Source organism: Lactuca saligna, chromosome 9 (assembly GCF_052625555.1).
Source record: "Lactuca saligna cultivar CGN05327 chromosome 9, ASM5262555v1, whole genome shotgun sequence".
Lineage (NCBI taxonomy): Eukaryota > Viridiplantae > Streptophyta > Magnoliopsida > Asterales > Asteraceae > Lactuca > Lactuca saligna.
Genome location: NC_136425.1, coordinates 41,036,733 through 41,108,821, shown reverse-complemented (window position 1 = coordinate 41,108,821; position 72,089 = coordinate 41,036,733). Strand labels below are relative to the sequence as shown.

Sequence of the window (72,089 nt, the reverse complement as noted above, 5' to 3'; positions counted from 1 at the left end):
ATCCAACTAAGGTCTAGGACTAATATACTTGATACTTACAATTCTAGTAAGTTCCTTAGCTACAATAGGAAATGCCAATACTATAATTAGAATAAAGCTTCAAGCTTTGTTATAATTGAAATAGGGTATAAAACTCTAAAAATAAATTAAAACATTCTAATTTTACTTCAACATGTTGTTGAATATCAAACAATATTCCAAAAACCCTAAAGAGCCAAAAATCCAAAGTTATAAATTATAAAGCTTAAAAACTTTATAAAATTTGGCTATAAACTTCCTAATATCAAATTTTATTAATCAAATTATGGATTATACCAATGAACTAGAAATATAAATTACAAGTATTAATCATAAATTATTTGTTGAAAACAAGATTTTTAAATAAATCAAATTGCTTAATAAACATTTTATAAAAATGAATGTTTTTATATAAAATATAGGAGGGAAGTTTATAAAGTTTAAAATTTAGGTGAGAGGAGGCCAAAATGCAAGAAAAAACCGGCCATCATCTCTCCCCATGCCCTCTCTCTTCCCCAAAACACAATCATTAAGCTTAAACCCTTACTCCACCTCTTCCCTCTTCACTCTCTCACTTCACTCTCTTCACACACTTCACTCTCTTCTTCCCTCTCTCTAAACTCACGAAAATCATCTCATTTCTCTGCAAAATTTCGAGATTGTGAAGCCCTTGAAGTGTTCTTACTTCTCTCAAGGTCAAAACCAAGGTAAACAACAACATCTTCTTCCATAGTTTCATGGTTAAACCTCTTTTTCTTCTTAGTCTTCTCTACTTTTCGGATTCTATGCCTTTCCATGGCTAGAAATCTTTATTCTCCCCTTTTGGTTTGTAGATTCTCACCATAACACAATTCATGTGTTAGAGATGGTGAAAATCCGGGATCAAACCCATGCAAGGAGTGGAAAAGATGCACATATGATCATGTGACATCAAAACCTAATATTTCATGTTCTTCTCCATTTCTTTTGTGTTCATGCATGAACAAAAGCATTTAAACCATTTCTAGTACATCTTGGATGCTCATTCATTCCATGCATGTGTTAGAAATCGGGCCTTACCAAAGACATGCATGATGTTCTTGTTGAAATACCCTAATAATGCACACAAGCAAACATGCAATCTGCCAGATTACTTTGTTCGACTTTGAACAGTCATAACTCCGTCATTTCTTAACCAAATCATGATATTATTTTTTTATTGGTTAGTTCCACGAGTTAACTTTCAAACCCAACTGGTCTCACTGTAAAATATTAAATATCCGATTTTTAGCAGATTTTACAAAAAGGTTGCGCATACAGCTCTTTTTCTGTGATCACTATTTTTATCTTGCTTAAACAATGGCCTTAAACCCAACCATAAATCTGAGGAAAAATACCTTAGAAACTTAACATATCTAGTGAATTATGGTTGAAATTTCGTGGCTTAAAACCTCACTGAATGGGCTACACAAATTCATGAACTTCAGCTACATTTACACTTCATGCATTATTGCATGCAACTTTTCTTAAATTGTTTGAGATCATTACCCTCATTTCTCTTCTGAATACATTTTTTTACATTTTTCCTTTTGAAAGCTCTTGCATGCATGAGATAATCTGGAAAATTTCAAGAGCTTTTGTTATTTCTTTGATTTATTAGAATTATTGCTAAAACCAAGGGCATAAATCATATAAAATACTTCCAGAGGTCAATAAATCCTAAATAAATTCATGGATGATCCTTATGGGGAATAATGACCCCTCACCAAATTTCAGAAATTTTTGTTACTGTTTCATATGATTTCTAATTTTCTTTTATTTAGGACATGATAAATTACAAAACCACTTTATAGGATGTGGAAATTGTATCTAACAATTTTCGCATACCTTACCTGTGATGGGTGACTCCAGAAAATAATTTCAAGATTTTCCATCATGTTGTACTATTTTTCCCAATTTTTGGTAATTATAATGGTCTAAAAATGGGAAAAATAGTTCTGATTATCCAAAATTCATGAAAATTTACCAGGATATAATATTATAGAGTAGGAGGTTACATAAAAATATTGAATATTTTTCTCTACTGTAAACTATTTTTCTCTTATTTTCTAAAGTTAATTGCACTAAAATACACTTAAATATACATAAATACCCAAACCCAGTTTATACATTATGAAAACCACTTTTGATATTTTTCCCACGATATTTATACTGTAAATGATGTTACAAAAATTTATGGTGATTTATTTTAACTGTTTAATATTATTTCTTTAATTAATGACTATTTAAAGGAATAAAGCTAGGAAAAATAGAAATACCCACTGAAAAATATCTTTTATATTTTTCCCAGCCTATTTATGTATAATAACAATTAAATAAAAAGTTTGGGTAATTTTGGAAACTGTTTTCTATTTATTTCAATTTTTATTGAAATAAATGCTCAAAAATCATAAAATATAATTAAACAACTTGGAAATCCATTTTTATAATTTTCCCAGTTTAGTATTGTGTAATAACAGTTAAATAAAAAGTTTGAGAATTTTTATCCCTCGAATGCTATTTTCGTGAATTTATGTTGTAATAAGGACTTAAAAATTTGGAAAGTTTATATTCCAATGTTGTAATTAATCGCCCGATATATAGAATTTCATTACTTCAGAAAAAGTGTAACTAATTGATATAAAATCCAATACTAAAACATAAATTGGCATTTCCCTATATGTAGAGTTTAGTATATTAGCATTAGATATCGACATGGAAACTCACTAGTGCGTGTGTTTGATGTCGTAGGATCCCGGTAGTAAGACGTTGGTGCATCCCGAAGTACCGCTTGTGTCTACACAAAACATCGTGAGTATTCACGCACTCCCCTATTTTCGATTTTTATGTTTTGGGGTGGAAAAGCATGTCCAGAAAAATTACTGTTTGCATGTTGTATTTAAATTGAATTGTATCAAACATGATTGCTATTGTATCGCTATGTTTCTTTATGTATGTCTATGCAACACGGAACATGAGAACTTATCGTACTAAGGCCCTTCTCTTATCTCTAACCATTAACTCTTTGAGCCAATGGTCGTTATGGATAGCGCTATTAGGAATTGACAACTCCTCACTCGCCCGAATCGCTGGAGTGCATGATACCATATTCATCTATGGAACGATAAGCATAGATCTCGATAGGGCTTCAGTCATAGGTTTGGTTGAGACTCATTGTTTGCTCATACACATACAAACTCGTTTCTCGTTATAGCAATAAACTTGTATTCATTAATAGCAATCAACTTGTTTATCATTAAAGCAATGTACTTGTATTTACGAAAAGCCTTATTGTACGCTCGATTTTTATAAACTTGTGATACTCACCAACTATTTTCATAGTTGATACTCGTTTTACATGCTTTTTCAGGAAGTAATTAGTAAGTGGATGTAAAGATTCATCATCATAGAGCATGCTGCATCGTGTTGAAGCTATTATGAAGCTATATTTTGAGCAATGTTATTTTGAAAAACTTGTATTTTGTTTCTTTTGAAGCTATGGGTTGTAAACTTTTAAATACTGCTATGGTGATGTATCTTTATCTTTTGCATTGAAACCGTTATCGTTGTCATACCTTGCGTTTCCGCTTTAGCGGGATGTGACAGAAGTGGTATCAGAGCTAAAGTTATAGAGAACATCGGTTTTTCTTTAAGAAAACACAACTTACAACTAAAACTTACAAAGAAATTCTTTTTACATCAAACATATTACTAGTATAATTAGGTCGGGAGTTGTATTATTGGACCTTGATTAAACATAGCCTGATCACCTATGTTTAATTAAGAAAAGATTTATACAAAGCTTGAGCTAATTATAATGGGAATATGTTCAACAAAAATATTTGAGAAAACTTTATTTCAAAATTTCAAAAGGTTAATTTTGGTGTGTGTAAGCATTGCATATTATAGGCATGCATTGTCATTTATTTCATATCTCATTGAAACTATGTCACAGTCCACTATGTCAACATCGTCATCTTCCCGCGCTACCGCCTCAGCCGATGAATCCGGCTACGTCACTGTTATCCCTCGACGTAATCCCCCCGCCTCGGTAGAAGAAGACCCATCAGACGATACGGAAGATACTGGGAACTCGGTGGAGATCAGCAATGACAACGCCCCGAGTCAACGACGCGAGGCATCACCGACATCGGTGTTGCCACAGCCACCACTCTATGGACTTCGCATTCGGAGGACAGCGAGGAAGAGTGTTCCCATTCCAGGAAGGATACCCGCCAGCACAGCAGGACATGGAACGGCAGGACCTAGCGGAGCAAAACCCAGCGATGCAGGACCGAGAGCACCCTCACCTCAGCAAGTCATAGGGATACCTGTCAGACAGCCAGGTATGACCCCGGAGGAGTCCCAGAGATTGCAGTCGATAGCAGCGGGCCTACGTCACAGTCTCGCTGTGATAGCTGGGCATCGAGAAGTTTTGGATGAAGTCTTGGCAGGAATGGAAATCCTGTATCAGCATTCGATGGAGACTGCTAACACTGCTAGTGCTGCTAGACGAGAGGCAGGTCATGCGATGACAACATATTATGTGTTTGGTGGGCTGTTCCTAATTGTGGTGTTGATGCTTCTTGTTGGGATAGCGATTGGCTTTTGGTTCTGATTTCAGTATTTTGTTTTATTTTGTTTTGAAATGAAAACCCATGTTGGGTGTCTTTTGGGAAAAATATTTAAAACTTTATTTTGGGATTGACGTATTGGTTTGGTTTTAAGATTATTTCAAATGGTAATGAAAAATTTTATTTTATGTTTGAAAACTTTTACTATGAGGTCAAACCCTAAAATTTATTTGGTAAATGGTTGAATAAAAGAGATTTTTTCTTTTCTTTCCTTTCTCAAATCTATATGCATAGTATTAATGCAACCCATTAATTTGACAACACTTACGGTTTTCAAAATGGTAGTGAAATACATATTATACATTATTTTATGTATTTATACGTATTTCTTCTCCTGTGTCATAGAACCATGTCAGGAAGGCCTAATCGCGGGCGCCCACAGAATGAAACGCCCGATGTTGCTCAAATGGTAGCACAACAGCTCATGCAAGCAATCCCAAACATTGTTACTCAAGTAACTACAGGACTTAATGCTAACCAAGGAAGTAGTGGAGGAAACCGGGGAAACAATGAAAGAGAATGCAACTACAAGTCCTTTATGGCCTGTAAACCTAAGGAGTTCCATGGAAAGGAAGGTGCGGTCGGGTTACTGAAATGGATTGACAGCATGGAGTCGGTCCTTCATATTAGCAAATGCCTCGAGCGCAACAAAGTTGAGTATGCATCTTGCCTATTCCAAGATAGGGCATTAACCTGGTGGAATACTCTAGTGCAAACCCGAGGCCGTACAGCAGCATATCAGCTAACTTGGGAAGACCTAAAGAAGCTGCTGATAGAGGAGTATTGTCCCAAGGATGAACTTCAGAAACTTGAATATGAATTCTGGAACCATTCTATGGTTGGAACACAAATAGAGAAGTACACAGTCCGATTTCATGAACTAGCAAAACTAGTACCTCACATGGTTACTCCTGAGGAGAAACGGATAGATCGTTACATCTGGGGTCTGGCACCAGAGATTCGGGGAATGGTTACCTCAACAAACCCAACTACCATTCAAAGTGCAGTAAGCCTAGCAAATCGACTAACCAATGATGTGATAAGGATGGGAGCATCAGCAAAGGAAAGCTCTAGTAGCAAGAGGAAGCCAACAAATCAGGGAGAGAAGAAGTATGGAGGCAAGTCAGGGAGGAAGCAGAAAGTCTAAAGAAACTTTATGGTAAGAGCCTAGGAGCAAGAACCAGTGAAAACTCAAGGAGATTCCAGTGGTTCAAAACTATCCCGAAGTATTTCCGGAGGAATTGCCCGGTCTACCCCCTTATAGACAGGTCGAATTTCGGATAGACTTAATTCCCGGAGCGGCACCGGTTGCAAAAGCACCATATCGCCTTGCACCATCCGAGATGCAAGAACTATCCGGACAACTTCAAGAACTTCTAGACAAAGGGTTTATTCGACCAAGTTCTTCACCTTGGGGAGCCCCAGTGTTATTCGTCAAAAAGAAAGATGGTTCGTTCCAAACGTGCATTGATTACAGAGAATTGAACAAGTTGACAATCAAGAATCAATATCCCCTCCTTAGAATAGATGACTTGTTCGATCAGTTGCAGGGCGCTTCCTACTTCTCAAAAATCGACCTTCGGTCAGGGTATCATCAGCTAAGAATTCACGAAGAGGACATTCACAAAACAGCATTTAGAACCCGTTATGGACATTATGAGTTCTTAGTCATGCCTTTTGGACTAACGAACGCACCCGCTGTATTCATGGATTTGATGAATAGGGTCTGTAGACCATACCTAGACAGGTTTGTAATTGTATTTATCGATGACATACTTGTTTACTCGCGGACCAAAGAAGATCACAATAGACATCTAAAGCTAGTGTTGGAGCTGTTGAAGGAACATAAATTGTATGCCAAGTTCACTAAGTGTGAATTTTGGATTTGGGAAGTACATTTTCTTGGTCATGTGATCGGTGAAAGAGGAATCCATGTAGATCCAGCTAAGATAGAGGCAATCAAGAAATGGGAGGCCCCCAAAACCCCGACAGAAATACGATAATTCCTAGGATTAGCTGGGTACTACAGACGCTTCATTGAGAATTTCTCTAGGATTGCTCAACCATTAACATCTTTGACCCAAAAGGATAGAAAATTTCTCTGGGAAGAGAAACACGAAGAGGCGTTTCAAATCCTGAAAAACAAGCTGTGCAATGCACCAATTCTGGCTTTACCAGAAGGATTAGAGAACTTTGTGGTGTATTGTGATGCGTCTCATCAAGGATTAGGATGTGTGCTAATGCAAAAAGATAAGGTCATTGCATATGCTTCCAGACAACTCAAACCGCACGAGAAGAATTATACCACCCATGATCTAGAACTAGGAGCAATAGTTTTCGCCCTTAAGATATGGAGGCATTATTTGTACGGAACCAAGTGCACCATTTATACCGATCACAAAAGCCTTCAGCATATCTTGGATCAGAAAATGTTAAACATGCGGCAGAGAAGATGGGTAGAGTTGTTTAGTGATTATGATTGTGAGATACGATATCACCCAGGGAAGGCTAACGTAGTAGTCGACGCTCTTAGTAGGAAAGAAAGAGTGAAACCTTCCCATGTGAGAGCTTTGGGAATGGTAACTCAGACAAGCTTGAAATCTCAAATCATTAATGCCCAGGAGAAAGCGTTATGCAAGGAAAATCTTCTAGGCGAAACTTTACATGGTTTGGAAGAAAGATTTGAAACCAAACCTGATGGAGTTCGTTATTTAAAGACAGGGTCTGGATTCCAAGGGTTAACAACCTGAGAGACATGGTACTAGAGGAGTCTCATTAATCTAAATACTCCATCCACCCTGTAGCAGATAAGATGTACAAGGATCTTAAAGAGTACTATTGGTGGCCTGGAATGAAAAAGGATATTGCCTTGTATGTTGGGAAGTGTTTGACATGCTCAATAGTCAAAGCTAAACATCAGAAACCATCCGGGTTGTTGCAACAACCTGAAATTCCCCAATGGAAATGGGAGCAAATATCTATGGACTTTGTTACCAAACTTCCTAGAACTGCTAAAGGTCATGACTCAATTTGGGTCATAGTGGATCGACTGACGAAATCTGCACACTTTCTCCCCATTCGAGAAGATTTCAAGATGGAAAAATTGGCCCAAATCTACATCGACAAAATTGTTTCTCTGCATGGTGTACCCTTATCTATCATTTCTGATAGAGATAGTCGTTTTACATCTCGATTTTGGTGGATGTTACAAAGGGCACTAGGAACCAAGATAGATTTGAGCATAGCTTACCACCATCAGACAGATGGGCAAACAGAGAGAACAATACAAACATTGGAAGACATGCTACGAGCGTGTGTCATTGAGTTCAAAGGAAATTGGGATACTCATTTACCCCTAATTGAGTTTTCCTACAATAACAGTTACCACACGAGTATCCAATGTGCTCCATATGAAGCATTGTATGGACGCAAGTGTCGTTCGCCCTTATGCTGGACAGAAATTGGAGACAGACAGTTGACTAGAGTCGAACTTATCCAGGAAACATCCGACAAGATTGCTATCATCAAGGATAAGCTTAAAGCTGCTAGAGATCGTCAGAAAAGTTATGCGGATAATCGTCAAAAACCATTAGAATTCCAAGTAGGAGACAAGGTACTTTTAAAAGTGTCGCCTTGGAAAGGGCTTGTGCGTTTTGGTAAGAAAGGAAAACTAAGCCCGAGATATGTTGGACCCTTTGAAATCCTTGAAAGGATTGGTCCAGTAGCGTATAAACTCCAATTGCCCCAAGAGTTAAGCGGCATTCACGACACATTCCACGTCTCCAACCTTAAGAAATGTCTAGCCGACGAAACATTGATAGTACCCCTGGAGGAAATTAAGATCAATGATAAGCTGAGCTTCGTTGAGGAACCGATAGAAATCCTTGACAGGGAGGTAAAACAACTTAAGCGGAGTAAGATCCCGATTGTGAAAGTTCGATGGAACTCAAAAGGCGGGCCGGAGTACACCTGGGAGCGCGAGGACTTCATAAAGGAAAAGTATCCGCAACTTTTCCCTTGCGATGACAAGCGATGACATAGAATGAATTTCGGGACGAAATTCTTTTTAAGTGGGGGATACTGTGACAACTGCCAATTCAGGTCATTCTTGGACTCATGCATCTTTATAATAACCATTCATGCACAACATGCCATGACCTATTAGTATAAATTAGGTCAAAATTCTTGCATAAACTAGGATCCAACTAAGGTCTAGGACTAATATACTTGATACTTACAATTCTAGTAAGTTCCTTAGCTACAATAGGAAATGCCAATACTATAATTAGAATAAAGCTTCAAGCTTTGTTATCATTGAAATAGGGTATAAAACTCTAAAAATAAATTAAAACATTCTAATTTTACTTCAACATGTTGTTGAATATCAAACAATATTCCAAAAACCCTAAAGAGCCAAAAATCCAAAGTTATAAATTATAAAGCTTAAAAACTTTATAAAATTTGGCTATAAACTTCCTAATATCAAATTTTATTAATCAAATTATGGATTATACCAATGAACTAGAAATATAAATTATAAGTATTAATCATAAATTATTTGTTGAAAACAAGATTTTTAAATAAATCAAATTGCTTAATAAACATTTTATAAAAATGAATGTTTTTACATAAAATATAGGAGGGAAGTTTATAAAGTTTAAAATTTAGGAGAGAGGAGGCCAAAATGCAAGCAAAAACCGGCCATCATCTCTCCCCATGCCCTCTCTCTTCCCCAAAACACAATCATTAAGCTTAAACCCTTACTCCACCTCTTCCCTCTTCACTCTCTCACTTCACTCTCTTCACACAGTTCACTCTCTTCTTCCCTCTCTCTAAACTCACGAAAATCATCTCATTTCTCTGCAAAATTTCGAGATTGTGAAGCCCTTGAAGTGTTCTTACTTCTCTCAAGGTCAAAACCAAGGTAAACAACAACATCTTCTTCCATAGTTTCATGGTTAAACCTCTTTTTCTTCTTAGTCTTCTCTACTTTTCGGATTCTATGCCTTTCCATGGCTAGAAATCTTTATTCTCCCCTTGTGGTTTGTAGATTCTCACCATAACACAATGCATGTGTTAGAGATGGTGAAAATCCGGGATCAAACCCATGCAAGGAGTGGAAAAGATGCACATATGATCATGTGACATCAAAACCTAATATTTCATGTTCTTCTCCATTTCTTTTGTGTTCATGCATGAACAAAAGCATTTAAACCATTTCTAGTACATCTTGGATGCTCATTCATTCCATGCATGTGTTAGAAATCGGGCCTTACCAAATACATGCATGATGTTCTTGTTAAAATACCCTAATAATGCACACAAGCAAACATGCAATCTGCCAGATTACTTTGTTCGACTTTGAACAGTCATAACTCAGTCATTTCTTAACCAAATCATGATATTCTTTTTGTATTGGTTAGTTCCATGAGTTAACTTTCAAACCCAACTGGTCTCACTGTAAAATATTAAATATCCGATTTTTAGCAGATTTTACAAAAAGGTTGCGCATACAGCTCTTTTTCTGTGATCACTATTTTTATCTTGCTTAAACAATGGCCTTAAACCCAACCATAAATCTGAGGAAAAATACCTTAGAAACTTAACATATCTAGTGAATTATGGTTGAAATTTCGTGGCTTAAAACCTCACTGAATGGGCTACACAAATTCATGAACTTCAGCCACATTTACACTTCATGCATTATTGCATGCAACTTTTCTTAAATTGTTTGAAATCATTACCCTCATTTCTCTTCTGAATACATTTTTTTACATTTTTCCTTTTGAAAGCCCTTGCATGCATGAGATAATCTGGAAAATTTCAAGAGCTTTTGTTATTTCTTTGATTTATTAGAATTATTGCTAAAACCAAGGGCATAAATCATATAAAATACTTCCAGAGGTCAATAAATCCTAAATAAATTCATGGATGATCCTTATGGGAAATAATGACCCCTCACCAAATTTTAGCAATTTTTGTTACTGTTTCATACGATTTCTAATTTTCTTTTATTTAGGACATGATAAATTACAAAACCACTTTATAGGATGTGAAAATTGTATCTAACAATTTTTGCATACCTTACCTATGATGGGTGACTCCAGAAAATAATTTCAAGATTTTCCATCATGTTTTACTATTTTTCCCAATTTTTGGTAATTATAATGGTCTAAAAATGGGAAAAATAGTTCTGATTATCCAAAATTCATGAAAATTTACCAGGATATAATATTATAGAGTAGGAGGTTACATAAAAATATTGAATATTTTTCTCTACTGTAAACTATTTTTCTCTTATTTTCTAAAGTTAATTGCACTAAAATACACTTAAATATACATAAATACCCAAAACAAGTTTATACATTATGAAAACCACTTTTGATATTTTTCCCAGGATATTTATACTGTAAATGATGTTACAAAAATTTATGGTGATTTATTTTAACTGTTTAATATTATTTCTTTAATTAATGACTATTTAAAGGAATAAAGCAAGGAAAAATAGAAATACCCACTGAAAAATATCTTTTATATTTTTCCCAGCCTATTTATGTATAATAACAATTAAATAAAAAGTTTGGGTAATTTTGGAAACTGTTTTCTATTTATTTCAATTTTTATTGAAATAAATGCTCAAAAATCATAAAATATAATTAAACAACTTGGAAATCCATTTTTATAATTTTCCCAGTTTAGTATTGTGTAATAACAGTTAAATAAAAAGTTTGAGAATTTTTATCCCTCGAATGCTATTTTCGTGAATTTATGTTGTAATAAGGACTTAAAAATTTGGAAAGTTTATATTCCAAGGTTGTAATTAATCGCCCGTTATATAGAATTTCATTACTTCAGAAAAAGTGTAACTAATTGATATAAAATCCAATACTAAAACATAAATTGGCATTTCCCTATATGTAGAGTTTAGTATATTAGCATTAGATATCGACATGGAAACTCACTAGTGCGTGTGTTTGATGTCGTAGGATACCGGTAGTAAGACGTTGGTGCATCCCGAAGTACCGCTTGTGTCTACACAAAACATCGTGAGTATTCACGCACTCCCCTATTTTCGGTTTTTATGTTTTGGGGTGGAAAAGCATGTCCAGAAAAATTACTGTTTGCATGTTGTATTTAAATTGAATTGTATCAAACATGATTGCTATTGTATCGCTATGTTTCTTTATGTATGTCTATGCAACACGGAACATGAGAACTTATCGTACTAAGGCCCTTCTCTTATCTCTAACCATTAACTCTTTGAGCCAATGGTCGTTATGGATAGCGCTATTAGGAATTGACAACTCCTCACTCGCCCGAATCGCTGGAGTGCATGATACCATATTCATCTATGGAACGATAAGCATAGATCTCGATAGGGCTTCAGTCATAGGTTTGGTTGAGACTCATTGTTTGCTCATACACATACAAACTCGTTTCTCGTTATAGCAATAAACTTGTATTCATTAATAGCAATCAACTTGTTTATCATTGAAGCAATGTACTTGTATTTACGAAAAGCCTTATTGTACGCTCGATTTTTATAAACTTGTGATACTCACCAACTATTTTCATAGTTGACGCTCGTTTTACATGCTTTTTCAGGAAGTAATTAGTAAGTGGATGTAAAGATTCATCATCATAGAGCATGTTGCATCGTGTTGAAGCTATTATGAAGCTATATTTTGAGCAATGTTATTTTGAAAAACTTGTATTTTGTTTCTTTTGAGCAGTCTGTGAAGTAGGACAATTTTACACCCCGCTAAAGCGGAAACGCAAGGTATGACAGCGATGAAGTAGGACATTGCTCAAAAATCATGATAAAAATTATGAATAAAATAGACCCATTTTCTAAACCCTCAGAGTGTACGAATCTAAACTTCAACCTCTGGGAAATTTTCTATAAATTTTCCAATAGCAAGAACAGAATAGTTAAAAACTATAAATTAGTTAACAATCCTATCTACACCTTGTAACATGTTGAGCAAGGTGTGTAGTATTATTTGAATACATGTTGCTGATGTTACATATTATTTACCTTAGTTTAAAGGTATGAATCATATACAAAGGAGTACTACCACTACAAATAATTATAATAAATTATAATAAGTAAGGTTAAGTCTATTATACACCACAAACAATTATGCTAAATTATAATAGGTATAGTTAAGTTGCATATACAATAAAAATATTATGATAAACTATAATAGGTATAGTTTATATTTCATTTACATTTCAAACTCATTACAAACGGTTTTCATTTCATATAAACGGGGTACAAATACAAAGTACCGGGTTTATATAAAAGGGGTACATTACAAAATATCGGGTTTATACAAAAGGGGTACATTACAAAGTATCGGGTTTTCATTTCATATAAACAGGGTACGAATACAAAGTACCAGGGTTATATGAAAGGGGTACATTACAAAGTACCAGGTTTTCATTTCATATAAATGGGGTATGAATACAAAGTATCGGGTTTATACAAAAGGGGTACATTACAAAGTACCGGGTTTATACAAAAGTGGTACATTACAAAGTATCGGGTTTATACAAAAGGGGTACATTACAAAGTATCGGGTTTATACAAAAAGGGGTACATTACAAAGTACTGGGTTTTCATTTCATATAAACAGGGTACAAATACAAAGTATCGGGTTTAATACAAAAGGGGTACATTACAAAGTATTGGGTTTTCATATAAACGGGGTACGAATACAAAGTACCGGGTTTACACAAAAAGGCTTTTATGATATTAAAACTACAATTCATCTAGAATTTGTTAGTTTCCGGCTATAATTGCTAAGTGTATATTTTATAGTTATATAAGAATTTAGTTGCGATCGACATAGAATTGGTGGGCCCGCCTTACTTCATGTTCCTTGTTTGGTTGTGGACCTAGAGTAGACCCATTATATTCGACAACTTGTTTAACTTAAATTTATATAACTTATATACATTGGGTGATTACAGAAGGAATCTACGGGTCTTTCTAGGGTACATTATTGCATAACATAGGAGCTTTCATTTCACATTTATAAAGAAAATATTGGATTTTCTGGAATCATACTCATTCACTTTTACAAGGAAAATGACATCTTTATCAAATAAAACTCTTATGAACTCGCCAACTTAATTGTTGACACAATTTCAAAACTACTTGTATTCTCAGTAAATCAGTAAAACAGGAAATCAGTGGCTTTTGAGGATGGGACGCTAAGGCATCAAACATTTCATTTTTGTCAACATAATGTAATTGATTTAGAAACATGTAAACTTATACTATGGTATAACTTTTTCAATTACATTTATGTTGGTTGTGTTTGCTATGGTCACTATTATACTCGTTATTATGATACTGTACATGAAGTCCTCCACCCCCGGACATTTCCGCCATCCTTAGTTTGGGGGTGTGACAGATTGGTATCAGAGCATTATTTATAGTGAACTAAGTATATCGAACCACATCAGATATACAACTATAAATACAATGGGACAAAAACACTCCGACCAAGAGTTATACTTTTTGAAATATATCAAGTATTTTACTAAAAGTATACATGCATGCATACATACTAAGGTCAGTATCATACTAGAACAGAACAAAAGTGGTGATTGTTGAACTGCACAAGTAGGCTTGGGGATGTATAGTCAGGTCTGGGAATGATATAGCCTGATCAACTATGTCTATCCCAGAAGTGATTAGCATATGCACGGTAATGGTTGTGGTGTTGCAGCAAATCTAAAAACTTACCAACTCTATCTACAAAGAAACATTGAGAACATAAGACAAACATTAAAAATACTATAGGAGTATTTTGTGATACTATAACCAACTTATGTGAAAACTAAAGACCCTATTAGTAGGTCTATAATGACTGAGTGCATACGCTAAGGTTATATATAACTAAAGATAGTATAGACTCGGAATCTATGACTATTGCTCTACTTCTTGTTCCTTGTTTGGTTGTGGACTTAGAGCAGAGTCATTTATTCGAAGGTCTATTCTATCTCAGATTATGTATAACTGGTATGCATTATGTGATCATAGAAGTGACTAATGAGGATCACCCCCTATAAGTAATTATAGGATTAGACGTCTATTAATTATCTCTTCTACCCCTATTTTCGCACGAACAACATGGCGGGAGCTCAACTACCAGCAGACCCTATTCTTCCTAACCAGGAAAATGGTGGTTGGATCAGAGAGAATTTCGAAAAGGATCCTGAAGAAATAATAGAGGAAGATCCCGACGAGACTTCCATGATCCGACACCTCGATGAGCCGTAGATTTACAGAGACAGAGTTAGGAACAAGGTCAACACCCTCCCTATGGATTGGACGAGGCTTCTACAACCTCAATAGAGGAGGATTTGTAGACAGGATTCTCCTTGTCATACTACGCCACATCACTCACTAGGGGGTACAAACGCGAGCATCGGTCAGCCGAATCATGGAGGTTGGCGCTACCACCAAGATCATCGCAATTCTCCTTCGTCACCTGGATGAAGGCCATGAACAGATCAAAAACCACATTAAAGCCTTCAGAGGGAAGTGACCGCAGCTCGATCCGAGATTAGAGAGTATCGGGAACGTCAAACAGCATTAGAGAAAACGCGTGATAAAAGCAGAACATCAAATGATAGAAGCCAGGGTATAGGTTAGGGAAATGCAGACTTTCATGTCTTCATTCTATGGCCTACGAAACATCGCCCGCCGCGAGTAGTGTGTACACTACTGAAAAATCGATACATACTCAAACTACTGGCGTGCGTTTAAACACTGCCCCGTAATATACATAAATTCGACCCTTCAAATTTAGAGACTACACTATTCAAAGGGGTCGTGTCGCTTCCAAAAATTTTCCTTACATTAACGAAATGTAGACCTAATATAAGGTCAAACTTTCTTGAACTCTATGTACTAGATTATATCAATAAAATTGGCATGCATTTTATTTCATTAGGAGTTTACAACATATTTCATAACCCGGTATTACAAACGATTTGCTTATAGTAAATCTAAGATTACTTAATATATACCTAAAGGTTATGTACAATTAAGAGACGATCGAATTAGAAATGGTGAGTCCGCCTTGGGTCTTGTTCCTTGTTTGTTTGTGGACCTAGGACAGACTCATTAAGTTCAACGGCCTATTAAACCTTAATTACACACAACTGGTATACATCGGGTGATCTTAGGGGTGGATAAGGCATGGAACAAATCACAAGAATAAATTCTAGTCACTACTACTAAATTCATAAGTTTATCTATATGGACTTTCATTATGAATTGCTTTCAAAATACCTTTAATTCGGGACATAATATAGAAAAATCTAGTTCAATTACATCTGACTTGTCACTACTATGGAAGACTTACCGTCTGTGCGTCTTTGCAAACTTATGACAGAACTATGCCGCCGAAGAGAAATTCCAGACCTTCCGGCAGCACAACACCACCAGAACCTCCGCCACCACCTCTGCAGTTTGATCCCGCAATGTTCCAAGCTACCTAACAACAGTCGTGGTTGCCGAAATGTCACAAATTGATACGAATGGTACCGGTGGTGCTGGATCTGGCGCCACAAACTCCAACCATGGGGACAGTACAGGGCGTACGAAGGAATGTTCATACAAGGATTTTACTAGTGGGAAAACCGATTCTTTCAATGGAAGCGGGGGCGTCATCACACTGATGCAATGGTTCGAAAAGATCGAATCGGTCTTCAAAATTTGTGCATACCCCGAAGCAAGCAAGGTCAATTTTGTAGCTTGCACTTTCTCCGGCCAGACCCTTACTTAGTGGAACGGCCACGTTAAATCACTAACGCTTACAGTGGCTAACTCGATAAGCTGGGAGGACTTAAAGGCAATGATGCTGAAAGAGTATTGCCCAAGGGGTGAAATGCAAAAACTAGAGCAAGAACTGTGGAATCAGAAGATGGAAGGCTCTGACCTTGTAACTGTTGGATAAGGTGTCTAAGTCCATAACTATTTCTGGTATGTACTTGACCCGACCCGGCATGGTCCATTTGGGTTGCATGGCACCATGCAATTGGATAGACTAAATGAGAGAAATAACGCTTGGAGATTATTAATATATTATAAGTTCTAATATATTAATAATATATTTATTTGATTAGTTTGATCAAGAATTAATTTAGAATTAATTAAGTGATCAAAAGATAACTAATTAAATATATGGGTTGATTAAGTAAATCATCCATATCTTGTATAGTGGGCTAAAAGGCTCCATGGATCATCAAGTTGGGTTCCACCCATAGGATGCTCCATGGATGCTCCATGGGAGTTACAAACCCATGGGTCATGGAAATGAAGAGTCATGACACATTAGGGTTTAACCCTAGGTGTGTCAACACTATATAAGTAATATGATCTCCTCCCAAATCGGTTACACATACATACACTAAGAATATAGAGGGCTTGGCCGATTTTGTGAAGTGAGTATTCTCTCATAAGTTCTTCCAAGAGCATTTGGTGTTGTGTGAAGCATTTGAGGCATCACACTTGGGGTGCTAGGCTCACAAGGTTTCAAGGAACACAAGCAACAACAAGGTAAGTTATTCTATCTATACTTTATGTTAAAATTGTTCCCCATGTATGCTAGATAGGAATATAACCTTGGAAATCAACTTTGCATGACAAATTAGACAAACATAGATCCAAGGTTATTAGGGTTGCATGTACACTTAGGAAGTGTTAGAATGCTCAAAACCCATCAATGGTATCAGAGCCTAGGCTTGTTTGTTCTTATTTGTGCTTAAAAGTTGAAAACAGAATCGGAAATTTGCTTTCTGCGAATGGACTCGTCGAGTCTATAGGGGGGACTCGTCGAGTCCATGTGTATCTTCAACCAACTCGGCGAGTCATGTTCATGCACTCGGCGAGTAGGGTCGAATGAGTGCAGAATTTCAATTCAGTTGCTGGAAAATGAATTAGAAACATTACCCTAAACTGTTTTAGTAAATGTAAACTTGTTTTTGGTGGTGTAATGTCCACCTAATTCATTTACAACAACTAGTTATCAAAATTACAAAGTTTTATGTAATTTTTGATTGTGTTCATATTCATGTTCTTGTTCTTATGATGTTTTAGATGATCATAGGAATTATTTGTAACCTATTTGGTAGTTTAATTCTTGATCATAATGTGTTTTAATGGAGTCCATAACTTATCCTTAAGTTATGGAAAAACCAAGAGTCACACTTGAGTTAAAACCATTAAGAAAACACAAGAGTTATAAAAATGAAGAGTCTTCATTTTATGACTCTATTAAACTCATAAGTTACAAGAAATGAAAAGTTTTGAAAGTTACAAAACTTGCCCTCAAGTTTTGGAACAAGTAAAGTTAAGTTAAAACTTTAGTTCCAACCCCTAGAATTTTAAAAGTTAAAATTCAAACCTTATACTTATATTATGATGATTTAATAATTATATATATATGTATAAGAACAAGTCGTCTTACCGCTAGTACGCCTCATTCACGAAGCCGGTCTATAAGGTGGGTATAAGGTTGTTGCCTATAAAATGGTGACTTAATGGGTGTATATTCTCACCCACCGCTTGCTTGACTGGTGGAGGGTCGTTAGCCGAACGGGTAAGACAAGGACTTATAAATTCTCATTCAAAGTATGATGAATATATAAAGTAACTAAACGTTTTATTAAATTCCCAATCTTAGTTACTTTAGGAAAAATGTGAATAAGGTGCTAATCCATGAAATTACACTTTACACTTTGTCTGAGTCGTTGGTGGAGCGTGTGTGGTTAACCGGCACACTAACTTGGACTTAACAAGGTAGGTAAAGGGTGACTTAAGGTTTATTATAGTATCGGTGGAGCGTGTGTGGTTTACCGGCACATCGATTGAGTGATAAACTTTAAGGATACCAAGTGATTTGCATGGTTACTTCATACCTCGTTTTGTGATCCTCGGCATCCCAGTCACAAAACCTAGAGGGCACTCCCAAGATTGAAACATGCCTTTGAAAAGTTCATTGGATCTCAAAGAATCTAGGAATTTCTAAAACCAATAAAAACTAAATATTTAATATTTCGTTTTCGTGGTGGAAATTGGTGAATCGTCATTCACCTACCTTTCAAATATGGTATAGCTTAGATTACGGCTTACCTCTTCTAAGTTATATTATATTGTGATTGGATCCTAGCCTTAATATTACATTTGGGTGTTTTATTAAGGACTCTCTTAAATCTAAACTAAACTTGTTCTTCTTTTTCAGATGTCTTCAAATAATGCTTCTGGCTCGAATCCTAATGGCTCCTTTACTCTTATGAGTCTATGTGGGAAAGTCACCTTTGATGGATCCAACTTCAATAAGTGGATCAGAAACATCAGGATGATTACCCGCTACGAGGACAAAGAATATGTCCTTGACAAGGAGCTTAAGGAAATTGACGAGTCCACTGCAACTCCCCAGGAGATCGCTGACTTTCATACTCATGAAAGAGATGCAACCAAGGTGGCTTGCATCATGTTAGCCACCATGACAGCTGAACTCCAAAAGTCTTATGAAGACTTCTACCCTTATGAAATGCACCAAGATTTGATGGAAAGATACCATCAAAGTGCACGACAAGAGAGGTACGAAGTCATCTGCTCCATGATAACAACCATGATGAAGGATGGAGAGTCCGTCACGAGCCACATGCAGAAAATGCAAAGGTATGTGGATCGTTTGCTGAAGCTCAATGTGAACTTCCCTGAGGAGCTTGCAATAGATATCATTTTGCACTCCTTACCATCGTGCTATGATCAATTCCGCATGACATATCACATGAACAAGGAAGAGGTCACCCTCAGCAAACTTCAGGGACTTCTCAAGACCGCAGAAACAGGTCTTAAGGGGAAGTCGGTTGCTATCACTCCTACTCCAGACTCAACTCCGGTCTTGGCAATCGGGCAAAGTCGAGGGAGGAAGAGAAAGAGATCTTCAAAGGGTACCAAGGCTCGGACCCTTGATGGCTCTTCTTCAAATGGAACCAAGAAAGGTTTCATTACTCCTTCTTCTGACCCAAAAGAGGCTGAATGCTTCTATTGCCATGAAAAAGATCATTGGAAGCGGAACTGCCCAAAGTACCAGCAAGATGTGAAGGATGGGAAAGTCAAACCCAACCATGCAGGTATTTACACTATCATTTCTAATAACTCACCCCATTCGAAATCTTGGGTCCTTGATACAGGTTGCGGTATTCATATTTGTTGTGACTTGCAGGGACTAGGAAGAAGTGAGAATGTGGAGCAAGGAAGAATAAACTTAATCATGGGGAATAGGAAAGTTACACCTGTCACCAAGATTGGAGTTTATACTTTATCGCTAAGTAGTGGGTTAAATTTAGATTTGAATAAATGTTGTTATTCGCCAGAAATGGCAAGAAATATTATTTCCTTTCATGCATTGTACAAACAAGGTTTCACCTTTTCATTTGATAATGAAGTTGGTTCGATTAATGCTTTCTTTAATAATGTTCTATATTTTAAAGCATTACCTTGTGATGGTGTGTATGAAGCTGTATCTATTGTAGATAACTTAGGAAATAATGTTTTGTGTATTGATTCTGCTAATAATAATAACATGGATAAAGCATCATTATGGCATTGTCGTCTTGGACATATAAGCAAGAAACGCATAGGCCAACTCCAAAAAGATGGAGTCTTGGAGTCGTTTGACCTAAAGTCAAATGATAGTTGCGAATCATGCTTACTTGGAAAAATGACAAAGTCACCCTTCACAGGCTCATGTGAAAGGGGTGAAGGTTTGTTGGACCTTATACACACGGATGTGTGTGGACCATTCAAACATGCCACAAGGGATGCTAATCGTTATTATTTGACTTTTACCGATGATTACAGTAGATATGGATATGTCTACTTAATCAAGCATAAGTCAGAGACTTTCAAGAAGTTTAAGGAATTTAAACAGGAAGTCGAGAATCAATTGGGCAGGAACATTAAGATGCTTCGATCCGATCGAGGTGGTGAGTATCTTAGTTCAGAGTTCCTCGACTATCTAAAGGAATGTGGGATTGTCTCACAATTGACACCTCCCAGGACACCGCAGTTGAATGGTGTGGCTGAGAGGCGTAATCGAACCTTGTTGGACATGGTTCGTTCCATGATGAGTCGAGCTTCGCTACCAATCTCATTCTGGGGGTATGCCTTAGAGACTGCCGCCCATATCCTTAATCTAGTCCCTACAAAGAAAGTTGCCAAAACTCCTCACGAGATGTGGACTGGTAAAGTACCTAAACTAGACCACATCAAGATTTGGGGATGCGAGGCTTTCGTGAGACGCGAGACTCATGATAAGCTCGAACCCCAAAGCGAGAGGTGTATTTTCATCGGCTACCCACAGCAATCCTTTGGTTACCTCTTCTACAGACCTAGTGACAATGTGGTCTTTGTAGCAAGAAGAGGAGTCTTTCGAGAAAGAGAGTTTATAAGCCAAGGAGACAGTGGGAGGCAAGTTGATCTTGAAGAAATTCAAGAGTCAAGTGGTGAAGGAACTTCAAACTCTAGCCCTCAACTTGAGGAGGAAACTCCTGTTGAGCCAATTGACGAATCTGTACCTCTGAGGCGTTCCACGAGAGTTAGGAGTGCACCTGAGCATTACTATGGATTCCATATTACTGCAGAAGGTAAGACACTTATTAGTGATGAGACACTAGTAAGTCAAGATGACCCTAACAGCTACGAGGAAGCCATGGCAGGCCCCGAGTCTGCTAAATGGAAAGAGGCTATGGATAGCGAGATACAATCCATGTATGACAATCAAGTTTGGAACTTGGTTGAGAATGTACCAGGTCGAAAGACTGTAGGGTGCAAATGGGTCTTCAAGAAGAAGACCGACATGGATGGTAAAGTACACACTTATAAGGCTAGACTGGTTGCAAAGGGCTTCTCTCAAATTCCTGGAGTGGATTATGATGAGACCTTTTCTCCGGTAGCCAAGATTAAGTCTATTCGGGTTCTGTTAGCCATAGCCGCATTTCATGACTATGAAATTTGGCAAATGGATGTCAAAACTGCTTTCCTTAATGGAAAGTTGGCTGAAGATGTTTACATGAGTCAGCCAGAAGGTTTTGTCAGTAACGAGTACCCTAATAGAGTGTGTAAGCTTGAGAAATCCATTTATGGATTAAAGCAAGCACCTCGCAGATGGAATCTTTGCTTTGATGAAAAGGTCAAGGAATTTGGCTTTTCTAGGAGTGAAGATGAATCTTGTGTATATGTCAAGGCTAGTGGGAGTATAGTTAGCTTTTTGGTATTGTATGTGGATGACATACTACTCATAGGAAACGACATTCCAACCTTGCAGGAAGTAAAGTCCTGGCTTGGAAAGTGTTTCGCTATGAAGGACCTTGGTGAAGCTGCCTATATTCTGGGGATAAGGATTTTGAGAGATCGGAGTAAAAGACTAATTGGACTTAGTCAAAGTACCTACTTGGAGAAGATTCTGAAGAGATTCAGAATGCAAGACTCCAAGAAAGGAGAGTTACCCATCCAGAGTAGCGCCAAGTTGAGTAAGACACAAAGCCCTAGCACTGAGGCTGAGATAGCAGAAATGAGTCGAATACCTTATGCTTCGGCTGTAGGTTCGATCATGTATGCTATGACGTGTACTCGACCTGATGTAGCCTTTGCCTTGAGCATGGTTAGCAGGTTTCAGGGGAACCCTGGCAAGGCACACTGGATTGCGGTAAAGAATATTCTCAAGTACCTACGAAGGACTAAGGACTGGGTTCTTACCCTCGGTGGGAGTAATGACTTGAGAGTTGTAGGGTATAGTGATGCTAGCTTCCAGACTGATAGGGATAACTTCCGCTCTCAGTCGGGCTGGGTCTTTACCCTAAATGGAGGAGCAATTTCTTGGAAGAGTTCCAAGCAAGAGACAGTGGCAGATTCTACTTGTGAATCAGAGTATATTGCAGCTAGCGAAGCGGCAAAGGAGGCGTTATGGCTGAGGAACTTCATTGGAGACCTTGGAGTTGTACCAGCTATTAAAGAGCCGATGGAAATTTTCTGTGATAGTGAAAGTGCTGTTGCCTTAGCCAAGGAACCAAGGGATCACGGGAGATCCAGACACATCGACAGAAAATACCATTTCATCAGACATCGGATCGAAGAAGGACTCCTCGTGGCAAAGAGGGTATCATCAGATGAGAATCCGGTAGATCCCCTCACGAAGGGACTGACTCGGATTAAGCATCTCCAGCATGCTCGGAGCATAGGGCTGAAGGATGATATTAGATTTAGTAGTTAGATAATCTCAAAATTTGTAAAGTGTAATTGACATTTGATGATGAATAAAAGTGTTTATTTATGAGTAAAGTGTTGCTATCTCTTGTCGATCGTTTACTATATTTCTTTTGCATGTTTTGACTTCCAGAATAATTTTGTTTGGTATAACATATTATTCAAACCTCCACAGTCGGTCATATGTCGGAAGTAGGTATGAATCAAGACTGTCATGTTTGGTTGTAGAGGTCTGGGACAAGGCTACAACAATCATGAGTGCTCATAAGTTCTGAGCATTGGACTCAACCCACGCTCACTGGAATCACTTCATGGAATTCTATCTCGAGTGATCGTGAGACAGTAATATCATATAAGTCTTTAAACCTAGAGATATGATTTGTTACTTACAAGTTGGTTATGCATTGATTGTACGAAAAACGCATTGGTAACTCGATGTTATAAAATCGTGCTCTTATGTGTAATTCAATGAGTAGTAGAACAAACATATGAGTCGAAGTTTATCTGCTCCTTCTTAGATTAGAAGCTGATATCTGGGCCCCTCGATGATTTTGTTTTGACCTATGTACCGGGCCCGGTCAGAACTTAATTGATGTGTTCAATAAAGTTCTTTGTCAAACAAATCGGAAATCGGGAAACAAATGTTGGACAATAAGTAAGACATTGTTCCATGTATTTGTCCGACTGATATCTAGAACAGAGGATTATATGATCACTTATCTTAAATGGCGTACCATCATCTTCTCAAGTTTCGAGAAACCTTGTAAAGAGCTACGATTGCCGATCGGTTCCTGAAGTCATACTTGCAGTAATAGTTACTAGACTTATCCATGTGGGAGACTGTTGGATAAGGTGTCTAAGTCCATAACTATTTCTGGTATGTACTTGACCCGACCCGGCATGGTCCATTTGGGTTGCATGGCACCATGCAATTGGATAGACTAAATGAGAGAAATAACGCTTGGAGATTATTAATATATTATAAGTTCTAATATATTAATAATATATTTATTTGATTAGTTTGATCAAGAATTAATTTAGAATTAATTAAGTGATCAAAAGATAACTAATTAAATATATGGGTTGATTAAGTAAATCATCCATATCTTGTATAGTGGGCTAAAAGGCTCCATGGATCATCAAGTTGGGTTCCACCCATAGGATGCTCCATGGGAGTTACAAACCCATGGGTCATGGAAATGAAGAGTCATGACACATTAGGGTTTAACCCTAGGTGTGTCAACACTATATAAGTAATATGATCTCCTCCCAAATCGGTTACACATACATACACTAAGAATATAGAGGGCTTAGCCGATTTTGTGAAGTGAGTATTCTCTCATAAGTTCTTCCAAGAGCATTTGGTGTTGTGTGAAGCATTTGAGGCATCACACTTGGGGTGCTAGGCTCACAAGGTTTCAAGGAACACAAGCAACAACAAGGTAAGTTATTCTATCTATACTTTATGTTAAAATTGTTCCCCATGTATGCTAGATAGGAATATAACCTTGGAAATCAACTTTGCATGACAAATTAGACAAACATAGATCCAAGGTTATTAGGGTTGCATGTACACTTAGGAAGTGTTAGAATGCTCAAAACCCATCAGTAACCTATACCACCCGATTTTGTGATCTAGCACTCCTTTGTCCTGCTATGGTCACCCCGAAAGACAAAAAGGAGGAACAATACCTCTGGGGATTTTCTCCCCAAATTTAAGATAGCGTGTTGGCCTCAAGACCAACTACCTTTGACAGTGCCAAGGAGTTGGCACAACAACTCATAGATCATAGTACCAACCATGACACGGTGACAACCACCCCTGAACAAGCAAGAGGGGGAAACAACAAAAGGAAGTTTTGGAATGATAAGAAGAACCAACCAGCCCAGGACTCCACTAAGAAGCAACAGATCGTTGTTGTTCATGCTGCCACAACCCATGCCACTCTAGCACCCATAAATCGATATGTTGGAACCCTTCCAAAATGCAACAAGTGTAACTTCCATCATACTAGGGTTTACCGGGAGATGCATTGCAAAAATTGCAACAAGAAGGGGCACATTGACCATTTCTGTAGGGCATCGGTACAACCCATCACCCAGGTCCCTTACACTGGAGTAAGCCCAGCCTGTTACAAGTACAGCGAAACGGGACACTTTAAAAGAGACCGCCCAAGAGCAAGGGATGCTTGTGATGGTAGAAGGGTGCTTATGATCACTATAGGAGAGACTCCCCCGAAACCGCCAATAAATATCGGTACATGTTTCTAACAACAACATTTAGATTTTAAATTCTTACTAAAACTAGCATCGATTAAAGTATATTAACCATAAATCTCGAGAACACGACAAACCCTAGTCGTAAACTTCCCCTCTCCCCCGAGTAAGTCATATTGTTTATATAAAAACTTAGGATTCTTACTAGTGAATCTATAATGGCTAGTGTAAACATTATGGTCATATATCATTCAGATTCTATAGACTTAGGATGTGTAATTCCGCTTTATTTCCTATTCCTTGTTTGGTTGTGAGCTTAAGGTAGAGTCACTCATTTGACTGCCCTTGCAATCTTAATGATATACGACTAGTTTACACCCAACGATTATAAAAGAACTGGTGGGAGTCATACTACTAAATTTCATCACTTTTGTCAAATCACTCATACTGCTAGTACTCACTAACTATATTATAAAAATTCGTAGTAAGAATAACAAGGATAAAGCAGGGAGTATAATATAATACACTATCATCCCAAAACAAACACTTTTAGTTTTAAATCGAATTAACACCGGTTACAATAAGATGTCCAAACGTCATCAATTAACATAAAATGGCTTGGCCCTTACCATATCAATGTCATGTATTATGAAAAATGCCCTCGTCTTTTCCCCAAATTCTTGAACTCCCAGTCAAAACACTAATTTTGGGATGAGATTCCTTCTAACGGGGGATGATGTGACAACCTCAATTTTTGGTCAAGTTGAAGTCAAATAAAGTCAACAAGTCAAAACAGGTCAACTTATCTAACCCTTGTGGGTTGGGGTTTACTTTATGTCTTCTATTGTACAACTCGCTATTTTAATAAGAAGTTATTACTTGGAAAGTGCGTATGTTCAGAATTCTTAGACCTTATTCAGGGTAAGTGATGAAACTATTTGGTAAAACATTATTCTGTACCCCTCGGGGCGTATAACATCCATAACGAGGCTTAACGGGGTGTACGAACCTTGCGTTACGAAGCCAAACACTCAAAAAGGTCACAAACATAGTCTCTCTCAATCTCTCTTTATAAATCTCTCTCCCTCCCAAATGTCTCCCAAATCTCTCTCGAATCTCTCTAAAAATCTCTTTTAACTTTTTATAATCACTCGGGTCATCCCGACACTTAACTCGGTGAAAAAACGCTCGAAACGGGAAGATTCCTTGAAAAATAGCCTTATAAGACTGAGGTCCCTATTAGAACTGAAGCCTTCCTCTAGAACCGAAAACTACACCTTATGGACTGAAGCCATGAAGAACCAAACCCTATTTGGACCGAAACTGCTAAGACCTAACCGAACCTCAGAGGATCGAAGGTCCCTTCGGACCGAAACCTCCCTTCGCTCCATTTCGCTTTCGGTTCCCTACGACCAACTTTTCCTTTGGTTCTGACTACTGACCGAACCTTCAGCCCAATGCAAGCAACTTCGCAGGGAGCACCTTTTCACCCGGTTTTCAACCTCGACTTCCTTTTAAGCCCGTTTTCGATGATTTTCGCATGGGATTTTCGTATAAAGCCATATTTTATTATTTTTAACCTTCTAAGATCATAAAATATGCATATTCTAAGGATTCCATATTAAAATCCACACCTTCCTTAAGAGCAAAGGCAAAGTACAAAAAGTGATCCTTGACTTTTCCACAAAACTATGACACACTACAAGAAAAAGACCCTTTTACGACGCACAAACTACGAAACTCGTTGATTTATGTTACGCAAAAGAGAGTGACATTAAAAAAAAGTGTCATCTCTTAAAAAATTTAAGGATTTAGGTCACGAATTATTGCGTGCCCTTAAATTAGTGTCTCATGTGAAAAAATTAAAAACACGGAGGGCACTTTATCTAAAATGTGCGTCCTCTGTGAATGTCGTTTTATATTTTTTAACAAACACACGTCTCTCTTCTAAGAGGGAAAATTAAATCCCCAAAAATTTTAAACCCCTCTTTTTTCTCCTACATTCGTATCGATCTGTTCTCTAACATCTCCTCTCCTTCGTCTCCGCCCCTCACCCACCTCCACTACCTCCAACCCACACCAACTCTTCAAGCCTGCACAACATAAGCTAGGGCTTTTTTTGATCGGAGACTTACGCCCCATTCGCTTCAATCTCGATTGCAACGTAGTTCGGCAACTACGACTCCTCCACCGCAATGGTGTTGTGACTCCTCAGGCTACAACATCGGCGACTACATACCTATCAATTAATCTCTCTCATACTCGTCATAGAAGAACCACAAGTAATCTATCAACATTGTTACATAAGTATCGACTCCTCAGGCTCACTTTTCCACCTCCCCTCCACCCTACGCCATCTACTAAGACTCCTCAAGTTTCCAAGCCCTAGGTCTGATTGCACTATTGTATGAAAAGGATGCTTCTATGCTGCCCTATTTCTTCAGTCGTTCAACAAATAAGAGGAAACACAATTTCTCATTCATCTCTCGACTCATCTTCTCAATCAAGCAAAAATGGATTATGATTTTTTTCATGCATCAGCGATTTCACCTGGTACTTTCGATTTCTCCTTTATGCCTCCGTTTTTTCCTACATCTACTTCTCATCTCTGAAAACAACTTGATTTCACCATTTCAGCTTACAACTATTGGTTTAGAACTTTAGATCCTTCAGGGAATTTGGGAAAAGAAATGTCATACCTATGGCCACACCTTCTTAAGTTAAACGAGTACATTTTTTTTTTCACATAAACGAGGTTCATATTTCCTTTTTTGTTGTCAAATTTTCAAATTCTGATTTTTTTTCTTGGGCAGGTTTGCAAGTTCAAGTGCAGTTACAGCCAAATCATCTTCAGGGGGTATCTTTAGTTGGTTTACAGGATGAAGTTCTCCCAGCCTCCCTCCTCCATACTTTCCACTTAAGGGGATTGAACTCGCATCCTCTCTACCTGATCATGTTGAAACCGGAAAGGCCCAAATCATAACCCTCCAAAATGGAGTCAGAATTGCCTCTAAAACTTCAGCAGCAAGCAACTATTTTCCTTATTCCTTTATCACCAAGGTATTTCATATCGTCATCTCATGTGCTTGATTATTGGAATAGAATCCTGCAGCTTCCATTGAGTTGTATGTGAATTCTAGCTCAATGTATGAAACACCAATTTCATTTGGAGCCACACATCTTCTAGAACGTATGGCTTTCAAAAGCACAACTAACAGAGCAGGTATTTGTTTGCCTATTTTCGTTTCTTTCTATTTCCTTTCTTGGGTTTTCTTTTAGATTATTTCTTAAAATTTATATTATATTGTTTTAAAGATCTAGAAAGTGAAAGCTGCTATCAGTGAATATGCCAACAATCCAGAAACCTTGTTGTTAGAGGCAATTGATTCTGTTGGATATTCTGGTGCATTAGCCAATCCTCTTCTTGCATCAGAAGGCTCATTAAACAGATTAAGCAGTTCAATTTTGGAAGAATTTGTATCTGTAAGTCATACTCATAGATTTAGGGGCAATTTCTTTTTCATTTTTTGAGCTTAATGCGTTAAGCACTTAAACTAGACAACTATACATTCTTTGTATTTTATATTATTTGTATTTTATATTTTTTGAAAATTTCAGGAAAAATACACTGCTCCTAGGATTGTACTTGCTGCCTCGGGGGTTGAACATGAGGAATTGTTGAAATATGCAGAGCCTCTTCTGTCTGATTTGCCAGGTGGCGTACATTTTGAGGAGCCAAAGTCAGTTTATGTTGGAGGTGATCATCGTGTTAAGACCTGGTAGATAAGGACATTAGTTATATAATATCTAATATGTCATGTTTTCTTGAAATTGTAGTGATTGTCATAACTTATTTTCATGATACAGTAGGAGGTACTCAACCACATTGAATATCTGGAACAATAGTTTGATTTCATTGTGCTTTTTTCATGTTTATTAATAGTAGATTGATTTCATGTGTAGGATAGAGAAGCTTATGCTTACCTGCTAAATGTTCTTTCACCAGAACATTACATCCCAACCACATTAAATATATGGAACAACTGCTGAGTTATACCCCCACCCCCACTTGACTTACAGAAGCATTTCCTGCACTAAAATTCTGAGGATGCATCTGTTAAAGGTAAAACTTATCTTGAGCTAAAATGCTACTCATAGCAACATAGTTTACAGGTTAAGATCCAAATGATGCAGGATTAATCATAAATATTGAAGATAACCATTATTATATGTCATAGGATCCATAGGCAACATGGGATTTCCAGGCATTCCATTCCCAGGTGCTTGTTGGGATTTAAACAAGTTACTCAAAACATCATTTGGATGATGTGAACATAAACCATCAACCATCAACATCAAGCACATGATTTAGCAGATTTAAAACATCGGCCTAATGGTCCAAATTTTGAAGATTGTTCGAGAAGATATGATCGAGTCAATCTGTCCACAAGATTAAGTCAACACCATCATGGATTACAACCTTGTCAATTACAATTCCAGCTATATGAACACGAGCTTCATATTTAGGTGCTCGGATTCATGGAACGGAATGGGAGGTGGGTTGGATTTCTTCATGTTAACATGAAAGGCTCCACAAAACAACTTTTGCTGAATAATTTATCCGGGACTATGTTAGGATTGGACCTCGTCCACCTGATCCCTTTTTGAATTATACATACATACATATATATATATATATATATATATATATATATATATATATATATATATATATATATATATATATATATATATATGTGTGTGTGTGTGTGTGTGTGTGTGTTTACTTAAATATTGTGTTTTGCTTTGGAAAAAGTTGAATCTTGGATCTTTTCATGAATTATCGAGTCAGTCTGGTGGCAGGTTTGTTGCATAATATTAAATATTAATGACTTTTCTTTTTTTATTATATAAGAGTATAATTATGTGGTGATTAAGTTGTTGCGGACACTTATTTGATATATGCAATCAACGGCTGCAGAGGCAATTGTTAGAATTGTAGATTTAGAATGTAGTAAAAAAAAAACATCACGTGAGCAAGAAAAAGAAAACTTCTCCATGGAGCTATGGAAGACTGCTTTCATGGAGGCTTGTGAAAGGATTTGTCCTGTACGAGCAGCTGGACATGATTGTGTTTGCTTGCCTGTGCTTTCTAGATTGGTAACCTTTCATCTGATTACATTATATGTATGTGTATAGATTATACAATACACATAAAGCTTAATAGTAATTTGTTTTTTGGTTGATAATGTTTACTAGGTAATGGAAGAGTGCATGGGGAGATTAGATGTGCAAGTGGACATAACAGAATTACCGATGAAGTCATGAAACCTGATATAACAGTATATGAGGTCAAAATTGGTAAAAATGAAAAAATTGTCTTAAACTTTTATAGTTTTATTGGAAAAAAAATTAACCATTATGATAATGAGATTTAACCATGTTTAATCTATTACTAGTTTAGTTTGCAAAGATCTAAAAAAATATTGTTGAGTTTAGGCAAGTTCTAGTTCCCTTTTTCTTTTTCTTTTTTTCTAATTTCCCAAATTAGTTGTTGAATCTTTTTGCATTAAGTCTCTTAATAATAAACTTGTAGTGAAACAATAACCAATGAAGACTTTTAGGAAGAAGTGTAACAATAACTAATGGACCATCATCATTGGCTTACTGTGATAAGTGGTGTCTTATCAGGTTTGTTGTTTTCTAAGCATCTTGTTGATCTGGTAGATTTTTTGTTTAGATAGCGGTTTGTGATGGTGGTTTCTCTGCCTTGGTGGTGGTTCATATGGATGTTATTGGTGTTGCAATCCGGTATGCCACATTCTATGTTTGGTTAGGTGTAGACACACCTGGATGAATGAACGTTACTAACTGTGAGTCTCCACTTAGTATCTTATTTAGTTCTAGAACATGTTCATTTTTTTATAATGAAGCTCCATTTTTAAATGATTAATGACACGGTTAAATGTTGTAAATGTTTGAAATCCAGTTTAGTAAGGAAGGTGGAATTTTTTTATTTTTTATAAAAGACTAAAATACCCTTGTATTAAAATAAGTTAAATAGAAGGTATTGTTTTATTTTTTTAATATTTAAGCTTTGTGTTTATTAAAAAAATAAAATAGCTTTAATGAGTAGAATTCAAAGGCTCACAAAACTAATATTTGTTTCTTCAAAAAACACAATTCCTAGGTTAACTCATCAAAGGAGTTTCTCTGCCAATGAGGATGATGTAAGTTACATGACCTTTTCATTTTCACTATTTTATATATCTATAGAACTCGCGATTAATGATTTTTTTTTTCAAAAAAGTATCCTAACATTCTTTCTTATTACCATATTAAAAAATATTGAATCTATGTTGTTGTTTTGGTTGTTAGGCTGAGAGAGATTTGCAACCATGGTTTGCTAAAGAGGATTGTTAAACTAATTGTTAAGCTCATGAGAAATCACAATACCCATGAGTCATTGGTAATTATGACATGCTTGTTGATGGAGAAGCATGTAATCTACCAGAACTCGACGTGTCATATATTTTAAAATTTAGCTTCATTTCACATACTCTTTCATTGATTTGATTGTTGTTTTAGCTTTTGGAAACAACTGCTAGAGCAATTCAACCAATGCTGGAATGGGGAGAATCTGGCATGGCAGCTGCAGATGAACTCTCCAATCTTTTCAAGGTGAAAATCAAATTTTAATAATCTTGATTTCTATTATATGAATATTTGATAGTAGGATACACTGAAACCAAAGCCTTGGACTTCTTTTATAGACGGACATTCATTAAAGAATGAATTTGATTGAATGTAACAGTGTCGATTGCATGTTACCATTCGGTGCCTTTCTCACCCGAGTGCTCATGTACGTGCCCTTAGCACCTCGGTTCTTAGAGTCGTTTTATACGCCGACTTGATCAACCCAAGTGGATTCACAAAAGGAACCGATATGTGCTATTGAAAAAGGCAGAGTCGCTCCATCTGTTTATTCACGAAAGGAATCGGTGGCAAACCAACAATATGGAAGATTTTTTTGACATGATATCTGAAACAAGAAGGTGACCTTAATAGAAATGTAGTATTAGGTTATATAGTTAGTGAAAACCTCTTAATAACAATGTACAATTAGATCCCTTAATACCGATGGATTACAATTTTTGACATGATGGTATTGGATGAAATTGAGTGTTTTGATATATATATATATATATATATATATATATATATATATATATATATATATATATATATATATATATATATATATATATATATATTTGTATTATGCGTAAATGAGCATCATAAACGCACGTCGTATATGCATATCGTAAATGGTTCTTGAAGTTTATGACACGCAAATGCGTGTCATCTTCATTAATGACAGGGGCTTTAATTATACGCAATGCGTGTCCTAAAGCGCGTCGTAAGATTACGAGACACAAATGTGTGTCGTCTTCTTTTATGACAAGGCCTTCCTTGACATGCATTGCGTGTCATAAATGCGCATCGTAAATAGACGATGTGCAAAAGCGTGTCGTCTCTCGTTATCACAGGGCCTTCCTTGATACGCATTTGCGCACCGTCTGAGCATTTTACAACACGCATTGCGCGTCGTAAAAAGCTGTTTTTCTAGTAATGACACAAGAAACCTCCCATACCCACTCTATGACCACTCTCAGACACTATTCACATCAGTCTTGCCCACTCATTGTACTCTTACCCTTCCCCCACAAGTTTCCTTAAACCCATACACACAATGAAACTTTACTACTCATCCTCCTTAGATCACCAGCACTTCACCAAAAGCAAATACACTTTTTCTTTCTCACTTCCTCTCCAAGATTTTGAGATTCTCCAAGAGTTTTGAGCTCTTCATCCTCTTTTGGAATCTTCGAATCTTCAAGCATCTCCCAAGTGTTCTTGACTTGGAAACTCCTTTTTCTTCATCATCCATCTACTGAAATCAGTCAAGGTGAGTTCATAGCCTACATTTTCATGTTTCCTTCAAGTTTTAGGGGAGGGCGAATACAAGTTAAATTGATTTAACCATTTTAACAATTATTAACTCCTCTTCTTAGCCATAAGAATGCACTAAGATATCCTTAGAGGACCAATTATGAAATGGTTTCTTAATCATCAAGATGATCACAAAACATGATACTAAAGTACTCTCCCATCTTTTCAGATTTGAGAAACTTTTATCTTTCTGCCTAATTTGATTATTCTCATTCGTTTTGCCATACATCGAAACTTTTCCGATGTTTCAGAATTATACATAAACTTGTAAGTATAACCATATTTACTAAACTTTAGTAAATCATGACGAATAGTCTTATCGATCTTTTGTGGTGGACTTGACCGTTTCACAAGAATGTGTACTCAATCCCTTAGTCCTTCACTTGACTCACATATACATGTGAACAAGGAATTAGTCTTAATTTTCCAAAGATGAAGATTTTCATTCATCATACTATACAACTTGCATGATTCCAAGTTTTGGTCCAATTGAAACTTAGGTGATGAAAATCTTTCCTTATTTCTAGAAACATATAAACATCAATTTTCCATAAATGCCATTGGAAGGAGATAAAATAAAATAAAAAATTTTATTTATTTATAACATGCGGAAAAACGTTTCCTTACAATGTAACTTAAATGAAAACTATGTTATTACATATTTTCTAGCAATCTATCATAACTCCTAAGTAGCAGCTCAAGAATCCGATCTTCGAACCATGCGATTGAAATCCATCTTCGCGATCAGATTCAACATACTCTTTCTTTAAGTTTCCTTCCATTTGCTTGATCCTGCCATACATCAAAATGTATTAAGAATCTCCAAATGGGAACTTAATTGAGTTAGATAGTCGACTTACCTGAAGCTGAGGTCAAAATTTTTGACTACACCTTCTCTCAGATCTTTCAGGTAGTTAGGGCAGTTTTGCAACCAATGCCCCTTCCTTTTGGCAATATAAACATATGGACTCTTTGGTAATGGTACACTGGACTATCTCAAACTTGTCTTTCTCTTTACCATTTGGTCAACCGAGTTGACTATCGTCAATCCCTTTCCTTGGGAAGAGAAGTTTTTTCTAGATATCCAATATTACGATTGTCAATGTCTGTGGAAATCTGGTAAGTTGATCTTCTTGATCAAATTTGCTCTACCAGTGCTCCAAATCATTACTGATTTAGCAGCACCAAGCAAATAGATAAGATTATTAAGGGTCATGTCATAGTCTTTTACATAGTAGTCCCAAAGGACACTCACTATGAGACTTAGAAGGTGATTGAACAACCAACTTTCTCAAGACTTTGACACCCAACTCTCCCGGTTTGTCAATATGTGACTTCATCTCCAAGATGTGAGCACGCATAGACCTTGCTTGCCAATAGGGCTTGAGTGACCTTGAACTATTCAAGAACTTGTAGGTTAGGGAGAATAATTAGAGGAGGTGGAGGGAGTGAAGAATGATTTCTAGGACATCATCTTCATTAGGAAAGCTTGTCCCAAGAGTTTTGGGAAGATCATAATTGTCTGAACCAGACATCTTTTGGGAGATATTCAAGATAGTCGATTTAAAGTCCTTAATATAGCACCCAATATGAAATATTAAGGCTAGGACCCAACACAATATTTTATAACTTAGAAGAGAGATGCTGTAATCCAAGCTATAAAATATTTGAAGGTAGGCGAATCACGATTCACCAATTTCCACCATGAAAAACGAAATAATTTATTAGGTTTTAATTGGATTTGAAACTCCTAGATCTTTTGAGATCCATTGAACTTTTCAATGGGATGTTTCAATCTCGATTGTGCCCTCTCAATTTTTGTGACTGGGATGCCGAGGATCACAAAACAAGGTGTCAATAACCATGAAAATATACTTGGTACCCTTGATATTTACCACTCAATCGATGTGTCGGTTAACCACACGCGCTCCACCGATACTATGATAAACATTAAACTACCCTTTTCCTACCTTGTTAAATCAAGCTACTGTGCTGGTTAACCACACTCACTCCACTAACCGACTTAAGCAAAGCGCAAAGTGTAATTTCATGGGTTAGCACCAAATTCACATTTTCCTATGTAACTAAGATTGGGAATTCATAATAGTTTAGTTACTTATTATTTATCATTAATACTTTTAATGAAGGGAGAATTCTAGTCCTTGTCCTACCCGTTTGGCTAACAACCCTCCACTAGTGTAGTGGGTGAGAGTGGACACCCATTAAACTGCCATTTTTATAGGCGGTAACCTTATACCCCCCTTATAGACCGGTTTCGTGAATGAGGCCTACTAATGGTAAAACTGACTTGATCTTACACACACACACACACACATATATATATATATATATATATATATATATATATATATATATATATGTATATATATATTATTAACTTGTAATACTATAAAGTATAAGGGTTGAATTTTAACTTTTAAAACTCTAGGGTTTGGAATTAAAGTGTGTGTGAAGCTTTACAAATTCCAAAACTTGAGGGTAAGTTCTGAACTATTCTAAAACTTTTCAATTTCATAACTTATGTTTTTAAAGTAGTTTTAATAAAAAAAACTCTTCAAGTTTCATAACTTGAGGACAATTTATGGGAGACTTTAAAACATTTAAAAATGAGACTCTCCATTTTTCATAACTTATAGAAATCTTATGAGTTTCAATAATCATAAATGTAACCTTTCATATAAGTTGAGGACAAGTTACAAAAACACATATTATGAACAACGTTTAGATTAATTTGGATTAAAAACATATTATCACATAACTTTTCTATTAATCTAAATCAACTCATAAGAACCAGATTATTCAAATCAAACACTTTTCATGTAATTAGCCTAACCATTATACTAATACAAAATATGAATTTATTGACAATTATCTATGAAATTGGATTATCATGAACATTACCAGATCAAAAACAGGTTTACAAGTTCAAAAACAACTTAGGGTAATGTTCCTAGTCCAATTCCAGCACAAAACCTCGAAAATATGTTGTGTGGGGGTCCAACTCGTTGAGTGCATGAACCAACTCAACGAGTTGGATAATTTTATGCATGGACTCTGCGAGTCTATCAGTGGACTCGGCGAGCACACTGTCCAGAACAGCAGAAAATCAAACTTTTCAGCATTTTGCAGCAATTTGCATCAAGTATAATTGAAAACAGGCCTAAGCTCTGATATCACTAAAGAGTTTTGAGAATTCTAACACTCTTATGGTGTACATTAAACCCTAAATACCTTGGATCTATGTTTTCTCTATTATACATGCAAACTTGAACTTTCCAAGGTATTACCCTAACTAGCATACAATCATTGATACTTGGGTAATATAAACAAGTTAGAAGACATACCTTTTCATGTAGCTTGATTCCATAGAGCTTAAGAGCCTAGTGCCTCAAGTGTGAAACCTCAAATGGTTCACAAAACATCACCAACATCTTGGAATAACTTGAGAGAAAAGGTTCCCATGCTCAAATCGGCTAGCCCTCATGTGTACACACACTAGTGCCAATTTCTTGAGCCATGGGGTCCTTATATATGGTGGCTATTAGGGTTACACCATGTAACTCATGTCTTTCTATATTCTTCATGCTTCATGAGTTAAAACCTCCATGGAGTATCCATGGGTTACTCCATGGGTTTAGCCCAACATGAAGAACTATGGATCATAAGCCCACATATATAAGAATGAATGATTTACACAATCAATCCTCATATATTTAATTAGTCTCATTTTGATCACAATATTAATTGCAAATTAATTCTTGATCAATACTAATTAAATAATATGATTTCATATTAATATATTAGAACTTATAATATATTAACAAATCATAATTATCCTTTTCTCACAAAAGTCTATCCAAATTGTTCTGATGCCATGCAACCCAAATGAACCATGCCCATTGGGTCAAGTACATACCAGTTATAGTTATGGATTTAGACACTAATCCAACATTAAAGGCTTAAGGTTTCAAATCATAGTATGCTAGTTAGGATGATGCCCTGGAAAATTGAAAGTTTGCATGTATGATAGATAAAACATAGATCCAAGGCATCTAGGGTTACATTTACACCATAGGAGTGTTAGAATGCTCAAAACCCTTCAATACTATGGGTTCAATCAACCATAGGGTTGGAATACCCTCGACCTGTTGGCTTACGTACAAAGCATAGAAACCTCAACCACCGTATGCACATATAACATATAATCATATGGCAGTCTACAACCAGTCAAACAGATCTAACCGATCACTAAGCATAGCAACATCCTATCTACCAGGATATCGATTTAACAGATCATAACAGTATTGTCTGACTATTATTATTATTATATAAGCGTTAATAACACTCAATATAACTCATAATAATAGCCCAAATAATTATTTTAAGGACCTAATAACATTCCTATATTAAAACATAAGCTAAACTAAAGATAGGATAGGTACAGCTCACTTACAGCGGGTTTTTCTCAAAAACTAAGCATTCCTTATAAGGGGTGTGGATACCTTCCCTAACACAACGCGTTTTAAAGCCGTGAGGGCAGCAGATCCCATAAGAACTCTACAGTTAAGCGTGCTCGGACGGGAGTAGTACCAGGATGGGTGACCCCCTGGGAAGTCCTCGTGCCGAGTGGCCCAAAGCGGACAATATTGTGATACGTGCCAGAGGGGGATGTTACAAATTTAGGTTCCCTCATTTCCTCACCCCTCACCCCTCTTCTTTCTCTCTTTAAACTCTCTCTCTAAGCTCCCTAACCCCTCTAAAAGCCTAGGTAAACCCCCTAGCACCCGAAGGAAGCCCCGAGGCTCTCGGAGTCCCGAGAAAAGAGCCTTTCAGCTCGGGAATGCTGCTCCAGCGAAGCCCGGTTTTCGAGAAAAACCCGCTGTAAATGAGTTGTACCTATCCTATCTTTAGTTTAGCTTATGTTTTAATATAGGAATGTTATTAGGTCCTTAAAATAATTATTTGGGCTATTATTATGAGTTATACTGAGTGTTATTAACGCTTATATAATAATAATAATAATAATAATAATAATAGTCAGATAATTAATTTGTCGCGGTTATCATTAGACTAAACCCTAGTGGTATCAATACTAGGTTTTATCAAAGGAAAATCGTTGTGAGAGTATCGAAGCACTGTCCGAGTGCTGAGTCACCACCTAATCAGGTGAGTGCATAGTGACTTTCAACTTACACATAGATATGAAGTATTTTATATAAATTACGTGTTATGTGTGCATATTATCTGAATACTTGCTATCTATGCTAGATGAACGTTGTTATATATGTTTTCAATGATTTAAACTATATATGTATTTTATATCTATGAAAATGTTGGGGTAAAACATGGGTAGATGTAATAGGTGATGTGTGATAAAATGATGAGAGGCCTCGATGTTGTTATTGTTGATCCAGTCATCTAGCGGAGTATAGATGACAACCACGGACTCTTCTAGACAGTCCAGTGGAACACTAGCAAGCTCGCAACCTGTAGGTGTTGTGAACGATGTGTTCACCAGTGTACTCCATCCCCCACATGGTTGCCTATTAGGACATATATTGCTGAGGAATCCCCTTAGCAGTAGTGTCCGTCCCGATGATGATCCTTAGGCTAGGTTCCTTATGATAGGTGTTTAGGGACGTAAAGTGAGGATAACGGGAACGGGTAATCGGGTTATTGTTGATTGATGAAATTAATAATCTTATTTATTGTGGGTTGAAAACCCTATGTGCTCACCAGGCTCCCAAGCCTGACCCACTCAGTTTTATGTATTACAGGTAGTGGCGCATGAGCATAGGTGTGATGTTTCGGACGAGGGATTACGGATATAGGCCTGTAGATATGAAATAATGTAGTAAGGCTTATATTGTACTGTTTATACTTTTGATCTGTACGAACATGACATCCCGAGTCTTTTAATGAAATACATTTCTATGGAAATGCTTTTGATAAATCTTTATCATATTATTGTTTTAGGACAAGTTCCGCAACCCTTTTATTAAAAGATAACTCTAATTTTGAAATAAAGTATAAACAAAACTGGTCTTTCCTGGCCGTGATTTTGGGGATGTCACAGATCTGATCCCACATCGGCTTGGAAGGAGAACGAAACATCTACTTATAAGGGGTGTGGATACCTTCCTTGTCACAATGCGTTTTAAAGCCGTGAGGGCAGCAGATCCTATAAGAACGCTGCAGTTAAGCGTGCTCGGGCGGGAGTAGTACCGAGATGGGTGACCCCCTGGGAAGTCCTCGTGCCAAGTGGCCCAAAGCGGACAATATTGTGATACGTGCCAGAGGGGGTGTTACAAATGGTATCAGAGCTAGGGCACGGGTCGATGTGTTCGACGGGGACGTCGAACCCTATAATGGGGGGTGAAAGTGGGTTAGATCTGATCCCACATCGGCTTGGAAGGAGAACGAAACATCTACTTATAAGGGGTGTAGATACCTTCCTTGTCACAACACGTTTTAAAGTCGTGAGTGCAGCAGATCCCATAAGAACTCTATAAATCATAAATTGTTGTGTACTAAGAAAAACTGTTTTATTCGAATCACTTCCTTAGAAAATATTAAAGGTGATATAATTCAAATTACATTAGAATGACAAACAAGTTATAAAAACTGAAACCGAATGTAATTTCAAAAACACAAAAAACATAAACATAATTTGAAACATTGGATTAAAGGCTTGAGTTTTTGCCAGCAATGTCAATGACGAAACGATACTTCACATCATTGTTGGCCAATCTTTCTAAGGCTTCGTTAATTTTGTCAGATGTAACCATCTCAATATCGCATGTGATGTTGTGTTTCCCACAAAAGTTCAACATTTCTTGAGTTTCTTTCATGCCTCCGGTCATGCTACCTTTTACCATCCGTTTTCCTATCATAATTATATATTCGTATACTTAATTTAGCTCAATAAACATATTCACATTAGTTGATATGAAAATCTATGTGTATGTGTACATATGTCATTATAGTTAATTTATAAAGTACGAACAATATTTGCCTAAATGGGTATACATATGTAAATGGGTATATATGTGTAATTATGTATGCAAGTATATATGTTGTATACTTCAACACATAAAATGCAAGACATATCCTGGGCCGGTATTGGTGCCTTCGACCCGTAAGTACAATGAGGAAAACTCACCTCATAAGCAGCACTGACTGATAAGATCCAACTCTCAAATCTCAACTCCTGACTCAAATGCCTACAACCACCATGTGACCATTTCAAAAACTCTGAAATACCCAAAATGCCCTCAAAAGTCAAACTTGGTCAACCATGGTCAAAGTCAACAGTCAACAGTCAAGGTTAACAGCCCATGTTGACCCAACTCGTCGAGTGCACTTATCAACTCGTTGAGTTCCTTTATTAATCAGAAAGTCAGGAAAAACCCCAACCAACTCGTCGAGTTGGCTGGAAAACTCGTCGAGTTTAAACCTTTTACACCATCTGTCCTTTTTCATCAAATCCACTATTTCAAGATGTAGATCTAGCACCCAAGAGCTCGAAAGTCGCCAACTTCCTTTAAGACCATCATCGATTTCCCCAATATTAGATTGCACCACAAAAGAAAACTATTTTCGGTATACATTAAGCAATAAAGAGAACATAATAGGAAAACCTCCGACATGACATCCAAACTATGGCTTAAGATCTCAACCATTACGATAAAAAAACAATCTTTGGCTTAATGCAAGAAACATGGAGTACAAATTTAGTACATGACATCCCTCATAAAATATGAAACATGTAATCTCAAGCACACCTCAAATAAACCAGTATAAAGATTGACCTTATTGGTTGATATTGTTGTAATACCCTGACTAATATCCTATATCTCAATATCATCGACATGAGAACCGTAAAAAATGTTTTAAATAGCCAGTAAATTTAAGTACGTGACCATAAACTTACCCTTCTTAATACTATATATATATATATATATATATATATATATATATATATATATATATATATATATATATATATATATCATACTCTAAAATGGAAGGCGGGAAATACAAAAAGAGATGAAGATGGGAGGGAAACGACAAATATGAAATGGATGGATAGTATATTTTTACAAAATAATCGCCTAATCGAGATACACACAAAACTAAGACCACACGCTAAAAAGTTATTTGAGTAGGCAACACATATTAAAAGTCTGAAACAAACTTTACTTGTCCTTCACAACACTTTAGAATGGGAAGCTTATTAAGGATTTTACCCTCCATAATGTAATGTAGGTGTAAGGATCCGGAGAATAATAAGATGAGCATCATTGCTTTGGTTAGAACTTGATTTGCCATAAAATCACATCATTAAAAGAATAACAAGCCTTAACTGACATGTCTACTTAAACCGAGATTCAAACTAAAGATGAAGGCTAACCAACTTTATCATGCTAACATCACAAAAGTTGGTCCAAAGGCAATTGTACTACACACACTAAATCTTGGGTATGCCTTCACCATCTTGTACCTAAGATAACTATAAACACATACTCTTATAACATGCAAAAGGTACACAACATTTCCTCCTCATACCATATAGACTCTATTTTTCTCAAATCCCTACAAACTAAGGCTTTTTAGGGTCATTTTGTAACTCCTCCCGGAGCATGGGTGGATTTTCTTTTTAGGTGGATACAAACTTATTGCCATCACACTCACAACATAAAATCCAACATTGGTTATATCAAGCGAAATCGTGTCCATCAACTCATAACATGAACTCTAATATTGGTTATAATTACGACATACCATCAATAATAAATATATAAAGATATTTATGTGTTTAGTTTATATGTATAAAACTTGTTAAACACTAAAAAAAAAATTAGTTACACATAAGCTAATTTGATACCGGATAGGCAAGCATGCACTTTTTAAAAAAAATAACAAAAATAAAATAGTTGTTTTAAATAAGAACTCAAGCACCGCTTAAACACTAGAAAATAGAGCTGTTTCATATACAATTTTTTTCCTGCATAACAATTTGTATTTTAAAATGTTGTATTTTACAACTCTATAAATCATAAATTGTTGTGTACTAAGAAAAACTGTTTTATTCGAATCACTTCCTTAGAAAATATTAAAGGTGATATAATTCAAATTACATTAGAATGACAAACAAGTTATAAAAACTGAAACCGAATGTAATTTCAAAAACACAAAAAACATAAACATAATTTGAAACATTGGATTAAAGGCTTGAGTTTTTGCCAGCAATGTCAATGACGAAACGATACTTCACATCATTGTTGGCCAATCTTTCTAAGGCTTCGTTAATTTTGTGAGATGTAACCATCTCAATATCGCATGTGATGTTGTGTTTCCCACAAAAGTTCAACATTTCTTGAGTTTCTTTCATGCCTCCGGTCATGCTACCTTTTACCGTCCGTTTTCCTATCATAATTATATATCCGTATACTTAATTTAGCTCAATAAACATATTCACATTAGTTGATATGAAAATCTATGTGTATGTGTACATATGTCATTATAGTTAATTTATAAAGTACGAACAATTTTTGCCTAAATGGGTATACATATGTAAATGGGTATATATGTGTAATTATGTATGCAAGTATATATGTTGTATACTTCAACACATAAAAGGCAAGACATATCCTGGACTTTTTACAATACTTTCTTAATTAAGATATATACTTAGATAATTTATTTTTATAATAATGTCGCCCAAACCCGTTTTAACAAGTTATTTAGCCTGTTAGATTGGTCTACCACACATGCATATAATATTTAATAACCCTAAAAAAAGTGAAAGGGTAAGCTTACGTACCAAAGATCATAGGGAAAGCAGGCAACTCTAGAGGCTTGTCGGGCGCACCCAAAAGTGCCAGTGTCCCATTCACTTTGAGCAGCTCAAGTGTTGGTCCAAGCGAGTGTGGTGCAGCCACAGTGTCCAATATGAAGTCAAGTGTCCTCATCTTTGACTGAAACAATAAAAAGTCAACTCAAACTATGGATTACTTATCAATATTTTAAAACTCTAATTGTCACATGCAGCATATATTTTAGGGTGTTGCTAATAAGACACTCCTGGACACCCCATTGACCATTTTTTAAAAAGTCAACCAATAATTAACTGATTTTAATCAGCTTTTTCGGAAAACAATACAATTTTAGCCAATAAAAATATTTAAAAAATTATTTAGGGTGTCCATATTGCAATATGGGGTGTCTTTTTAGCCAACCCCATATTTTATTCTCATGACATCATGAAATTTTTAAATAACATGTCCTATCACAATAACAACATAAATGTTTTTTTTATGCAAATAATATCGTAACTAAGAACTAACCAGCATTTGTTTGGGATCAGTACTGATGATGAAATCATCAGCGCCCAAACATTCCTTCGCCTCTTTCTCTTTAGAAGGAGAGGTGCTAATGACTGTAACATGGTGACCGAAAGCTTTACCGAATTTGATAGCAACATGTCCGAGTCCACCCAACCCCATGATCCCAATTCGTTTTCCAGTCGACTCATGCAACTTACTATCGATCATTGGTGAGTACACTGTGATCCCTGCACATAAAAGTGGTGCAGTTGCATCCATCGGCAAGCTTTCCGGTATATGTACTACATACCTTCAACATATATCCATAATATGTTCTTTTGTTAGATATTGTTATTCTAAATTTTGCATAAAATGCATATTTGATAAAAAGAATAGAATAATATAAATGTAAGACGCATAACAAAACGAACAAGTACGACAATAAATTAAAATATATATAACTACATATACGTTCAACCTTTTTCTGGATTTCATATGACTGTCCCCTTTTTTATAGAGAGAAAGTACTATAAAGTATACACAGTCGGCTACAATTTAGACCACTTTTAAACTACTTGAACATGTTTTATTCTTTTTAGTTAAAGTCTTTAACTTTACTCACTAGATTCATTGAAGTAAATACAACATATACGAACATACTGAAAATACGATTTCCACGTACGGATAGATGTTATTGTTTTATACGATTTTTGCACAAAAATAAAAAATCATCATGATTAAAATAAATTAAAAGCAGAAACGTGTCCGATCAGATTCGATGCAATATGTCCTGATCCTTATACATCGACCAATCCCATGTATGGTCCACACATAAATGTCTCTCTGTGACCAATTTAATAATATGAACTGTTCGTTATAATTTATCGTTGGAATATTAAACACATTGACCGGGTCCGTTGAATAATCGTCCGCTAGTAAATGACTCCGGTTCAATTATTTTAGTGCGAGTCATGGCATATTTCCATCATAATTTAATGTTGGTGTGAGAATTAAATACTGGTCTAGCCAATACCACTCGCATTGAACCGGTCCACCCACTTTCTTTAACCACCTACTGCGTTTACACCCCAACAACAATGACATGTGATGTTTTTATTGAACTTCAAAACTGTATTAAATACTATATATTATTATATTAATATAGTATTAATATTACCTTCAATACTATTATATATGAAACAATAAATATAGTTTTAATTGAATTAATAAATAGTAAATATGTAAACCCATGAATATGATACAAAATGTCATTAAAAGGTAAGCTTAAGATTTACCGATGATCGAAGACCAACATCTCAGAATAACCTCCATAGGTGATGCTGCCGTCCCAGAAGATACCATTGTATGTCAACTGAATCTTGTCACAGTAATTTTCCATTGAGTCGTTGCAAAATTCACAGTCCAAGCATGATGCAGCCAGACATCCTACCCCAACTCGGTCCCCGATCTTGAACCCTTCCACGTTGCTCCCGATTTCGGTTATCAATCCTGTTATTTCATGCCTAAAACATGCAACATCCTTTCATTGTATGTAAACCAAGTAACACTTGACATTTGACAATATTAATTAAATCGTTTCACCTAGTAGTTACTACATATACGTGGAGTCCTTGGATTACACTGAGAGAGAGAGAGAGAGAGAGAGAGAGAGAGAGAGAGAGAGAGAGAGAGAGAGAGAGAGAGAGAGAGAGAGAGAGAGAGAGAGAGAGAGAGAGAGAGAGAGAGAGAGATGAAATGACCGTGGACACACCAACACTTTTTACAGATGGAAGCTTGATACGAGAATAAACAAGGAGGTGTTAAGTTGTAGAAGAGAGGCACCAACTATAATACCATGCAAGATATATGTGTAGTCTTTGGATTAGTTTTCAAAAAACTTAGATGAAAAGAGGTTAAACCGGAACATAAATAGAGACACACGGGACAATGTTTGACCGATGTAGGACATAGTAACAGTTACAACGACATGCACATACATAAACACAAAAATTTATATGTTCAATGAGAGCTTCAAATTTGTACGGAAGACCAAGAAATCGACTTACCCGGGAACAACCGGGTACCTAGTGATACCCCAATCGTCTTTGACATGGTGAATATCTGTGTGACATATTCCGCAATACAAGATTTTGATCGAAACATCATCAGGTCCGTTAACTCTATGGAAAATAAACATTATGAAACATGATTTATTAGAATCAAAATTCAAAATAAGCATGAAATAAAAAGAATAAATGAAAAAACTGGAAATAATTGACAATAAATGAAAGCATATGTACCTTCTCTTGAAGGTGTAAGGAGTGATTAGGCCGGAGTTATCATGAGCGGCCCAACCGGAGACAGTGAGCTTGTGATTGGGAGTGGCTTGAGCCATTTGTGTGTCTGAAATCTGAATTGAAATATAGACAGAAACAGAGACGTATGGTTCATATATTTATGCTCGTGATGGTAAGCGCATTGAGCCTCGGTATATTATTATTTTAAAGTTATATTTCTTTGTAGTTTTCATTAGAAGAAATTTATTTAATCTTATATATCTCAATTTGAAAAATATTTGACCAAAATGACACTTCCTTGAAATTTCTGTTGACGACGATCAAATAAAAGGAAAGTTAATTAAGACTTAGGAAATTTAATGTGAACAATATTAAAAGAGTTGTTGACTAATATGAAAGCTAGTTATTTCAAGTTAACTAACGATAGAGGAAAAGTATAAATAAATTTATAACAAAAAGATATGCTTTAATCATATGTTTTTAATTCCTTGTATAGTCTAGATATGACTATATATTTATCCATTGCACATGATGTATGAGGCCATGATATAACACCCAAAAATATAAAGATCAAAATTTCATTTTAAAGAAAATCAAAACATCCGTTTATCATTTACTAAAACATTTAAATGTATCTCTATTTTAATAAAAGAATAATTTTATTCTTCTTTTGACATGTGTAATCCTATTAGATCTCTTAATTAATGCATATTTTATTCTTATTTTGTTATGTATCCTAATTAATGTATACCACTTGTCAACACCATTTCAAATTTTAAATTTTAAAATTTTCACTTTAATTACATTAAATTGATAATATTAGAATAAAAATTAAAATAAAAATGATACAAATGATATAATTTCACATATTTATTTAAATCAATGACAAAAATTTGTATAACTAAAAAAACTCTTAATTAATAATTTATTTAAAATAATTAATTAATAATTTTGAGTTTTTTACTATAAAATTTTTATTAATTTTGTAACCGTGGTTCCCATGGGTTGTAAACTAGTTTTATAATAAAAAAACAATTATTAAAGTACAATCCTAAAATCTTAATGGTGTGGAAAATATAGGTGTATGTGCTGCGATCAAGCCGGACTATAACAAGTAATAAAATAAACCCCATCAATTAATGATGAGAGAATCGATTATATATAATGGATTTACAACAAAATACCCCTACAAATAAGGAGATAAATAAAAACAATAAATAAGATAAATACACAATAATATTATCCACTAATACCCCCTTTTAATCGAAACGGTGGTGGTCCTAGGCGTAGCATGGCACGAAAAGTCTCGAACTGAGGACGTGAAAGACTTTTAGTGAAGATATCGACCACCTAAAGATTGGTTGGAACAAATTTTGTGAAGAGTTTGTCTGAGCTGACCAATTCTCGGATAAAGTGATAGTCTAAATCAATGTGCTTGGCACGTTTATGCAAGACTGGATTTTGTGTCATAAAAAGAGCACTCTTGTTATCACAAAGAAGTGCAGCTTTGTCTGGAGGAAGCGCATGCAACTCTCTTAAGAGATGAGTAATCCATACTATTTCAGCAGCGGTAGTAGCCATTACCCTATATTCAAATTCACAACTGGACCGTGAGACAGTGGGTTGCTTTTTAGCACTCCAAGACACAAGATTCCCACCTAGGTAAATAGAGTAGCCATATGTAGAGTGATTTGTGTCTAAGCGAGCCCAATCAACATCAGAGTAGCCAAGTATGGAATTTTTGTGAGGCCGACTGTAAGTGAGACCAAAGAAGATGGTGCCTTTAATATACCGAAGAATTCGTTTAACAGATTGAAAATGATCAACCATTGGAGTTTGGAGAAATTGAGAAACTTGATTAACCGTGTAAGACAAATCTGGTCGCATGATTGTCAAATACTAAAGAGCCCCGACTAAAGATCAATAGAGAGTTAGATCCTTAAAAGGTGTACCATCTGTTTTAAAGGATGCATGGGGAGGTAGAGGCGTGCTCACGGGTTTAGAATCATAAAGATCAGCCCTTGTGAGGATGTCGCTAGCATACTGTGACAACCTGAAATTTATTCCGTCACTGTAACCCATTTCCGTTAAATAAAAATATTTTATTATTATTTTCGTTAAGTTTTGGGTTAGACAAATAAATTAATGTTTTTATTTAATTTCATAAGGGTTGAAATGAAATAAATACACGTGTAACACCCTCGAATGTAATTATGGAAAAGTTTTAGTTTACGACTAAGCCGGGTACGACCATAAGCCCCGTTTAACGTCGGTATCAGGTAAATTTTCACCTAGCCACAAACTCAAACCCTATATAAGGGTTGATTGGTCAACAACTTAAACTTTTTTACCACTCTAGCCACTCTCTCTCTCTCTCTCTACAAATGGTTTTTGGCCAAGAAACACCTCATTCAAGCTCCAAATCCGTAAGTAATTATTCCTAGCTTGTTGTTTTGCTTTGTATTCATGCAAATTAGGATTTTATCAACCAAACACCCCAAAAACTAGAGTTTACGGTTGGGGAACACCTCCCAAAACCGTAAACTCCCATAAAGGGGTTTTAAGGCCCCAAAATCCCACCAAAACCCTTCTAATGCTTGTCTATGACTTGGAATCTTGCATGCATGAAATTAGAAACCCAAAATCATGCCTTTAAGGGGGGTAAACATGAGTTTATGGTCCATGAACATTCATGAACCGTTAACACCCAACAAAGGGGTTTTTGATGCCCCCAAACCCTCCCAATGCTTGGATATTGACCTAGAAACTTGCATAAATGACCTAAGGACCCCAAATCACGAAATGGATGGAATAGCCATGAGTTTACCGCCGTAAACTCATGAGTTTACGGTAGTAAACTCCCAAGAACCATTCAAGAACCGTAAACACCCCGAAAAGGGTGTTTTGATGACCCAACTCCCTATCTAGCACGACTTATGGACTAGGAACTTGCTTGGATGATCTAGGAACCCCAAAATTCGAAGTGGATGGATAAACCATGAGTTTACTGCTGTAAACTCATGGGTTTACGGTAGTAAACTCCCCAAAAGGTTCCAAGGACCGTAAACTCCGAAAAATGGGAAATTCATGCCCTAACCACTTCCTAAAACCCTTGAAATCAACCCTAGAACCTTCCTTAGTGAGGCATGAAGCTTAAAAGCACACAAATACACCCCTCCCATGAGTTTACGATCGTAAACTTATGGGGGAATGGGTCCCTCAACCGCAAACTCACCTAAGGTGAGTAATTGAGGAGTAAACTCCATAGTGGGACCTTACACTCCTCCCTTGCAACCCAATAGCTTCCTAACACTTGACCAAAGAGTTTTTCTTCACATTAGGATGCCTATATGTGTTTAATTAGTGTCTTAATCACCAATTACATGTAAACATATGTCTTCATATGTTACTAGGGTCATAAAGTGTGTTTAAGTCTTCACTTGACACCAACTGCTCATCCGACACTTCCACCCAATCTACTCGCTACAGGTGAGTTCATACCCCTTAATTAAGTTGTTCAAATGTTTTTACATGTTTTAGGGGGGGGGGGGGGAATACAAGTTAAATACAACAAGTTTTAGTATTAAATCATATGTGATTTATAACTTGCAATCAAAAAGAATTTTCTATATTTTTAGCTACTTGTCAATAAAATTGTTTTAAATACTTATCAAACGCATTTTTCTAGGTTAAATTGGTGTTCAATTATTTTCAAATTGTGTTATCTTTTAAACTATATCTACACCAATATATTTATATAAGTAAGACTTGAAGGACATAGGACCGATAGCTCACCTTATTTCCTGTTCTTATTTGATTGTGGTCTTAGGGTATATTGTTATCCGTCCGACTATCGTTGAATTCTTAGTTATATATCATATATATTTTTGTTAGATATGAAAGTCTTCACCTTATTTAATACCTTTGTAAACCAAAGGCATGCAAATCCCACACTCTATTTAACTATAATATGTATAGTTAAGACTACTGCTCATTACCTCTATCACTATGATACACACTATAATTTCTACTAATACAAGTTACTACATGTTAAAGAGAACACTCTATATACTATACTAAAAGTTAGCTATACTATAATACAAGAGAATACACTAATCCAGAATGTGATGAACTATCCCTCTCTACGGCACTCTACTGCGCGAATACCATGTAACCAGGGCTTTCCGGAAGGAAAGCAACACTACATGTATAGATCTATACAGGTAGGACACTATTACATCCCGACTGTTAACTACAGTCCGAGCCGGCTAGGCCTAGGGGTGACAAAACATTGCTACACTACGCATGACCGGGAAGGTCATCAGACTCTCTGTCATCACTCAGATTGGTTACGTGGAAAATCAGTTCCTTAATCAAACTTACACACTAAAAATTAAAGGTTAAACTAACTTCCCAAAGTAAATAAAAACATATTACTAATTGAAGTTTGCAACACTACTACAGCTAGCCGGAAATACTTTTACACACTTGAATGATTAAACTTACAAATGCTCAAATCAGGAAAATATAGGATTTTCTAAGGATATTTACTGTTCCCAAACATTAATCACAGCTTTTACATTACATGATTGTAAACACTTTTATACAAGCAACGCCACTAAATTCTTATGAACTCACCAGCTTTATGCTGATACTCTTTGTCAAAATAACTTGTATTCTCAGGTCAAAAATAGACAGGTATTGGTGCAGCTTTTAAGAAGATGGAGCATATACAAGACCCTTCTTTTATTTTTATTTTTGGTATCTATCAACTGTACAGAACACGTTTATATTTACAATTACTATATTAATGTAATGGTTGTTGTCGCTTGTTTTTACTATTATGCAATTGTTATGATACTTTACATGACGTCCTCCACCCCAAAACGTATTCCGCCGTTCACGGTTTTGGGGTGTGACACATACTTTGATTGATTGAGAAAAAGATCGTTGTCTAGGTAAGCAACTTCAAGGCCCAAGAAATAACTAAGATCGCCAAGATCTTTGATGGCAAACTTGTGATTTAAACAAGAAATAAAATTGGCAATAGCAGTCTCATCATTTACTGTAAGAATAAGATCATGCACATATACGAGTAAGTACATGATGCATGAGACATTTGTAAACACAAAGAGAGAAGTGTCTGCACGATTGAAACTAAAGCCATATGAAAGAAGAAAAGTGCTCAAGTGTTGGAACCAAGCTCGTGGAACTTGTTTTAAGCCATAAAGCGCCTTGGATAACTTACACACATGGTTGGGAAATTGAGAATCGGCAAATCCCAAAGGTTGTTCCATATAGACTGTCTCATCTAAGTTCCCATTTAAGAAGGCGTTTTTTACATCAAGTTGATGCAACTTCCAACTATTCAAGACTGCGAGAGAGAGAGAGATAGAGAGAGAGAGAGAGAGAGAACAATTCAGACAGTAGCTGCTTTAACAACCGGACTAAACGTATGAGAGTAATCAAGACCCGAAATTTGAGTGTATCCTTAGGCCACTAGTTGAGCCTTGTATCTTTCAATGGTATCATCGGAATGATGTTTGATACGATACACCCATTTGGAGCCAACAACATTGGTAGAACTTGGGCTAGGTAGTAAGTCGAGGTCTGATTTTGCTATAAGGATTGAAGTTCCTCATACATGGTAGCCATCCATTTAGGATCTTTAGCTGTTGATTTAAAACCTCGTGGCTCAGTGGTAGATGTTAGTGCAATATGAAGAGAGTGAGTAGTAAGAGCAGCGAAATCATCTCGATGTTTAGGCTTGAAAATACCAGCCTTTGACCATGTGATCATTAGATGAACTGGAGCCGAAGAACTAGGTGGTGGTGAGGTAGGAGAAGCGGGTTGGTTTGGTTGCGGAGACTCTTGCATAGGACTGGATGAAGGCACGGTTAGTGTTTCCTATTTTATAGTTGGGGTAGGCGTATGTGGTGGGTTAATAGTAATAGTAGGTGGGCTGCATAAAGAACAAATGGTTGGACCAGTATGCTGATTGCTATCATCTTTTGTATTGTTCTTTAACACATGAGAAGATAATGGAAACTGTGAAGCATCTTGGAGAAAGGTAGTGAGCTCTAAAGAACTTATGTTTGTGTCACAAGAAGAACTATGAAACGGAAAAACCATTTCATTAAAGCGAGCATGACGAGTGACAAAAACTCGTGAGGTGGTAGGGTCGAGACAACGATATCCTTTATGTTGCGGACTATACCTAATAAAGATACATGGGATGCTCCTTGGTGCAAGTTTGTATTGAGAGTAATCTCATAAATAAGGGAATACTTGGCAACCATATGTTCTAAAAGTCATATATTGCGGATCTTGATTGAAAAGAAACTAAAAGGGAGAATTCTTATGTAACACCGGAGTCGATAAAAAATTAATAATGAATGTTGCCAAAGTGAATGCATCCACCCAGTAACTAGTCAGCACATGAGCATTAAATAACATAGCTAGACCAGTTTCAACAATATGTATATGCTTGCGTTCCACATGACTATTTTGTTGCGGTGTGTATGGACAAGAAAAACGATGAAATGTGTCATTCTCTTCAAAAAAAATTGTGAACTGTGTGATTCACAAATTTTGTGCCACCATCACTTTGAAAAACTTTTATCTTTTGTGAGCATTGTGTTTGAACAAAATTACTAAAATTAGGTAACACTGAATAGAAACATGTCTTAGTTGTAAGTGGATAGAGCCACGTAAACCTAGAGTAATCGTCTATAAAAGCAACATAATATTTATAACCCTCAGTAGAGCAAATAGGAGTTGGACCCCATAAATCACAATGAATTAAGTCTAAAGGATGAGATGAACATTTATAATTAAGATTAAAAGATAATCATTGTCCTTTAGCAAGTTGACAGGGTGTGCAAACAATAGGTTTTGGTAACAAAGAAGTAATAGAAAAAATCCTAATTTATTCATAGTAGAAATTGTTGGATAAGGTGTCTAAGTCCATAACTATTTCTGGTATGTACTTGACCCGACCCGGCATGGTCCATTTGGGTTGCATGGCACCATGCAATTGGATAAACTAAATGAGAGAAATAACGCTTGGAGATTATTAATATATTATAAGTTCTAATATATTAATAATATTATTTGATTGGTTTGATCAAGAATTAATTTAGAATTAATTAAGTGATCAAAAGATAACTAATTAAATATATGGGTTGATTAAGTAAATCATCCATATCTTGTATAGTGGGCTAAAAGGCTCCATGGATCATCAAGTTGGGTTCCACCCATAGGATGCTCCATGGATGCTCCATGGGAGTTACAAACTCATGGGTCATGGAAATGAAGAGTCATGACACATTAGGGTTTAACCCTAGATGTGTCAACACAATATAAGAAGCATAATCTCCACCAAAATCGGTTGCAACAAAGAAATAGAGGGCTTGGCCGATTTGGAGAAGTGAGTATTCTCTCATAAGTTCTTCCAAGAGTATTTGGTGTTGTGTGAAGCATTTGAGGCATCACCACTTGAGGTGCTAGGCTCACAAGGTTTCAAGGAACACAAGCAACAACAAGGTAAGTTATTCTATCTATACTTTATGTTAAAATTGTTCCCCATGTATGCTAGATAGGATATAACCTTGGAGTTCAACTTTGCATGACAAATTAGACAAACATAGATCCAAGGTTATTAGGGTTGTATGTACACTTAGGAAGTGTTAGTATGCTCAAAACCCATCAGTGGTATCAGAGCCTAGGCTTGTTTGTTCTTATTTGTTCTTAAAAGTTGAAAACAGAATCGAAAATTTGCTGTCTGCGATCGGACTCGCCGAGTCCATAGGGGGGACTCGCCGAGTCCATGTGTATCTTCAACCAACTCGGCGAGTAGTGTTCATGCACTCGGCGAGTAGGGTCGAATGAGTGCAGAATTTCGATTCAGTTGCTGGAAAATGAATTAGAAACATTACCCTAAACTGTTTTGGTAAATATAAACTTGTTTTTGGTGGTGTAATGTTTTGCTAATTCATTTACAACAACTAGTTATCAAAATTACAAAGTTTTATGTAATTTTTGATTATGTTCATATTCATGTTCTTGTTCTTATGATGTTTTAGATGATCATAGGAATTATTTGTAACCTATTTGGTAGTTTAATTCTTGATCATAATGTGTTTTAATGGAGTCCATAACTTATCCTTAAGTTATGGAAAACCAAGAGTCACATTTGAGTTAAAACCATTAAGAAAACACAAGAGTTATAAAAATGAAGAGTCTTCATTTTATGACTCTATTAAACTCATAAGTTACAAGAAATGAAAAGTTTTGAAAGTTACAAAACTTGCCCTCAAGTTTTGGAACAAGTAAAGTTAAGTTAAAACTTTAGTTCCAACCCCTAGAATTTTAAAAGTTAAAATTCAACCCTTATACTTATATTATGATAATTTAATAATTATATATATATGTATAAGAACAAGTCGTCTTACCGCTAGTACGCCTCATTCACGAAGCCGGTCTATAAGGTGGGTATAAGGTTGTTGCCTATAAAATGGTGACTTAATGGGTGTATATTCTCACCCACCGCTTGCTTGACTGGTGGAGGGTCGTTAGCCGAACGGGTAAGACAAGGACTTATAAATTCTCATTCAAAGTATGATGAATATATAAAGTAACTAAATGTTTATTAAATTCCCAATCTTAGTTACTTTAGGAAAAATGTGAATAAGGTGCTAATCCATGAAATTACACTTTACACTTTGTCTGAGTCGTTGGTGGAGCGTGTGTGGTTAACCGGCACACTAACTTGGACTTAACAAGGTAGGTAAAGGGTGACTTAAGGTTTATTATAGTATCGGTGGAGCGTGTGTGGTTTACCGGCACATCGATTGAGTGATAAACTTTAAGGGTACCAAGTGATTTGCATGGTTACTTCACACCTCGTTTTGTGATCCTCGGCATCCCAGTCACAAAACCTGGAGGGCACTCCCGAGATCGAAACATGCCTTTGAAAAGTTCATTGGATCTCAAAGAATCTAGGAATTTCTAAAACCAATAAAAACTAAATATTTATTATTTCGGTTTTCGTGGTGGAAATTGGTGAATCGTCATTCACCTACCTTTAAAATATGGTATAGCTTAGATTACGGCATACCTCTTCTAAGTTATACTATATTGTGATTGGATCCTAGCCTTAATATTACATTTGGGTATTTTATTAAGGATTCTCTTAAATCTAAACTAAACTCGTTCTTCTTTTCAGATGTCTTCAACTAATGCTTCTGGCTCGAATCCTAATGGCTCCTTTACTCTTATGAGTCTATGTGGGAAAGTCACCTTTGATGGATCCAACTTCAATAAGTGGATCAGAAACATCAGGATGATTACTCGCTACGAGGACAAAGAATATGTCCTTGACAAGGAGCTTAAGGAAATTGACGAGTCCACTACAACTCCCCAGGAGATCGCTGACTTTCATACTCATGAAAGAGATGCAACCAAGGTGGCTTGCATCATGTTAGCCACCATGACAGCTGAACTCCAAAAGTCTTACGAAGACTTCTACCCTTATGAAATGCACCAAGATTTGATGGAAAGATACCATCAAAGTGCACGACAAGAGAGGTACGAAGTCATTTGCTCCATGATAACGACCATCATGAAGGACGGAGAGTCCGTCACGAGCCACATGCAGAAAATGCAAAGGTATGTGGATCGGTTGCTGAAGCTCAATGTGAACTTCCCTGAGGAGCTTGCAATAGATATCATTTTGCACTCCTTACCATCGTGCTATGATCAATTCCGCATGACATATCACATGAACAAGGAAGAAGTCACTCTCAGCAAACTTCAGGGACTTCTCAAGACCGCAGAAACAGGTCTTAAGGGGAAGTCGGTTGCTATCACTCCTACTCCAGAAACAACTCCGGTGTTGGCAATCGGGCAGAGTCGAGGGAGGAAGAGAAAGAGATCTTCAAAGGGTACCAAGGCTCGGACCCTTGATGGCTCTACTTCAAGTGGAACCAAGAAAGGTTTCATTACTCCTTCTTCTGACCCAAAAGAGGCTGAATGCTTCTATTGCCACGAAAAAGCTCATTGGAAGCGGAACTGCCCAAAGTACCAGCAAGATGTAAAGGATGGGAAAGTCAAACCCAACCATGCAGGTATTTACACTATCATTTCTAATAACTCACCCCATTCGAAATCTTGGGTCCTTGATACAGGTTGCGGAATTCATATTTGCTGTGACTTGCAGGGACTAGGAAGAAGTGAGAATGTGGAGCAAGGAAGAATAAACTTAATCATGGGGAATAGGAAAGTTACACCTGTCACCAAGATTGGAGTTTATACTTTATCGCTAAGTAGTGGGTTAAATTTAGATTTGAATAAATGTTGTTATTCGCCAGAAATGGCAAGAAATATTATTTCCTTTCATGCATTGTACAAACAAGGTTTCACCTTTTCATTTGATAATGAAGTTGGTTCGATTAATGCTTTCTTTAATAATGTACTTTATTTTAAAGCATTACCTTGTGATGGTGTGTATGAAGCTGTATCTATTGTAGATAACTTAGGAAATAATGTTTTGTGTATTGATTCTACTAATAATAATAATAACTTGGATAAAGCATCGTTATGGCATTGTCGTCTTGGACATATAAGCAAGAAACGCATAGGCCAACTCCAAAAGGATGGAGTCTTGGAGTCGTTTGACCTAAAGTCAAATGATAGTTGCGAATCATGCTTACTTGGAAAAATGACAAAGTCACCCTTCACAGGCTCATGTGAAAGGGGTGAAGGTTTGTTGGACCTTATACACACGGATGTGTGTGGACCATTCAAACATGCCACAAGAGATGCTAATCGTTATTATTTGACTTTTACCGATGATTACAGTAGATATGGATATGTCTACTTAATCAAGCATAAGTCAGAGACTTTCGAGAAGTTTAAGGAATTTAAACAGGAAGTCGAGAATCAATTGGGCAGGAACATTAAGATGCTTCGATCCGATCGAGGTGGTGAGTATCTTAGTTCAGAGTTCCTCGACTATCTAAAGGAATGTGGGATTGTCTCACAATTGACACCTCCCAGGACACCGCAGTTGAATGGTGTGGCTGAGAGGCGTAATCGAACCTTGTTGGACATGGTTCGTTCCATGATGAGTCGAGCTTCCCTACCAATCTCATTCTGGGGGTATGCCTTAGAGACTGCCGCCCATATCCTTAATCTAGTCCCTACAAAGAAAGTTGCCAAAACTCCTCACGAGATGTGGACTGGTAAAGTACCTAAACTAGACCACATCAAGATTTGGGGCTGCGAGGCTTTCGTGAGACGCGAGACTCATGATAAGCTCGAACCCCGAAGCGAGAGGTGTATTTTCATCGGCTACCCACAGCATTCCTTTGGTTACCTCTTCTACAGACCTAGTGACAACGTGGTCTTTGTAGCAAGAAGAGGAGTCTTTCGAGAGAGAGAGTTTATAAGCCAAGGAGACAGTGGGAGGCAAGTTGATCTTGAAGAAATTCAAGAGTCAAGTGGTGAAGGAACTTCAAACTCTAGCCCTCAACTTGAGGAGGAAACTCCTGTTGAGCCAATTGACGAATCTGTACCTCTGAGGCGTTCCACGAGAGTTAGGAGTGCACCTGAGCATTACTATGGATTCCATATTACTGCAGAAGGTGAGACACTTATTAGTGATGAGACACTAGTAAGTCAAGATGACCCTAACAGCTACGAGGAAGCCATGGCAGGCCCCGAGTCTGCTAAATGGAAAGAGGCTATGGATAGCGAGATACAATCCATGTATGACAATCAAGTTTGGAACTTGGTTGAGAATGTACCAGGTCGAAAGACTGTAGGGTGCAAATGGGTCTTCAAGAAGAAGACCGACATGGATGGTAAAGTACACACTTATAAGGCTAGACTGGTTGCAAAGGGTTTCTCTCAAATTCCTGGAGTGGACTATGATGAGACCTTTTCTCCGGTAGCCAAGATTAAGTCTATTCGGGTTCTGTTAGCCATAGCCGCATTTCATGACTATGAAATTTGGCAAATGGATGTCAAAACCGCCTTCCTTAATGAGAAGTTGGCTGAAGATGTTTACATGAGTCAGCCAGAGGGTTTTGTCAGTAACGAGTACCCTAATAGAGTGTGTAAGCTTGAGAAATCCATTTATGGATTAAAGCAAGCACCTCGCAGATGGAATCTTTGCTTTGATGAAAAGGTCAAGGAATTTGGCTTTTCTAGGAGTGAAGATGAATCTTGTGTATATGTCAAGGCTAGTGGGAGTATAGTTAGCTTTTTGGTATTGTATGTGGATGACATACTACTCATAGGAAACGACATTCCAACCTTGCAGGAAGTAAAGTCCTGGCTTGGAAAGTGTTTCGCTATGAAGGACCTTGGTGAAGCTGCCTATATTCTGGGGATAAGGATTTTGAGAGATCGGAGTAAAAGACTAATTGGACTTAGTCAAAGTACCTACTTGGAGAAGATTCTGAAGAGATTCAGAATGCAAAACTCCAAGAAAGGAGAGTTGCCCATCCAGAGTAGCGCCAAGCTGAGTAAGACACAAAGCCCTAGCACTGAGGCTGAGATAGCAGAAATGAGTCGATTACCTTATGCTTCGGCTGTAGGTTCGATCATGTATGCTATGACGTGTACTCGACCTGATGTAGCCTTTGCCTTGAGCATGGTTAGCAGGTTTCAGGGGAACCCTGGCAAGGCACACTGGATTGCGGTAAAGAATATTCTCAAGTACCTACGAAGGACTAAGGACTGGGTTCTTACCCTCGGTGGGAGTGATGACTTGAGAGTTGTAGGGTATAGTGATGCTAGCTTCCAGACCGATAGGGATAACTTCCGCTCTCAGTCGGGCTGGGTCTTTACCCTAAATGGAGGAGCAATTTCTTGGAAGAGTTCCAAGCAAGAGACAGTGGCAGATTCTACTTGTGAATCAGAGTATATTGCAGCTAGCGAAGCGGCAAAGGAGGCGGTATGGCTGAGGAACTTCATTGGAGACCTTGGAGTTGTACCAGCTATTAAAGAGCCGATGGAAATTTTCTGTGATAGTGAAAGTGCTGTTGCCTTAGCCAAGGAACCAAGGGATCACGGGAGATCCAGACACATCGACAGAAAATACCATTTCATCAGACATCGGATCGAAGAAGGACTCCTCGTGGCAAAGAGGGTATCATCGGATGAGAACCCAGCAGATCCCCTCACGAAGGGACTGACTCGGGTTAAGCATCTCCAGCATGCTCAGAGCATAGGGCTGAAGGATGATATTAGGTTTAGTAGTTAGATAATCTTGAAATTTGTAAAGTGTAATTGACATTTGATGATGAATAAAAGTGTTTATTTATGAGTAAAGTGTTGCTATCTCTTGTCGATCGTTTACTATATTTCTTTTGCATGTTTTGACTTCCAGAATAATTTTGTTTGGTTTAACATATTATTCAAACCTCCACAGTCGGTCATATGTCGGAAGTAGGTATGAATCAAGACTGTCATGTTTGATTGTAGAGGTCTGGGACAAGGCTACAACAATCATGAGTGCTCATAAGTTCTGAGCATTGGACACAACCCACGCTCACTGGAATCACTTCATGGAATTCTATCTCGAGTGATCGTGAGACGGTAATATCATATAAGTCTTTAAACCTAGAGATATGATTTGTTACTTACGAGTTGGTTATGCATTAATTGTACGAAAAACGCATTGGTAACTCGATGTTATAAAATTGTGCTCTTATGTGTAATTCAATGAGTAGTAGAACAAACATATGAGTCGAAGTTTATCTGTTCCTTCTTGGATTAGAAGCTGATATCTGGGCCCCTCGATGATTTTGTTTTGACCTATGTACCGGGCCCGGTCAGAACTAGATTGATGTGTTCAATAAAGTTCTTTGTCAAACAAATCGGAAATCGGGAAACAAATGTTGGACAATAAGTAAGACATTGTTCCATGTATTTGTCCGACTGATATCTAGAACAGAGGATTATATGATCACTTATCTTAAATGGCGTACCATCATCTTCTCGAGTTTCGAGAAACCTTGTAAAGAGCTACGATTGCCGATCGGTTCCTGAAGTCATACTTGCAGTAATAGTTACTAGACTTATCCAAGTGGGAGACTATTGGATAAGGTGTCTAAGTCCATAACTATTTCTGGTATGTACTTGACCCGACCCGGCATGGTCCATTTGGGTTGCATGGCACCATGCAATTGGATAAACTAAATGAGAGAAATAACGCTTGGAGATTATTAATATATTATAAGTTCTAATATATTAATAATATTATTTGATTAGTTTGATCAAGAATTAATTTAGAATTAATTAAGTGATCAAAAGATAACTAATTAAATATATGGGTTGATTAAGTAAATCATCCATATCTTGTATAGTGGGCTAAAAGGCTCCATGGATCATCAAGTTGGGTTCCACCCATAGGATGCTCCATGGATGCTCCATGGGAGTTACAAACTCATGGGTCATGGAAATGAAGAGTCATGACACATTAGGGTTTAACCCTAGATGTGTCAACACTATATAAGAAGCATAATCTCCACCAAAATCGGTTGCAACAAAGAAATAGAGGGCTTGGCCGATTTGGAGAAGTGAGTATTCTCTCATAAGTTCTTCCAAGAGTATTTGGTGTTGTGTGAAGCATTTGAGGCATCACCACTTGAGGTGCTAGGCTCACAAGGTTTCAAGGAACACAAGCAACAACAAGGTAAGTTATTCTATCTATACTTTATGTTAAAATTGTTCCCCATGTATGCTAGATAGGATATAACCTTGGAGTTCAACTTTGCATGACAAATTAGACAAACATAGATCCAAGGTTATTAGGGTTGTATGTACACTTAGGAAGTGTTAGTATGCTCAAAACCCATCAGAAATAACATCAAAGGACATGTGGCCTAAACAAGCATGCCATAACTCATAAGAGGCTCTTTTTGAAGCTCTGGTGGTGGCAACAAAATCCTGGGGTTCATCTTTAAGAATGTTCTTTACTTAATAATGTTCTTTACTACATTCCAGTGAGCTTTACCAGGGTTCACTTGATATCTCCTAACCATGATCAAAGCAAAGGCTACACCATGGCGAGTGCATGTCATAGCATACATGATCGAGCCAACTTCAGAAGCATATGGTATTCGACTCATTTCTGCTATCTCAGCATTGGTACTCGGACTCTGAGTCTTACTCAGTTTGGTATTGCTCTGGATAGGTAAGTCTCCTTTCTTGGAGTTGTCCATGCTGAAACATTTCAACATCTTGTCCAAGTAGGTACTGTGACTAAGTCATATTAGTCTTTTACTCCTGTTTCTCAATATCCTTATCCCTAGAATGTACACGGCTTCCCCAAGGTCCTTCATAGCAAAACACTTCCCAAGCGAGGACTTAACCTCCTACAAGGTTGGGATGTCGTTTCCTATGAGCAGTATATCATCCACATACAATACCATAAATCTAACTATACTCCCACTAGTTTTGACATATACACAAGACTCATCCTCACTTCCTGAAAAACCAAACTCTTTAACTTTCTCATCGAAACAAAGATTCCATCTGCGAGATGCTTGCGTTAATCCATAAATGGATTTCTCAAGCTTACACACTCTATTAGGGTACTCTGCATTGACAAAACCCTCTAGCTGATTCATGTAAACATCTTCAACCAATTTCCCATTAAGGAAAGCGGTTTTGACATCTATTTGTCATATTTCATAATCATGAAATGCAACTATGGTTAGCATAACCCTTATATATTTAATCTTCGTTGCTGGTGAGAAGTTCTCATCATAGTCAACTCTAGGAGTTTGAGTAAAGCCCTTCGCAACCAATCACGCCTTATAAGTGTATACTTTCCCATCCATGTCGGTCGTCTTCTTGAAGATCCATTTGCACCCGACCGTCTTATGACTTGGAACATTGTCAACCAAGTTGCGAACTTGAGTGTCTTACATGGACTGAATCTCACTGTCCATTACCTCTTTCCATTTAGTAAACTCGGGGTCTGTCATGGATTCCTTGTAGTTGTTAGGTTCATCCAAATTTACCAGTGTACTATCACTGATAAATGTATTACCTTCAGTAGTAATATGGAAACCATAAAACTCAGGTTCTATTCTAACTTTACTGGAACGTCTCAGAGGTAAGGACTCGTCAATAGGTTTAACATGAGTTTCCTCCTCGGGTTGAGTGCTAGTGTTTCAGGTTCCTTCATCACTTAACTCTTGATGCTCTTCAAGGTCAATTTGCCTGCCACTGTCCTCTAGGCATATGAGTTCACTCTCGTGGAATACCCCTCTCCTTGCAACGAAGACAACATTGTCACTCGGTCTATATAAGAGATATCCAAAGGATTTCTGTGGGTAGCCGATGAAAATACATCGCTCACTACGAGGTTCAAGCTTGTCGTGAGTCTCTCATCTTACGAAAGCCTCACAACCCCAAACCTTGATATGTGCTAACGAGGGAACCTTCCATGTCCACATCTCGTGAGGTGTTTTGGCCACCTTTTTAGTTGGGACTAGATTAAATATATGGGCGACAGTCTCTAAGGCATACCCCCAGAAAGAGTTAGGTAACGAAACTTGACTCATCATGGGACGAACCATGTCCAATAAGGTTCGATTGCATTTCTCAGCCACACCATCCCAAGACATAGTCTCCAATTCAGAAAGCGCAATAGATCACGCAATCAATTACCAACAACTCCTTGCTGCTTGATACAAGAGATCCAAGGCGAACCGAACCTTGGCTCCTATGGGGTAAGGACTAGTGCGGAAAACACTTTCCATATCCTCAATCCAACGCGAACTCAAAACCCTATCAGTCCTTCCACTAACTGGTTCGCCACCTGAGCTGAGACCAAAGCCTGAACCTTCCCCATGTGTGCTCATCACCAATCTGAAAAGCAACCATACCCACGATTAGCACATAACCATGAATTCTCACCCGGCAAGCTTCCCAGATTCTCCAAGACTCTCCTCGATTCGAGTATGGATCCTGTGTTTTTAGTAGTACCAACCCAAATCTACCTTCCACACATATGCATACTTTCCTCAAGAAGCCTCCTGAATCCCCTAAGTCACCATCTCAAATGGATGCACCAAAAACTCACTAAAGCGCATCACTAACCCACTGAAGCATATCCTAGATTCTCGACCTCAACCAACCCTCAGTTGTTGAAAGACTTCCACCAATGTCAACTGGCTTCCTCATGAATACAATCACATGCAACAGAGATCAGATAATCCTTCGAGTAAAAAACTCAACCCTAAAACGGTTGGACTCAGACAAAAGTTGTGCAATAGGATCAGATCCATCACTCTAAGATTATTTAACATGTGTCGCATGTGACTTAGCACATTCACTTAGCAATCAGTTCACATCACTAAGAGTCCCACAAAGCACAAAGCAAGCAACATTCAGACAACGGAAAATCTAACCAGCAGACACTAATCAAGCCATTCAACCTACTTATCTGGAATCAATACTAGCATGTAATTCTAAAGCTCATACAATCAAGCACATAAAAGGCATCTCTCCTATCATGAAATACTGAGCAGATCCTTAACCTTATTCTAACATGCAATTCTTATAATCATCTCATATATCATAAAACATGTATTGGTATTCTGGGAACCACTTACTTGAGCTTGGCCGATTGCACGCCTCATACCCCTTTCTTGATTAGAAATTTCTTATTATTTAAATGTTTATTTTATAAAAATCTTCTCAAAATCCTCAGTTTGAGTCCAAGCATACTCGGGAGTATACCCGAATCCCTCAAACCAAGGCTCTGATACCAACTTGTAACATCCCGAAAAATCAAGGGTAAAATTTCATTTTTAGTATGCCCAAAACATTCTTTAAACTCTAATCCGACATCTAGAAGAGTTTCAAAATAAAACAATTATCAGAGTTAAAATCCCAAAATCACATATTGCGGAAAACACGGGTGTATTCACTGCGATCAAGTCGAGCCCTTCCCTTTTGAACAAGAGATACTTGAGACCAAAAAACCACAAACTGTAAGTACAAAGCTTAGTGAGTTCCCCAAATACCACATACCATACATACAATAAACATATAGTAAACACATAGTAGGCCTCGCCAGCATCGAGTTAAGCTCAATAAAATGGGCCCCACCTAACATACAATAACATATATCAAATAAACACATACACATGAAATAATCATAGAGATACATAGCATACATATCTCCATCAGGCCCCGCCTGACGTCGAGCCTTAGCCCGAAAAACATATGAACACAAGCACATACAAGAGTCACGAAGACAACTAGCATGCTAACAACATAACATAAACATGGGTCGGAATTGGTGTCTTCGACCCAGTAAACCCAGTAAGGAAACTCACCTCGAATGCAGAAGCTCACTGAAAGGATTTCCTAGTTGTTGCCCTAATGATGCCTCCGAACTATCAGATCAAAAAATAACACCCAATTAACAATTGTGTTCCAATCCATGACCGCAACTTCATACATGGGGTAAAAAGACCATTTTACCCCTAACCTAGCCTTGTCCAAATTCATAACCCAAACTACAATCTGAAAGGCCCAAAGGCCCACTAATAAACCAATGGCCCAATTTTTCAAATTTGGCCAAAACCCCATACATGGCCTTGCCTTAAGGCCTAACCATTCTTTCTAGCCAAACACTTTGTATCTCGAAGGCCTATTAATAACTCAAGCCCAAAATACCAGAAACTACTAGATCCATCAAATCCTACTAATGGCCCAATTTTCCAAATTGGGCCCAACCCCATATAGGCCTTATCCCAAGCCTATAATTCCCTTAATTACAAATCAGATTACCTAAAGTACCCCTTGGACAACGTGATCAAAGACATAAACCGCAAGGCCAAAGTCAACGATCAAAGTTAACCCAACTTACTGAGTTATCCTTTAACTCATCGAGATTCTCCATCAATCTGCACATATCGGGAAAAGCTAAGTTAACTCATTGAGTTGACCAAGAACCAATAGTTTAATGCATTAAGCTTCCTTCATCGAATCCAAGAGCTCCAAAGCTCAAATCTCGACCAAAATGAGATCAAGAAGTGTAAAGTTTCCAACTTTACTACTAGGAACCACCTAATGGGTCCAAACCTAAACCCTACAAACCCCTTCTACTTTTCTGAGACATGAAATCTATAATGGTCTGACTCTCCGAAAGACCTCCCACGCTGAAACACTCCATGCCAAACTCTCAACGAATAGCAGACCAACGTAATACTTCCAACCCTGGTTCTACAACAGACTATCCAAATCTACCGAAATTGTCTTTAGAATAGTTCTTCAAGCCCGATGAAGAACGACTCCTCAATCTCCCGAATAAAAACCAATCCTACTTAACCTGAAATCCGAAACCTAAAGTTTCAATGGTCTGACTCCTTGTCAGACTTCCCGCACCGAGCTGCCACCATACCAACCTCACAGAGTTTTATACCAAACAAAATGCTTCCAACCCCCAGTCAAATTGTTGCTTCAAGGGAACAAAGTCACTGACCATATACAACTACATAACACTTATACTCGACAAAATGTTCAGATAATCCATCGATTAGAAGATTTATCCCTGTAACGGTTAGACTCAGACGAGAGCTGCGCAACAGGGTCAAATCAATTACTCTGAGATTATTTAATCCCAAATAAAAACTTACTCCATAAAAATTACTTGATAAAAAAATCTAATGGACCCAAGTATGGTTAGTTTAAGTTGCAAGAGTAAGTTTAAGACAATAAACATAAAAATAAAAACAAAACACAAAACAAGCATAAATTTACTCCCTTTTTGTTGTTGATTGCGTTTGATATGTAGCTCAATTAGCAACACTTCAGCCCAAATAAGTGATTACGGCCCAACATACATCTTATGTCCCAATAAAGGAATTCAGCAGCTCATACTAAAATGTAAATAGTCCACAAAAGAAAGCCCGATAAGCCTTGCAATCGTGCTTATCCTTCGTCTGCTTGTGTGCGTGCGTATACCAGCAAGAAGGTCGAAAATTGAGCCTCTTCTTCTTCCGTCTCCTTCCTTCCGTTCTCAAATCGATCGTAATCCTTGTCCTCTTCTTCTCCCTCCAATCGATGTTTATTTATGTATTTGATTCACAAGAAAAGTCGACAACCGATGAACAGGGGGGCTGTTGGGGCTTCCTTCACGCAGCTGTAAAACAAAAATCGGATCCCACCCTTCTCCTTCTCTTCTCACAATCGACCGATGAAATCAATACTCCCCTTAATCTTGCTGATCGATCACAACTGCAAAGAAATTCGAGTCCCCTCCTTCTATCGCCGGCCAAAAACAGCGCCTCCCGTGCTAGTGGGTGCTCGGTAATGATCGGGAAGGATGGCGATTTGGTGATGGTATAATCTGCGTATGGTTGGTGGTGATTGACGGCTCTGTGATGGGGGGATAAGGTGGTGGTTTTGTGATGATGGTAGTGGAATCGAGATATGGTGGATGATAGCTAGTAAGGGAGGTGGTGAAAGGGTGGCTGGAATGGAGGTTGGGCAGTTGGGAATGGTGTTTGTTGATGGTGAATGGAGAAATAAGGTGGGTTATGGTGGTAGAAGGTGTCGATGGGTGTGTGGATTTGGAAGGTTGATGGTGGTCACGGTGTGGGATGGTGAAGGAGGGTCTTGGAAGGGTTCGGCTGTAATGGAGGGAAACAATCTTTTTAGTTTTTGGTTATAATCAGTAATCACGCAGGGAAAGAAACATGACAATCCCTTTTTACTGCATCTTACTATATCTCTGTAATTCGAATTGCAGACCTTTGTAAAAGTAGACTGTATCCTCCTAATTATATATGTATGTATATTTTGATTATGGCCCAAACTACTATATTTTTGGTTCTTGCAACTTGATGGACTCCAGTGAGATTTTTTTTGGATGTGTTTGATTGTTAAATGATTTATTTTTAAATTGACAAAACTCTTTTGAAGAACACTCGATATCATTTGTATGGTCTTAGTATTACAGGGTCACCTGGTCATTAGGATTGGATTATGATGAACAGGTAGTTTCTAAAGGATCTCCTTGTTATTGGTTAGTTACAATACTACAAGGTAGTTTCTAAAGGATCTCCTTGTTACTGGTTAATTACAATACTACAAGCTGTTTCAAGTAGTATGACTTGATCAGAATCTTGTATGACAAATGTCACTTAAGCATGAGAGGTTTGAGGCATAAATGGGATAAACATTCCTAGCTAAGAAATAGTTGTTTATGATCCCATAATCTAGGAGTTACATATTGTATGTAATTGGTAATCGCTACCTACCGAGTTTGATTAAATTTACGGGATAAAGATCACCTAACCACTTAATTGTTTTGTTACTTGGATCGTAGACGTTAATAAATTAATATTTTAAGAAAAAATAAAAGGTGTTAATATTTAAAGACTAAATATTGAAAATACTAAATGAAACTTTGCTAAATTCTATTGATAACCGTTAATAATTTTACGCCCTAACAAACCTCTCTCTTGTTGAATTTCAAGTGACGGTAATATTTGATGATTATAAATTCTATAACCGGTATAATATCTTGAGGTTCCACCTTAAGGATAAAAATAAATTATATAAACTGAAAGATCCCATACCTGAATAACCTCTGCAAGCCAGCCTTTATGATCATGATACTTTGATGAAAGTATTGTTGTGATGATGTTGATGTGTCTCACGCCATGCTGGAGTAATTAGCCATAACTTGTAGAAAGTCTTGGATAATAATGAAACATATCAAATGTCATATCAAGTAAAGCAGATACTCAATCAGAACAACAAAACGTGTTTCAAACCTGTTCAAACATTGAATAAAAGGAAAAGTCTAAAGAGATTGTGTACTCAAATAGACTTACAGTTAATGGATATGCAGCATAAACCAAAAAATCAAGAAATGACCAAATGATTAGTGTTGTTTCTCTTGTGGAAGAAATTGGACACTAAAAGAGGAATTGATCCTCTACTCTCATCGAGCTGAAGAAGTCTTACTTGGACAAGACTTCAAATATCAATATGATAGAACTATTTATTTTTCCATCATTTAATTGAGTTTGTTATACTTAAAGTGACACTAATAATTGATATTATGTGTTGATGATTGAAAGAAATAATCAACTGATTACAAACGAATGATACTTCGTGCTGAAGATATAACAAGTGATGTTATAGTCTTTATTTAAACAATAGAGGTATTGTATCTATTCTTATAGGGGCATGTAACAGTGGTGATTTATGAATAAATCTATATTTACTTATCGTTTAATGAATGTTCACATTCATGTTCTAAAGCGATGTATTCTTTGTTAAAGAATATTTTCTCATAATGTCATTTATGAAGTAAATCTATAATCGTTCATTAAATTCATAGTTTTGATCATAACACCGAAATAATCAAATGATATTTTGATTGAAAATTATCTATTTCATTATTATCATGACAATATAAATATTAAACACATATACCAACTTCAAGAGGATTGAATTTTTGAAGAAAAATGAGCTTGATTCAATTGATATATTTGGATCCTATTTATACGGGAAGATGATTCATAAGTGTCTTTATCTATTAGTAGTTAAAAGATGAAAGGCTTGATAAAGAATTATACATAAGCGATGTATGTAATCTTTTCAATCCATGAATAGATTTGGTGATAGATGCTTATTCAATTTCACTAACAACTTTTATTCGTTATGGCTGAAACCTTGGATTTGCTCAAATTGTTTCATAATGAAGATTGAGATTCAACTTAAGGATATCATCATTAACCTTTGCTTGTGATAAAGAAAATGAGTTTTGTAAACCAAGTCTTCTTGGAACATCTTAAGAGTTGTGGAATAGATTCACAACTCCTTCTGAAAAAAAAAAAAAAAAAAAAAAAAAAAAAAAAAAAAAAAAAAAAAAAAAAAAACTCTCACTCGTCGTTAGTATGTTTCTTGTGGCACAGGATCACCGGGTCACTTGGATCTATCTTTTGATGTTTGAGTTAGCCTTCGTATTCTTCAGTGGGATAGGGTCACCTGACCATTGTTGAATGTCGATGGTACAAGCTTTTGAAGAGGACAAAAATATACCTTTCAGTCTATTATATGATGTTTATTTAAAGAACTATTTACTTTATAAAAAATTTGGAATTATACTCACTGCAATATATATATATATATATATATATATATATATATATATATATATATATATATATATATATATATATATATATATATATATCCAACCAAGCAAGTAGTTTCATTAGAATAAGGATGTAATCGTTTATCCTTATCTAAAATGTATAGAGTTGAAAAGCTTATGTTAGACAATAAGCTTAACCAATAACCACTCTAACATCTACTAAACTGCATTTATGTTGATTATCCTAAATGATTGTTTAGGATGAAGTTTTTGCTAATTCCACTAATTCATTCCATAAGACAAGTGATTAGAAAGTTCTTTTTCTTAGTGGGAGCTATATGGAACTTTAAGAGCTTAAGAACCATAAACTAAATGCATCGTAGTTTGGAATTAGCAAGTTTTCAACTGTTGTTGCATCTGATCAGTGATTGATCAAAAACTAATAAAACACATAGAGATGCATTCATGTATGATTATCAAGTATGGGCTTGATTAATCTACCTCGATATATTATGAATATAAAGAGTAAGTGAATTTTCAAATGATAAAACATACATGAATGAAAATCATTCTAGATTTAAGCAAGCATCTCAAAATAAGAATCTTCTCTCTTATAAGATAAATACATATTGTGATTTGATTATAAATCAAATTCACTCTTGTGTTTTTCTAAAAAGCTAGTTGCGGCCCAATAATATTCCTACCCTTGTATGTAGTTGACATACTAACTCTTGGAATAAAAATTTATATAGATAGATCATGGAAACTTAAAGGATTAAGTAAAATTGCATTAATTGTCAAGGATCTTAAAGAGCTTAAGATAAAGGACTCTGAGAGAGTTATCTTGTCAAATACCACATGACACAATTTTGTGCTCCCCTCAAAATCCTAGTATAATGTTTTGAACTAGATAATATGATTGTATTCCATATGCTAATGTAGTTGGATTAATCATATATGTCATGATTATGCATTAAGACTAGATAAGACATATGATTAGAGCATGTCGAATGATACTGATATAATACAAGTATAAGTCATGGTGCGACTTAAAGGAACATTCTTAAGTACTTGTGAGAACTAAAGAAATATTCGTAATATATAGAGTATTTGAAAGAAACCTATGCTTAAAGTTGTTACACATGTGCTAAATTTTCAAATAGATTGAGATGACTCTCAGACACAATTGGGCGTGTCCTCATTATGAATGAAGAGAAAGTTACTAGGATAGTGTTTCCATGTAGATTTTAATTAAAGTTACATATCAGAGTTAGAATACATTGTGGTTTGGAGAACCACATACAAAGATGCTTAATTCATAGTTCATTATGACTATAAGTAATCCCATTACGCAAATGTAATGCCCAGTTCCTGGTATATAATTTAAATATAATTTTTTTTCATTTTACTCTGGGAATCAGCGAGTTGGAGGCCCCAACTCGTCGAGTCGAGGCAAAACTTGGACGCGGGTGGAAGGACCTACTCCCAGAGTCAAATGCCCGACTTGACGAGTAGGCGTGTCTAGATGAAACCTTGATTGGGTTGGCACCTTATTTAATCACCTTAACTGGCCTCCTTTATAGCCTCCAACACGCTCAGACCATCCTCACAAAACCCTAATTGATTTTTGATTGATTTTGAGACATTTTTGCCCTTTTGTGTGTGTTAGAAGCTTAAGAAGAAAGAGGAGACTTGGGAGATCAAGAGAACGCTAGTCGATCTAGAAGTTTTGGCACATTCCCAGCTTCAACCTTGACCATTTTTCTCTTAGATCTCTAGTTAAGGCAAGTTTCTACATTTTCTAAGCTTTAGTAGAGCCATTTTCGGGATTTATGGTTCTAAGGGAGCTATGACTTCAAATCTGGAACCATTGAGGGTTACCATGGCATAAAGGTGCCAACTTTATGGCCATGGGAGTCTCATGCACCTTATGGACCTCATTTTTTAGTCTTTTGAGCTTGAAGAGCCATGCATGGATGTAAAGTTTATGACTTTACATGTAATATGGACCCTAGGAGGTTAGATCTATGTTCTAGATGCATTAAAGCTGACTAAAATCGATTAAATAGTTTTGGACATGGAGGGACTCGACGAGTCGCACTACAAGAAAAAGACCCTTTTACAATGCCCAAACCACGACACTCATTGATTTATGTCAAGCAAAAGAGAATGACATTAAAAAGTGTCATCTCTTCAAAAAATTGAAGGATTTAGGTCACGTGTTATTGCGTGCCCTTAAATTAGTGTCTAATATAAAAAAATAAAAACATGGAGGGCGCATTCTCTAAAATGTGTGTCCTATGTCGATGTCGCTTTATGATTTTTACTCAAAATGTACGTTCTTAAAATTCTAAAAATTTTCAATAACCCGCTTCAAATCCCCCTCCATTCTCTTCTTCCCTTCTCTCTGCAAACCATAATCACGATACCATCTCTGCTATACAACTCATATAATCGTTTTATAATTTTTTTTTCTTAAAAACGCACGTCCATTCCTGTAGATCACAAAATGGAGACCAAAAACTAGGGCTTTTATTTCCCCCTTACATATAATCATGATTTCCGGAGTTTTAGAAACACTTCCCTCACGTATGCTTTTCTTCTTCAATCTTACAACCATTTAGGGTTTTTGCTTACAAGAACTTTATTCGACTCATCACATACCAGCTATTAAGGGAAGACATTAAACAAGTCTCATGTGACACCTTCAATGGTGTCATCAAGTGGAAGGACATTGATGCGCTTTCCATACTTGACATCTGGACATTGGTGAACAGGCACAACATCACCAAGGCGAATCCGTAGGTTTGTCCTGACGACCTTATTTATTCTAATTTTTAGCTCATCACATGTTTTCACACCTCTACGAGTCAAATTTTGTTCTGATGTGATGATTAAGTCAACATATGTAGCACCTGGTTCCTGGTGTCTATTCTTGATTATTAACTCTCCATATGTATTGCATTTTAGCCTTGGACTCAGCGAGTTGAAGGACTAACTCGCCGAGTAGAAGCAGGTCTAGACTCGGGTTCAACTCTGGCTACTTGGCGAGTAGGGTCGTGGGACTCGGTTAGTAGACCCTGTATGGACTAAAACCCT

At 36.8% G+C, this 72,089-nt stretch overlaps 1 protein-coding gene and 1 pseudogene across 2 annotated transcripts; one reads left to right on the top strand and one right to left on the bottom strand.

Moving 5' to 3' along the window:
- Positions 1–26,332: 26,332 nt before the first annotated feature.
- Positions 26,333–29,223, top strand: LOC145016263 (mitochondrial-processing peptidase subunit alpha-like; annotated as a pseudogene).
- Positions 29,224–39,760: 10,537 nt separating this feature from the next.
- LOC145014446 (putative cinnamyl alcohol dehydrogenase 6) lies at positions 39,761–46,066 on the bottom strand. Of its 2 annotated transcripts, none has more exons than XM_078972814.1 (6): positions 45,848–46,066; positions 45,614–45,727; positions 44,843–45,070; positions 43,569–43,857; positions 43,046–43,199; positions 39,761–40,105 (listed from the first exon to the last, which is right to left on the bottom strand). In XM_078972814.1, exons 1-6 carry the CDS (start codon positions 45,940–45,942, stop codon positions 39,903–39,905), a joined length of 1,083 nt encoding a protein of 360 aa, XP_078828940.1. In that variant the 5' UTR covers positions 45,943–46,066; the 3' UTR covers positions 39,761–39,902. The 2 variants fall into 2 exon arrangements, with proteins under 2 accessions (XP_078828940.1, XP_078828939.1); XM_078972813.1 differs by lacking the exon at positions 39,761–40,105 and adding an exon at positions 42,304–42,648 and having other exon boundaries at positions 45,848–46,060.
- Between the last annotated feature and the right edge of the window lie 26,023 nt (positions 46,067–72,089).

Excerpts from the sequence above, each read along its gene's own strand:
- LOC145014446 (XM_078972814.1), bottom strand. The coding sequence starts at position 45,942 with ATGGCTCAAGCCACTCCCAATCACAAGCTCACTGTCTCCGGTTGGGCC. Across the intron at positions 45,728-45,847 it reads CCTTACACCTTCAAGAGAAG|AGTTAACGGACCTGATGATG; the intron begins GTACATATGCTT and ends TATTTTCCATAG. Across the intron at positions 43,200-43,568 it reads CTGATCCCAAACAAATGCTG|TCAAAGATGAGGACACTTGA; the intron begins GTTAGTTCTTAG and ends TTATTGTTTCAG.